This window comes from Eubalaena glacialis, chromosome 18 (genome assembly GCF_028564815.1).
Source record: "Eubalaena glacialis isolate mEubGla1 chromosome 18, mEubGla1.1.hap2.+ XY, whole genome shotgun sequence".
NCBI classification, from domain to species: domain Eukaryota; kingdom Metazoa; phylum Chordata; class Mammalia; order Artiodactyla; family Balaenidae; genus Eubalaena; species Eubalaena glacialis.
In genome coordinates, this window is record NC_083733.1 from 64,743,541 (window position 1) to 64,815,629 (window position 72,089).

General features: G+C 42.0%; 2 protein-coding genes across 3 annotated transcripts; one reads left to right on the forward strand and one right to left on the reverse strand.

Annotated features, from left to right (window-relative positions):
• Nucleotides 1-10,654: 10,654 nt before the first annotated feature.
• LOC133078676 (zinc finger protein 665-like) lies at nt 10,655-27,369 on the reverse strand. Its single transcript, XM_061173820.1, has 8 exons — nt 27,351-27,369; nt 23,969-24,069; nt 23,478-23,648; nt 23,074-23,165; nt 19,661-19,787; nt 12,689-12,850; nt 11,325-12,259; nt 10,655-11,243 (listed from the first exon to the last, which is right to left on the reverse strand). Exons 4-8 carry the CDS (start codon nt 23,086-23,088, stop codon nt 10,764-10,766), a joined length of 1,719 nt encoding a protein of 572 aa, XP_061029803.1. The 5' UTR covers nt 23,089-23,165; nt 23,478-23,648; nt 23,969-24,069; nt 27,351-27,369; the 3' UTR covers nt 10,655-10,763.
• Nucleotides 27,370-38,364: 10,995 nt separating this feature from the next.
• Nucleotides 38,365-57,561, forward strand: LOC133078683 (zinc finger protein 665-like). 2 transcript variants are annotated; one of them, XM_061173831.1, is made up of 5 exons: nt 38,365-38,398; nt 39,021-39,082; nt 48,827-48,916; nt 52,041-52,167; nt 55,587-57,561. In XM_061173831.1, the coding sequence occupies exons 3-5, from the start codon at nt 48,902-48,904 to the stop codon at nt 57,014-57,016; spliced, it is 1,572 nt and encodes a 523-aa protein (XP_061029814.1). In that variant the 5' UTR covers nt 38,365-38,398; nt 39,021-39,082; nt 48,827-48,901; the 3' UTR covers nt 57,017-57,561. The 2 variants fall into 2 exon arrangements, with proteins under 2 accessions (XP_061029814.1, XP_061029815.1); XM_061173832.1 differs by having other exon boundaries at nt 52,041-52,208; nt 55,587-55,656.
• The last annotated feature ends 14,528 nt before the right edge of the window (nt 57,562-72,089 follow it).

Sequence of the window (72,089 nt, forward strand, 5' to 3'; positions counted from 1 at the left end):
CAGTTTTTGTTTTGGACTGTGTTTTCATGAATGTTTGCATGAGTAAGAGCTTTGGGGAAAAAAGAGACAGTGTCACCCTCTGGGACAGTGGACAGGTTTGTTTGCTGTACAGTTAAATAAGGATGTTTCCCTTTGGGGCAAATGGTAGGTCAGGTTCCCTTTAAAAGATTGGGTTTTTCTACACGGAGTTCCTCAGCTGTGATTCAATCCCATTACATGTGCTGTATCCACCAGGGCCTCGCCATATCATCCTGATTGGAATTAGGGGGGCGAGTGGAACTGATGAAGTCAGGATGTTCTTGAGACTGCTGTGCCATTAATAATAAAGTCTCTGGGGTTTTTTCTGTTGTTGTTGTTTTTTAATAGAGTTTGTTTTTTAGTGCAGACTTAGGTTAAGAGCAAAATTGAGTGGAAGGTACTGAGATTTCCCCTGTAATTCCTGCCCCCACATACACACAGCCTCCACAACTATCCAAATCCCACACCAGAGTGGTGCATTTATTAAAACTGTAGAACCTACACTGACACAAAATTATCACTCAAAGTCCATAGTTTACATTATTGTTCACTCTTAGTGTATATTCTATCAGTTTTGATGTGTAATGACATATACCCATCATTACAGTATAATACAGAGTAGGTTCACTGCCCTAAAAATCCTCTGTGATCCACCTATTCATCCTTCCTTCCCTCTAACTGTTAGCAACCGCTGATCTTTTTACTGTCTCCACAGTGTTGCCTATTCCAGAACGTCATACAGTTGGAATCATACAGTATGTAGCCTTATAGATTGGCTTCTTTCACTTAATAATATACATCTAAGGTTTTTACATGTGTTTTCTTGGCTTGATAGCTCACTTCTTTTTAGCACTGAATAATATTCCATTGTCTGGATGTACCACAATTTATTTAACCATTCACTTACTGAAGCACATCTTGGATGCTTCCAAGTTTCAGTAACTACACGTAAAGCTGCTATAAACATTTGTGTTCAGGTTTTTGCATGGACATAAGTTTTCAACTAATTTGTGTAAATACCAAGGAATGTGATCATATGATAAGAGTACATTTAATGTTATAAGAAAATGCCAAACTGTCTTCCAAAGTGGCTCTATCTACCATTTGGTGTTCCCACAGCAGTAAATGAGAGTATCTGTTGCTCAACATGCTTCCCAGCATTTGGTGTTGTCATTGTTCTGGATTTTGGTCATTCCACTGGATGTGTAGTGGCATCTCATTGTTGTTTTGTTTTGCAACTCTCTCATGATACAGGATGTTAATCTTATTTTCATACGCTTATGAAAATATCTGTATATCTTTTTTGGTGAAGTTTTTGTTCCTGTCTTTTTCGCATTTTCAAATCAGCTTGTTTGTTTCCTTATTGTTGAGTTTTAACCGTTGTTTGTATATTTTGAGTAGCAGTCCTTATTAGAATTCTGTTTTACAAATATTTTCTCCCAGTCTGTGGCTTGTCTTCTTATTCTCTTGACGTGTTTTGGAGAGCAGAAGTTTTTAATTTTAGTGAAGTCTAAATTATTCATGATTAACTGCATGGATTGTGCCTTTGGTGCTATATCTAAAAAGACATTGTGGGGATTTCCCTGGTGGTCCAGTGGGTAAGACTCCACGCTCCCAGTGCAGGGGGCCTGGGTTCGATCCCTGGTCAGGGAACAGGATCCCACACGCCGCAACTAAAGATTCCGCATGCCAAAGATAAGACCGGTGCAGCCAAATAAATAAATCAAATAAATATTAAAAAAAAAAAAAGACGGTGAAACCAAAGGTCATCTAGATTTTTTCCTATGTTATCGTCTAGGAATTTTATAGTTATGCACTTTACATTTACATCTATAATCCATTCTGTGTTGAATTTTGTGAAAGGAATAAGGTCTATATCTAGATTCTTTTCTTTTCTTTTTTTAATGTGGATGTCCAATTGTTACAGCACCATTTGTTGAAAAGACTGCCTTTTCTCTATCGTATTGCCTTTGCTTCTCTGTCAAGATCAGTTGACTCTATTTGTGTAGGTCCATTCCTGGACTCTCATTATGTTCCTCTGATCTATTTGTCTATACTTTTGCCAATACCACAATGTCTTGATTACTGTATATTTGTAGTAAGCCTTGAAGTTGAGTAGTGTCAGTCTTCTGACTTCGTTCATCTCCTTCAACATGTTTTTGGCTATTATGGGTCTTCCGACTCTCCAATTAAACTTTAGAATCAGTTTGTTGATATCCACAGAATAACTTGCTGGCATTTTGATTTGGAATGCATTTAATCTATAAGTCAAGTTGGGAGAAGCTGTCACCTTGAAAATACTGAGTCTTTCTCTCCATGAACATGGAATATCTCTCCATTTATTTAGTTATTTGATTTCCCTTATCAGAGTTATGTAGATTTCCTCATATAGATCTTATACATATCATGTTAGATTTATACCCAAGTATATCTTTTTTTTAGGTGCTAGTGTAAATGTTATTGAGCTTTCAGTTTCAAATTACTGTTTATTACTGACTTATAGGAAAGTGATTGAGTTTTGTATATTAACTATCTTAGTCAGTTTGGGCTGCCATAACAAAGTACCACAGAAAGGGTGGTTTATAAACAGAAGACATTTCTCATAGTTCTAGAAGTTAAGAAGACCAAGATCAAGGTGCTGCCTGATTTGGTGTCTGGTGGGAGCCCTCTTCCTGGTTGCAGATGGCTGTCTTCTTGTATCCTCCTATGGCAAAGAGTAAGAGAGCTCTCTGAAGTTTCTTTTGTAAGGGCATTAATCTCATTCATGAGGGCTCCACCCTCACGACCTAATTACCTCCCAAAGGGCCCACCACCACATACCATCACATTGTGGGTTAGAATTTCAACATGTGAATGGGGCAGGGGATACAAACATTCAGTCCTTTGGATAATATTAACCATGTATCCTTCAATCTTGCTATAATCACTTATTAGTTCCATAAGTTGTTGTTGATTCTCTTCAAGTTTCTACATAGATGTCATCTGTGAACCATGACAGTTTTATATCTTCCTTCCCAGCAAACAAAAGTCCAGGACCAGAGAGATTCACAGGGGAACTCTAGCAAACATATAAAGAAGAACAAATGCCTATCTTTCTCAAACTATTCCCAAAACTTGAACAGAAAGGAACACCCTCAAATTCATTATACAAGGTCACCATTACCCTGTCTGATACAAAAACCAAAGAAAGACACTACAAAAAAAGAAGATTAAGGGCCAGTATCTTTGCTGAATATAGCTGCAAAAATCCTTAAGAAAATATTACCAAACTGAATCCAACAATATATACAAACGATCATACACAGTGATCAAGCTGGACTTTTCCAGGGACACAAGAACAGTTCAACATTCACAAATCATCCAATGAAATATACCACATTAACAAAAAGATAATAAAAGTCACATGACAGTCTCAATAAATGAAGCAAAAGTATTTGACGAAATTCAACATACATTCATGATCAACACGTTCATCAAAGTGGGTATACAGGGAACATACCTTAACATAATAAAGGCCATTTATGACAAACACACAACCAACATAATACTCAAGATGGAAAGCTGAAAGCCTTCACACTAAATTCAGAAACAAGACAAGGATGCCCACTCTTGCCCCCTCTACTTAACATAGTATTGGAAGTCCTAGCCATAGCAGTCAGACAAGAAAAACAAAAACTATCCAAATTAGAAGGGAAAAGATAAAACTGGCACTATTTGCAGATGACATGATACTATATATAGAAAACCCTAAGGTCTCCACCCAAAAACTATTAGAACTGATAAATGAATTCAAAAATGTTCCAAGATACAAGGCTAATATGCAGAAATCTGTTGCATTTTTATACAGTACTAATGAAATATCACAAATATAAAGTAAAAAAAAAAATCCCATTTAAAATCAAATCAAAAAGAATAAAATACCTAGGAAAAAACTTAAGAAGGTGAAAGACCAATACTCTGAAAACTCTAAAATGTTTATGAAGGAAATTAAATATGATATGAAGAAAGGGAAAGATATCTCATGTTCTTGAATTGAAAAAATTAATATTGTTAAAATGCACATACTACCCAAAGCAATCTACAGATGTAATGCAATCCCTATCAAAATACCTATGATATTTTTCACAGAACTAGAATGAAGAATCCTAAAATTCATATGGAGCCACACAAGACCCCAAATTGCAAAAACAATCTTGAGGAAAAAGAACAAGGCTGGAGGTATCACCCTCCCAGGCTTCAGACTATACTACAAATCTATAGTCATCAAAACAGTATGGTACTGGCACAAAAACAGACACATAGATCGATAGAACAGAATAGAGAGCCCAGAAATACACCCACGCACTTATGGTCACTTAATCTATTACAAAGGAATCAAGAATACATAATGGAGAAAAGATAGTCACTTCAACAAGTGGTGCTGGGAAAACTGGATAGTTACATGGAAAACAATGAGATTAGAACATTCCCTCACACCATATACAAAAATAAACTCAAAATGTATTAAAGACCTAAATGTAAGACCTAAAACCATAATGCAGCCATATGGAAAACAGTATGGAGGCTCTTCAAAAAACTAAAAATAAAACTATCATGTGATCCAGCAATTCCACTCCTGGGTGTATATCCAAAAGAAAGAAAAAAAAACCCACTACTTGAAAAAATACATGCACCCCAATGTTCATAGCAACACTGTTTACAATAGCCAAGACATGGATACAACCCAAGTACCCATCAACAGAAGACTGGACTCAGAAGATGTGGAATATATGTAAACAATGGAATATTAGCCATAAAAAAAGAATGAAATTCTGCCATTTGCAGCAACATGGATGGATCTAGAGAATATTATGCTTAGTGAAATAAGTCAGAGAAAGACAAATACTGTATTATCATTATCACTTATATGTGGAATGTAAAAAATAGTATAAATGACTGTATATGCACAACAGAAACAGGCTCACACGTATAGAAAACAAACTTGTGATTACCAAAGGGGAGAAGGAAGGGAGGAGGGACAAAATAGGGGCATGGGATTAAGGGATACAAACTACTACGTATAAAATAGATAAGTAATGAGGATATACTATATAGCACTGGGAATTATAGCCATTATCTTGTAATAACCTAAAATGGAGTATAATCAACAAAAATACTTATTCACTATGCTGTACACCTGGAACAAATATAATACTGTAAATCAACTATACTTCAATTAAAAAGAATGGACATCAGAGATGATTATTATGGCAATGATAATAAACAGAAGAATTGGAGATGCTTTTAAGGTAAAATAAGTATTGTGTTCCCTAAATCCCAGTACTAGATTTGTGGGGTATCAAAAGGCCTCCTAGTTCCAACTTAATAGATTTCAGTTCACCATTTTGTATTGTCCCACTTCTTTCATTGAACTAAAGATATAAAAGGACTCTCATTCTTCTTACCTATAGAGCATTTGCTTTGTACTTCTTATAGTCCTGGGTACATTTTCATGTTTCAAACTCAAAAACAATCTTTAATTCATATATCTTTAAAATTTTTTCACTGTAGTTACACAGGGAAATGTAGATTAAATCTATAAAGTGGGTTAAAAGATGTGGAAGAAAAATATAATGGTAAGGAAAATTTTCTAAAAAAAGAAAGTTTACTAGAGTTAAAAAGAATCATATAATGCTATACTCACAAATTGAGATTTTTATAGCCTTTGAACAACTGCTCTTCTAGTAAAATTATTTAATTATATTTATTGCCTGATGCATTGTCATGAAACTAGTGTAAAAATATCTTAGGCAATTTATCTAAACAGTATTTCAGAAGCACTTTTGACAGCTGTACTGGGTAAAGGGTCCTAGATGTGCAGCAGGAAAGTGTATGCAAGAAGTTACTAATGTGAGAAAAACTGGTTTTTCCTAACCAAGGAATCAAGATATTTAACAGTAAATATTATGTGCTGTATAAGAGTCTTACTCCAGTTTTTGACATTTGACCATGGACAGCTTTTCTTTTTTTTTTTCTTTTTTTTGACAAAGAGAATTAAAAAATTTTTTTATTGTGACCCTCAGAAAGACATAAATTTTACATTGTAATACAGAATAACACTTTCATATCTACACATGAGACTAAAATTAGAGTTACATGTTAACAGTATTGACCTCTACTACATGCATTCTGGTATTTTCTGTTTTATTATGTTTCATGCCATTCCATCCCATTCTCTTTCTCTTTTCAAAACTATTGATCAAAACACAGTAAACATTGTTGCTTCAATTAATTAATGTTGGTATCGAGAAAACAAACTTGATGACTGTGGTGAAAGGAAGAGTAACTCAGCAATAATCATGCTTCCTCTTACTCTGTCTTCTTAAATTACACACGCTCCAGACAAGTTACTTGCTCTTGCTATAAGACTGGTTTTATAAGAAAATCTGATGGAATCTGACTTGTCTGTTAGACAGTTGTTTATTGTAAATAGAGAAAAAGGTATATGTGTGTATAACCATGTAATTGCAGTAGTTTTTAAAAAGTGCTTAAAGTTTTTGCTATTAATATGTTTGGTAGTTTTTAATGTATGATACAGTTTTAAAAAGTCCATCTTCAAAATCATATTTGTTTTTGTATAAAAAGTATCTTAAATATTTATTCCTTCAAAAACAACAAACAAACAAAAAAACCACACTAAACAAATTAGTCAACGCTTTGATCCTTAGTTTGAAGAATACAGGCTAAAGGAAAATGAACATTCACCTTCCCTGACACACAAATGTACGTAAGCATTATACATTATTCCCTTGTAATTCATGTAAATAAGGTTTAAAAATCATTGTATAAATGTCATATATTTTCAGCTACATTTTAAAGAATACAGTGTATTTGGGAGCATTTCAATTGTAGACTCCAAATAATAATTTAGAATAAATTAAAACTCAGAACCAGTGAAAAATATAAAATCCACATATGATTGCCTCACAGCAACAACTGTTATAACTTAGGAATGAGTGATTTTCAGACCAACTGGAAGACAAGTAAATTCAACTAACTAGAACTCAACAATGCTTCCATCATTTGATGATCATATGTAATTGTTCATACATGGGAACTAAAATTCAGAAACTAAACTTTAGCAGTAACTGAGGTCAACTGAAAAGTTGATTTTTCCTGGCTGTTGTTTAAATGTAAGATTTTGCTTATTTAAAAAAAAAGTCTGTCATAAAAGAGAATATGGGGGCTTCCCTGGTGGCGCAGTGGTTGAGAATCTGCCTGCCAATGCAGGGGACACGGGTTCGAGCCCTGGTCTGGGAAGATCCCACATGCCGCGGAGCAACTGGGCCCGTGAGCCACAACTGCTGAGCCTGCACGTCTGGAGCCTGTGCTCCGCAACCAGAGAGGCCGCGACAGTGAGAGGCCCGCGCACCACGATGAAGAGTGGCCCCTGCTTGCCGCAACTAGAGGAAGCCCTCACACAGAAACGAAGACCCAACACAGCCATAAATAAATAAATAAAAAATAAATAAATAATTAAAAAGTCTTTTAAAAAAAATAAGATTAAGGGCTGCAGCAGGAGGACCCTCCCTCAGGGATGAGCTTAATGTTTAAAAAAAAAAAAAAAGAATATGACACAGAAAAATTAGTCATGTTAGACGTAATGCTAACATGTGCCTCACTCATGACTTCCGTCTAAGGTCTTGTTACTTCCAGAGCTGCCGCTGCTCACCAAGGCTTCTCTCCCTTCATTGTTAACACATGGGGTTGGCCTAAGTCCTCAGGGTGCCTTCCCACCATGACATTCTCTGTTTCTTGGTGATTCATCCGAACAAGACAAGGACAACCATCCCACCATGATCCCTACCACCCTCAAGAAAATCTGTCCATTTCTGAAGACAAAAAACAAGAAGTGTTGTTTCTTTCTAAGTATTTAAAAATAAACCTCAAACTTCCCTTGAGCAGGAAGCCTACAAGAATATCCCTCACCTCACACCATCCATTACTGAACCTGGTGGGCTAATTCTAATACTGTTCCAGCAGCACCTGGAAACTTAATAGAGCTCAACTACAGCTGCCCCTCAATGGGTTACAGTGGTGTTTGGCAAGTTTACACCAAGTATAACTACCTCTGGTGAAGAAGTCATTTCAGTTTGGGAAAAGTGAGTAATTTGGCCATTTAATTTGCATTGTTCTGGAAGTTGCCAGACTTGTCCTGCCAGGCATTAGTGTCAGAAACTTTCATCTTCCTTGGCTCTGCCTCCTCTCTCTGTGTGCAGAGCAGAACAAAGGGAGGAGGCCCCAAGGCAGTGCCATCCAAGGAGCAAAAGCGAGGTCTGGGTTTTGAATGTATGAGGACTTTTGAATTATAAATGCCTTTCCACGGAAGCTTTCACTCAAGACTTTTACTGACTTTACAAACTGGAATGAATACAAGCTGGGGAGTACACCACTGGAAGTTCAGTGACAAGAACAGGTCTGTGATTATTCCTCCCATGAAAGATAAGTTCCCTGTGTTTCTTATTCCCTACAAACACACACAGAGGGGACATACACACGTATTTTTTCCTATATTCTTTCTTTGGAAAATATCACACATGTTGATAAACTTGTTTCTGTAAGTGACTCGGTACCTGATTTTAGCAAACTCCTGCATGTAAGTGAAGTCACTCTGTAACTAGGAGGTGAACTGCTTATTTAAACATTTGCTTTCCCTTATGCTTGGAAGTATATGCGCTGCCAAAGCAAGCACCGGACAGCTTGTCTTAAAGTTTTTTATTGAAGTACAGTTGAGGTACAGTATTATATAAGTTACAGGTATACAACCTGGTGATTCACATTTTTTAAAAGTTATACTACATTTATAGTTGTTATAAAATACTGGCTGTATTCCCTATATTGTACAATACGTCCTTGTAGCTTATTTTATACACAGTAGTTTTAAGCTCTTAATCCCCTACCCCAATCTTGCCCCTCCCCCTTCCCCCTCCTCACTGAAACCACTAGTTTGTTTACTATATCTGTGAGTCAGTTTCATTTTTGTTATATTAACTAGCTTATTTTATTTTTTACATTCCACATATAAGTGCTACCATATGGTATTTGTCTTTCACTGTCTGACTCATTTCACATAGCATAATATCCTCCAGGTCCATCCATGTTGTCGCAAATGGCAAAATTACATTATTTTTTATGGCTGAGTAGTATTCCATTATATACATATACCATGCCATCTTTATCCATTCATCTGTTGATGGACCATTAGGTTGCTTCCATATCTTGGCAAATGTAAATAATGCTGTGATGAACACTGGGGTGCACGTATCTCTTTGAATTATTGTTTTCATTTTTCTCAGATATACAGCCAGGATGGAATTGCTGAATCATACAGTAGTTCTATTTTTAGTTTTTTTGAGGAACCCCCATACTGTCTTCCAAAGTGACTGCAGCAATTGACGTTTCAACAGCAGTGTACGAGGGTTTCCTTTTTCCACGTCTTTGCCAACATTTGTTATTTGTGTTCTTTTTGAAGATAGACATTCTGACAAGAATGAGGTGATATCTCATTGTGGTTTCCATTTGCATTTCTCTTATGATTAACAATGTTAAGCACCTTTTCACTTGCCTGTTGGCCATCTGTGTGTCCTCTTTAGAAAAATGTCTATGCAGGTGTTCTCCCCATTTTTTAATTGGGTTGTTTGGTTTTTTTTTTTTTTTTTAAGTGTATGTCTGTATTATTTTAAATTTTTATTTATTTATTTATTTATTTTTGGCTGTGTTGGGTCTTCGTTTCTGTGTGAGGGCTTTCTCTAGTTGTGGCAAGCGGGGGCCACTCTTCATCGCGGTGCGCGGGCCTCTCACTGTCGCGGCCTCTCCCGTTGTGGAGCACAGGCTCCAGACGCGCAGGCTCAGTAGTTGTGGCTCATGGGCTTAGTTGCTCCGCGGCATGTGGGATCTTCCCAGACCAGGGCTCGAACCCGTGTCCCCTGCATTAGCAGGCAGACTCCCAACCACTGCGCCACCAGGGAAGCCCCTCTCTCATCTTTGACATCAGCTATTTTCTTTGAAAAGAGAGGAGGACTATCATTTCTTCTCCATTATTTCTACCACATAAGCAGTCCCTATTAACCTATCATCCTATTCTCATGAAAATTTCAGTCTCTTAATCTTAAGGACTGCTCTGTTTCACCCTCAACTGGCAGAGCACTGGTTTCTGATAATCCAGTGGGTCCTCTGTTGTACCAACAAATCTGTAGAAGAGGATCTGAAATTATTATGATTTACATCAGTTTTACATATATTTCCCAAGCTCTCATTCAAAAACACAATGTTGTTTGTTAAAATTCAGTGTCCTGTTCCTTCAGAAAACATGAATATGAATGATCCCCACCTAATACAAGCAGACCCTTTTATCTTAATGATCCCTTAGCAGAGCCCATCATGGTAACACATAAAAGCATGTGATGAAGGCATAACATCAATAAATTTTAAACTTCAGACTGAAAAACATCAATAGTAACACAGCCTTTTCAAGAAACTTCATATAATAAAAGTATTTTTAAAAACAGGAAATGGTACATTTCCAAAGATCTCCTTGCTCTACCAATACCCATCATTTCATAAATTTGAAATGATTTTGACTTTTAATAACTGCGAAGAACTTAACATCTGAAATTGATTAATCTAGGACTAGAGACTTAGTCTCCCTAGTATGTTATCTGATTATAGTCCGTTGTTTAAAATGGTTAAATGATTTACACCATTCATTACATTTCTAAGGGTTTCTCTCCAGTATGAATTCTTTGGTGAATCCTAAGGTCAGACCATTGTCTAAAGGCCTTGCCACATTCAGTACATTTGTATGACTTCTCTCCAGTATGCATTCTCTCATGACCCCAAAGGTGTGAACGTTTGATAAAAGCCTTACCACACATATTACATTTGTGTGGCTTCTCTCCAGGATGTATATTCTGATGTCTGGTGAGGCTTGAGTACTGCTTAAAGGCTTTTCCACATTGATTACATTTGTAAGGTTTCTCTCCAGTATGAATTCTCTGATGAATTGTTAGGTTTGAGTTTTGACTGAAGGCCTTGCTACATACATTACATTTATATGGTTTCTCTCCAGTATGGATCCTCTGATGTCGGGTGAGGCGTGAACACCAGTTAAAGGATTTGCCACATTCGTTACATTTGTAAGGTTTCTCTCTACCATGAATTCTCTGATGATCCTCCAAGCTTGAGCTCTGAATAAAAGCATTATCAGGTACATTAGATTCATGATTTTTCTTTTTGGTATGTATTTTCTGATGTCTAGTAAGGTGTACGAATTGTGTATAGGCTTTATCACACTCATTACATTTGTAAGGTTTCTCTCCAGTATGGTTTCTTTTATGTTTAGTTAGGCTTGAACGCACAGTGAAGGCTTTGCCACATTCATTACATTTATAAGGTTTCTCACCAGTATGGATTCTCTGATGTTCCATAAGACTTGAACTTTGGATGAAAGCCTTACCACATTCATTACATTTGTATGGTTTTTCTCCAGTATGAATTTTCTGATGTTTTACCAGACTTGAAATGTGGATAAAAGCCTTGCCACACACAGTACATTTGTGTGGCTTTTCTCCAGGATGTACATTCTGATGTTTAGTCAGGTGTGAGCACTGCTTAAAAGCTTTGCCACATTCATTACATTTATAAGGTTTCTCACCAGTATGAATTCTTCGGTGAATCCTGAGGGTAGACCACTGCCTAAAAACCTTGCCACATTCAATACATTTGTATGGTTTCTCTCCAGTATGAATTCTCTGATGATCCCAAAGATATGAACGTTTGGTAAAACCCTTACCACATTCGTTACATTTGTAAGGTTTCTCTCCAGTATGAATTCTCTCATGACGCCAAAGGTCTGAACATTTGATAAAAGCCTTACCACATTCATTACACTTGTGTGGTTTCTCTCCAGTATGAATTCTCCAATGATTTGTAAGGTGGGAATTCTGATTAAAGACCTTGTCACATATATTACATTTATATGGTTTCTCTCCAGTGTGGATTCTCTGATGTCTTGTGAGGTTTGAGAACTGTTTAAAGGCTTTACTACACTCATTACATTTGTAAGGTCTCTGCTCAGAATGAATTCTCTGATGACTAGTAAGGACTGAATGATGGATAAAAGTCTTTCCACATTCATTACATTTGTATAATTTTTCTCTAATGTTTGTTTTCTGTTGCTGTGTAAGCAATGAAGGATACATAGGAATGAAGGAAGAAACCTTTCCATATGTGTTACAAATGTTGGTTTTGACACTAGGAGGAAATCTTTGAAGTGATGAAATTGAGGAACAAGTTTTGATAGACTTCTCAACTTGATTACATTCATAAATTTTCTCTTCAGTTTGAAATTTCTGCAATTCAGCCAGATGTGACTGAAAGCTTAATCCAGTTCTATTTTCAAAATGTTCTGTATACTTGTTTCCTGCATAAACTATGTTATTTTTTATTTTTAACAAATTCTTTATAAATGACTTCCTATTTTTAAAATATTGACATGCACTTTTTCTTAAAGAAACACTTTGTTTTAAAGGTAAATTAATCCAGGATTTGCTGTATTGTTTATCTTTTCTACCAGTGTGATTTATGTTATCTGTCATAAGCTCTCCTTTGGAATTTCTTTCTTCACATCCACACTTATTCTCAAATTCATACACAGTTCCCCAGACTTTGCTGAAGTCAAAATCCTCAATACCATGGCTTCCATGTCTTCCCAAGACCACTGGTTGGTATAATTCTCTGTTATTAATGTTTCTCTTCTTTAATAATTCCTTGGTCATAAAACTAATGGAGATATCTGAAAGATAACCATAGTCTTCATATTAAGTAGAGTTGGAAGATGAATATTACACTAAAAGTAACACTTACATTGAAGAGATGAAAAACTTCTTAACCAAACTCTATAAATGTTTAAGAATAGAAAGTGAATAGAATCCTTTAATAAAATATACATGCATTTTAAATTATTTTAAGTGAAGCCTACTTTCAAACACACTAAAACCAAATCACTCACACTATGTAAACTTACATAATCTATGAAAGTGTATTCTTTGACTACCACACCAAAGAACACACCAATTGGCAGTAGACAAATGGTTGTCTCATATTTGAAGAGAAACAGGTATTATACAAATGCAGATTTACTACATAAATTATTGCATGCAAATAAGTGCTAATGGATAGCACCATATGAAGTAATGATAAATAATCCAAAAAACATAATGATTAAGATAAATACATGAAAACTAAAAGTTGAAAAATTAAAAAGGTAATAGCAAAATCAGGAAGAATTTAATAAAATATCGTTGGTGTGACAAAATATTCTGAATATCTACTCTAAAACTCTCTATATTCAAGCAGAATAGGCATTATACAACATTAACAGTTGGTGAACTAAAGTCATACTCTAAGCTAGATACTGAAATCCATAATCTGTAAATGACAAATTAATAAATAAAAAATTTTAATAAACCAAGATAAAACCAACAGGTAAATAGTAAGTAACCACAATTATACAAAATTACAGACTGTGGAAATCTAATGATTTCTCCCTTAAGAACAAGAAAAAGGACTTATATTCAAAGGAACACATAATATGAGAATTGGAAAATGTTGCATAACTCAAAACTCTCCCAGGGCAGAGATGCTATGCAGGGAGCACTTATCAAACATATTTAGGGACTTCCCTGGTGGTCCAGTGGTTAAGACTCTGTGCTCCCAATGCAGGGGGCATGAGTTTGATCCCTGGTTGGACTAAGATCCCGCATGCCACATGGCATGGCCAAAAAAAAAAGGAAAAAGAAAAAACAACCATATATAAAGGGAAATGTATTAGCTGCTGACACTTGGGGCAAGAGATTAAAGTTGGGGCAAAGAGCAGACACATTGAAAAGCCAGGTTATAGTGGTTAGGATTCGGAGCTTTCACTGCTGTGGCCCCCAGGTTCAATCCTGGTCAGGGACTGAGATCCCACAAGCCGTGCAGCATGGCCAAAAAAACCAAAAAAAAACAAACAAACAAAATAAACACAGATAAGATGCAGAACCACAGATAAGAAGAAATCACATATACAGAAGAATTGCATATACGGAGGACTGACTATAAATTATAAACAATTTTCAACTGTGTGGAGGGTCAGTGCCGCAAACCCCCACATCATCCAAGGGCCAACTGTATAGTAAAGGAAACAGGAAGGAATCAAAATTGTACATTAGGAAATACCTATCTAACACAAAGAAGGCAGTAATGGAAGGCTTGAGGAGAAAAGATATAAGACACATGGAAAACAAACAGCTAGTGACAGAGGTCCTCCTTTATCACTAATTACAATAAATGTAAATGGATTAAACTCCAATTAAAGGGTAGAGGTTTGCAGCAGAGATTAAAAAAATAGGATCCAACTATACGGGCATACTTCCTTTTATTGCACTTCTCTTTATTGCGCTTCACAGATATTGCATTTTTTACAAATTGAAGGTTTCTGGCAACCCTGTGTTGAGCAAATATGCTGGCACCGTTTTTCCAACAGCATTTGCTCACTTTGTGTCTCTGTGTCACATTTTGGTGATTCTTGCAGTATCTCAGACTTTTTCATTATTATAATATTCATTTTGGTGACCTGTGATCAGTGATCTTTGATGTTATTACTGTAATTGTTTTGAGGTACCACGAACTGCACCCCATATAGAAAGCTAACTTAAATCAGTAAATGAGTTGTGCTCTGATTGCTCCATTGACTGGCTATTCCCCCATCTCTCTCTCTCTCTTTCTCTCTCAGCCTCCCTATTCTTTGACACATAGCAATATTGAAATTAGGTCAAGTGTTCAAGTAAAAGGAAAAGTCACACATCTCTAAATTTAAATCAAAAGCTAGAAACAACTAAGTTTAGTGAAGAAGGCATATTGAAAGCTGAAACAGGCCAAAAGCTAAGCCTCTTGCACCAAACAGCCAAGCTGTAAACACAAAGGAAAAGTTTTTGAAGGAAATTAAAAGTGCTACTCCAGTGAACACATGAATGATAAGAAAGCAAAATAGCCATATTGCTGATGTGCAGAAAGTTTTAATGGTCTGGATAGAAGACCAAACCAGCCACAACATTCCCTTAAGCCAAAGTCTAATCCAGGGCAAGTCCCTAACTCTCTTCTAAGAAGGCTGAAAGAAGTGAGGAAGCTGCAGAAGAAAAGTCTGAAGCTAACAGAGGTTGGTTCATGAAGTTTTAGGAAAGAAGCCATCTCCATAACGTAAAAGTGCAAGGTGAAGCAGCAAGTGCTGATGTAGAAGCTGCAGCAGGTTATCAAGAAGATCTAGCTAAGATAATTAACGAAGGTGGCTACACTAAACAAATTTTCAATGTAGATAAAACAACCTTATATTGGAAGAAGATGCCATTTAGGACTTTCATAACTAGAGAGGAGAAGTCAATGCCTGGCTTCAAAGCTTCAAAGGAGAGGCTGACTCTCTTGTTAGGATCTAATACAGCTGGTGATTTTAAGTTGAAGCCAATGCTCACTTACCATTCCCTAAATCCTAGGGCCCTAAAGAATTATGTTAAATCTTCTCTGCCTGTGCTCTATAAATGGACCAACAAAGCCTGGATGACAGCACATCTGTTTACAACATGGTTTACTGATTATTTTAAGCCCAGTACTAAGACCTACTGCTCAGAAAAAAAAGATTCTTTTCAAAATATTACTGATCACAGACAATGCACCCGGTCACCCAAGAGCTCTGATGGAGATGTACAAAATTAATGTTGTTTTCATGACTGCTAACACATCATCCATTTTGCAGCCCATGGATTAAGGAGTAATTTCAACTTTCAAGTCTTATTATTGAGGAAATACATTTTGTAAGGCTATAGCTGCCATAGGCAGTGATTCCTCTGATGGAGCTGGGCAAATTAAATTGAAAACCTTCTGGAAAGGAGCCACCATACTAAATGCCATTAAGAACATTCATGATTCATGGGAAGAGGCCAAAATATCAACATTTACAAGAGTTTGGGAGAAGTTGATTCCAACCCTCATGGATGACTTTATGGGGTTCAAGACTTCAGTGGAAGTAACTACAGCTGTGGCGAAAATAGCAAGAGAACCAGAAGTGGAGCCTGAAGATGTGACTGAATTGCTGCAATCTCATGATAAAACTTTAACAGATGAGGAGTTGCTTCTTATGGATGAGCAAAGAAAGTGGTTTCTTGAGATGGAATGTATTCCTGATGAAGATGCTGTGGAGACCACTGAAATGTTAAATAAAGGATTTAGAATATTACATAAACTTAGTTGATAAAGCACCCGCAGGGTTTGAGAGGACTGACTCCAATTCTGAAAGAAGTTCGACTGTGGGTAAAATGTTACCAAACAACATTGCTTGCTACATGAAAGGAAGAGTCAGCCGATGAGGCAAACTTCTTAGTTGTCTTATTCTAAGAAACTGCATCAACTATACTCCAATAAAGATGTTTTAAAAAAGAAAAGAAGGGCTTCCCTGGAGACGCAGTGGTTAAGAATCCGCCTGCCAATGCAGAGGACATGGGTTCGAGACCTGGTCCGGGAAGATCCCACATGCCGCGGAGCAGCTAAGCCCGTGCGCCACAACTACTGAGCCTGCGTGCCACAACTACTGAAGCCCGCACGCCTAGAGCCCGTGCTCCGCAACAAGAGAAGCCACTGCAATGAGAAGCCCGCGCACCTCAAAGAAGAGTAGCCCCCGCTCACCGCAACTAGAGAAAGCCCGCACGCAGCAAAAAAGACCCAACGCAGACATAAATAAATAAATAAATAAAATTTTTAAAAAAGGAGAAAGAAATTGCTACAGCCACCCAACCTTTAGCAACCACCACTCTGATCAGTCAACAGCCATCAAATATCCAGGCAAGACCCTCCACCAGCAAAAGGATTATGACTCACTGAAGGCTCAGATGATCATTAAGGTTTTTTAGCAATAAAGTTTTTTTGGTTTTTTTTTGGCCATGCCACACAGCATGCAGGATCTTAGTCCCGTGACCAGGAATTGAACCTGTGCCCCCCCTGCAGTGGAATCGCAGAGTCCTAATCACTGGACCACCAGGGAATTCCCTAAAGTATTTTTAATTAAGGTATGTACATTTTTTTAGACATATTGCTATTGTACACTTAATAGACTACCGTATAATGCAAATGTAACTTTCATATGCACCAAGAAACAAAAAAATTCGTGACTCACTTTATTGTGATATTTGCTTTATGGCAGTGGTCTAGAACCAAATCCACAATATCTCCAAGGTATGCCTATATTCTATATGTAGGAGACTCACTTTAGATACAAAGATGCAAATAGGTTAGAAATGAAAGAACAGCAAATGAATCTGTTATGGGGTGAATTGTGTCCCCCCCAAAATTGTGGTCCTAACATCAAATACCTCAAAATACGACTGTACTTGAAAATAGGGCTTTTAAAGGAGTAATTAAGGTTAAATGAGGTCAATGGAGTGGGCTCTAATCCAATGACTGGTGTCCTTATAAGAAGAGGAGATTATGACACAGACACACACAGAGGGAAGACCATGTGAAGACACGGGTAGGAAAAGACAGCCAGCCACAAGCTAAAGAGAATAACCTGGGATAACACAACTCTGCTGACAACCTGATCTCAGATTTCTAGCTTCCAAAACCGTGAGAAAATACATTTCTGATGTTTAAGCCACCCAGGCTATGGTACTTTGTTATGGCAGCCCTAGCAAACTAATACAAATTCCATGCAAATAGTAACCAAAAGAGACCTGGAGTGCTATACTATTATCAGACAAAATAAACTTTAAGTCAAAAATTTTTATGAGACAGAGAAGGACATTATTTATTAAAAAAAGGATAACTCATCAAGGAATTACAACAAATATGAACATATACACACCTAAACAAGAGGGCCCCCAAATATATGAAGCAAACACCGACAGAATTTAAGGAAGAAATAAAAACAGTTCTAGAATAACATTTGGAGACTTCCATTTCCCCCTTTTAATAGAGAGTACAGCCAGGCAGAAGTTCAGTAAGGACACAGAGGATTTGGGCAAGACTATAAACCAACTAGCTCTCACAGACATATATAGAACACTCCACCCAGTAAAAGCAAAATACACATTCTTCTCTAGGTGCACATGGAACATTCTCTAGGATAGACCATATATTAAACCATAAAGCAAGTCTCAATAAGTTGAAAAAGACCGAAATCATACAAAATATTTTCTCCGACCACAGTAGAATGAAAATAGAAATGATTAACTTAAGGAAAACTGGAAAGCTCACAAATATATGGAAATTTTAAAACACGCTTAAAACAACCAATGGGTCAGAGGTGATCTCACAAGGGAAATTAGAAAATACTCTAAGAAAGAAACAAAAGCACAACACACCAGAACTTAAGGTATGGTATGGTACTGCATTTACTCCCACCGAGTAAAAGCAATTTTACTGCTGGATCAAAAGACCCACACCACTTCTGTCACACATACTCCTTGATGTGTGGCAAAAGCAGAACTGAAGAAATGGCTGGGGGTCCTAAAGAGGCAGAGAGGACTTGAGATAGCCCCATGCACTCTCCTGGGGCCCCAGATGGCAATGTTTTCCCATCCCATGAGAAGGTCTCCCAAGTATTGAAAATGGGAATGGAACCTGGAGAAGAACTGGGGCCAGGACTGGGGAGGCTTCAGCTCTGATCTGTGTGGACTGAAAACTGGGTATAGAATGAGACCAAAGAAGAAAGAGGACCTCTTATAACCAGCCCTCCCAGTGCCCCACAAAGAGTGTCATAGGTCATGATCAAAATTTTGCCTTGGTCTTTGCATGAGCTGGAGCAACCCTGGAAGCTGGAAGGATGAACTTTTACATGTCTGAAGAAGAAAGCAAAAAGTGGAAGGGAAGAAAAATTTCCTTTGACAGCTCACAAGAAATAAACATTTGTTTTCCCATAGAACTTTCCCACTTACAGGGACTTTCCCAAACACTGTTAATGGTGCGGCTTCCTCTTTGCCCTTCTGAGCTCTTACCGATGTTCACACCTTTGACACCTTCCCACCCACTTACTTTTTTCACTTTCATTTTGTTCTCCACATTCTGGGGCTTTCTCCCTTGCTCCAAAATTTAAATAATATTCAGGTCAGAAAAAGACTTTTCTGCTTATAAGAGAGGAACATAATGTGCTGTGGCTTTTCCAGAATACAATTCTAACCCTTTGTTCTTTTGAGAGGACATTACAGATGTGTCTAAAAAAATATTTCACAAATCTGTTCACTCACTGTCTCATTCTGAATGCTTAAGGAGCATCTTTTAAAAAGATAACCTAGATGTCTTCCAAGAACTACTGAATGAAAACTACAGGGATAAGAGTGGATCCAGAATTGGAAATTTTTTAAAGTTTGCCATAAGATTTTGTTTTTACTCATCTTCTGGAGCCACTACTAATCTGATGTGTGTGACCATCTAAAGAGAGGGGAAGGTTAAACTCCAGATGCTGCGTTATCCTGCGTTTCATTTCATAGTCAACACAGCTTCAATCTCAGTCAAGCAAGGCAGGGGTTCTCAAGAGACTCACTAGGGCAGATCCCAACTTCTGGAGGGACGTTATCCTCACCCAGGGAGAGCAGGTTCCTGTAGGTCTCCAACATCACGTCCCTGTACAAGGCCCTCTGAGCAGGGTCCAGGCATTCCCACTCCTCCTGAGAGAATTCTATGGCCACATCCCTGAATGTCAACAGTGCCTGAAATAAAAAACATGTTTCACTAAGAGACCATGGGGAGAGTTCTTGTCTTCACACAAAATGTGAATAGGAAAGAGGCATAGGGATTGATTCAGTTGAAGTGACAGATCATCTTGAGTAATTTATATGTCCCTAATTTTATTATATTTTTCCAGCAGAGGATATCAGATCCACTGAATCACTGTAGATTTCCCATTTTGAGGACAATGGAAGAAATATACAAATGAAATTATTCAGCACAGGATTGTTTATGTGGAGGAGATACATATTATGTTCTACACACTACGTGATATTCAGTACCTGGATGAGCTAGAGTATGAGTGGTATCTTCAAGCATGACAGAGTCCACATACATGCAAAAACATAAATACAGGTCTATCCATTTAACTCAGATATTCAGCCACCAACAAAAGTCAAGTGGAGTTTATTCCACTAGTAAAAAAAAAAAAGTGATTCAAGATGAGGAAATTTACTAATGTTGTAGGTTAATTTAGCAGATTAAATAGAAAAAATGTTTATCACGGCCATAGACCTTTGAAGAAATACTGCATGATTAAAATTATGCCGGGCTTCCCTGGTGGCGCAGTGGTTAAGAATCCGCCTGCCAATGCAGGGGACATGGGTTCAAGCCCTGGTCCAGGAAGATCCCACATGCCGTGGAGCAACTAAGCCCATGTGCCACAACTACTGAGCCCACGTGCTGCAACTACTGAAGCCCGCGTGCCGCAACAAGAGAAGCCACCACAATGAGAAGCCCGTGCACCGCATCGAAGAACAGCCCTCACTCACCGCAACTAGAGAAAGCCCGTGTGCCGCAAAGAAGACCCAATGCAGCCAAAAAAATAAACAAATAAATAAAATGATGCCAAGTAGGGATAAGCAACAAGGTCCTACTGTATAGCACAGGGAACTATATTCAATATCCTGTGATAAACCAGAATGGAAAAGAATATATATATGTATAATTGAGTCACTTTGCTGTACAGCAGAAATTAACACAACATTGTAAATCAACTGTACTTCAATAAATTTTTTAAAAAGTGGATATGGTAAACTAACCCCCCCAAAATTATGCCAAATAGGAAATTAAAGGAACTGTTATTAAGCAAAACTATTTCACCAAGCATCGCAATCATTGGAAGCAGTGGAGGCATTTCCACTAAAGGTAAGGCTGAGGCAAGTGGGCCAGCAGGCTCCTGCCATTCCCCACTGCACAGGACGCCTAAGCCGGGACCAGAAGAGGGAGAAGCAAATTCCTATTAGCGATTTTACTGTGACACCCACTCATAAGACATATGTGAGGAAATTTTAAAAACTTTACTGAAGGATATAACAAAGACGCGATCCAAGACCAGAAAACCTACTTTTCGCTGGAAGATATGGTGGTGTAAAGACCTCAGGGATTTAGAAATTCAGAGCAATTCAAAGGCAAAAGGAATGTGGGATTTCAAATAAAAAGTCTGCATTGTATTTAGGAGAGAGAAAATTTTGAAGAGAAAAACAAAATGGTGGGCCTTGCCAAATTACATGTGAACCTATTGACATGCGTGAATGTGTGTGTGTGGGGGGGGTATGCACAAGTGTGGGTAATATCTGAAACTAAAATGAATGAAATAAAATAGCTGCAAGATATACACAAAAAAGCCAAATTAGAGATTTAGTTAAATCCAAATTAAAGACATAATTATAGGGCTTCCATGGTGGCGCAGTGGTTGAGAGTCTGCCTGCCAATGCAGGGGACACGGGTTCGAGCCCTGGTCTGGGAAGATCCCACATGCCGCGGAGCAACTGGGCCCGTGAGCCACAACTACTGAGCCTGTGCGTCTGGAGCCTGTGCTCCGCAACAAGAGAGGCCGCGATAGTGAGAGGCCCGCGCACCGCGATGAAGAGTGGCCCCTGCTTGCCACAAGTAGAGAAAGCCCTCGCACAGAAGCGAGGACCCAACACAGCCATAAATAAATAAATAAAATAAATTTTAAAAAAAGAAAAAAGAAAAAAAGCTTGCCTTCAATTTAAAAAAAAAAAAAAAAAGACATCATTATAAACAGGGACGATTAGGACTATACGGAACACAGTATTTTAAAATTATGCGAGGTGAGGCCTTCTCAAGCAAGATGAGAAAGCAGAGGGCAAGAAGGAAAGATTTATGTTTCACTGCAAAGAAATGCTAAACTAAGAAGGATACCAGGGCATGTGTAAAGAATTAAACTACAAAATATAAAATCGCTTTTAAAAATATATCAAAAGAAAACTGAGCAAAGTATGAAGATCCATGTTTTATTTCCATAAAAGAATGAACTTGACTCACAAGTAGTTGGAAATGGAAATACAAAGGATTGTCATTTTCCCCCAAATTTTCAAAATACAAAAAGAATACAGTATCAAGTTTTGCTTACATTGAGGAAAATCTCACATGTTGGTGGCGGGGAGGGACACTTTGCAGCTTGAGGGGAGGACATCTGACAAAATCTATCAAAATATGAAATGCACCATTCTTGACCCAGTAGTCACATGTCAGGTTGCCCAGAGAAATCGTCAGACATCTGCAGAGAAGTCAGCCTGTTCCAAGGCAGCCACTGACACGTTCTTTATGTCAGCAAAAAATTGTAAAGGTCCCATGAGTCTTCATTAAGAGAAAGTTCCAAGGAAGATCAAGCTGCATCTGTGTTTACTAATGTGAAAACCACTTCTAGACACATGCTGTGTATGTTTTTAAAATTTGCAGAATAAAATATTACAACAAACATTCAATGAAGAATTTTTCCTAAAATTGCATAATGATGTGAAATGCAATCTTACAAGATCTGAGCTGAGTCTTGCCACAAAACCTACAACAGTGGTTCCCCACTGAGACATGAGGCATGGAGATAGGGAAGGGGATGCTTTACATCCTAGTACCTAAGCTGCTGCTTTGTTGGAAGTTTGAGCACTATATATATATATAGTGCAGCTTCTTTATCCTGGTTGACAGAGAGCAGACAATGCATCTAGATGGGCCCCTAAGCAATCCCTGCCACCCAATAGCACTGACACCCTGTCTCCAGTCCATGGGTGTGAAGCCCTGCCCAGGACTACACCCAGTGGAGCCTCTTCACAAGTTCCAGGTCACTGGGTCATGGGGAGACGGGATCTAAGTGGAGATGACAGGCCCTGAGGGAAGGACCTGGGTGGGTGTGAATGTACAGGTGTCAGGCAGGACACTTCAGAGTCAGATAAGATTAGTGAGTCCAAAAAACGGCATTTCAGGAAGGACAGACAAAACAATCAACTGAGAATATGACTTTACCTGAGAAAGAGCCATTCCTGACTCCTGTTCTTTCCTCTTCCTCCTCTTCCAGATTTCTTCCTCAGGCAAAGATTAGTCTTGAGAAGTCAATCCTGAGTGTCAAGAATAGGCTGTTTAATGCTTAGAATCGACACACCCCCTTCCTGAGTCACAACCACACACAGCGAAGACCTCAGCATGTGGAACAGACAGTCCCCTGCTGCCCACCGTCCCAGGAGGGGCTCAGGACAGTAAACTCCCACACAGAGACCAAGAGGTGAGTTTTCCCACCCTTTCCTTCAGATCTCGCTCCCCTCCTGAAGCCCCCACATACGCTGTGGCAGGGGGGCTCGGGGCTGGACGGACCCTCCCCTTGGTCACAGACCAGCCCTGATCAAACTCCACTCAGAACAGAGCCCCCGCACCTCTCTGGATCATGGGCTGATCTCAGCTTCATACATGGAGGACCCAGAGCCTTGGTGCTCAGAGCTGGATACAGGTCGGAATCACCGGAGGCACTTTAAATATTATGGAGGTTCCATTCCACATGACTCTTGGAAGGGGAATCTCTGGTCAGGAGGCACAAAAGGATGTATCTGCAAAATGCCGCAGCAATCTACTGTGATGCCAGAGTTCAGCGCCACTCAGAGGAGGCAAGCCCAGCCCGCCTCCCACCTTGTGGCTCTGCTCTCCCCTGGGGCCTTGCTGTCATGCGCATCCAGCCAGGGGAGGGGGAAGGGGAAGGGGAAGGGAAGCAGCAGAGAAGCATGCAGAGCAGGCGATATGCACCGCAAGTAGGGGTGAGGGAGTGGCTGGAATGCGATTAGGGGGGCGGGGGAGGAGGGAGAAGCCAGAGAAGGTGCCAGTGAGAGGTGACAGGACAACAAAGACCTGAGGGAAGAAGGGATTTTGCCACCTGCAAGTGACGGGTCAGAGGCTTCTAGGCAGAGGGACACCATGGGAAGGCCCTGAAGTGGTAGTGTCCTGGTCCCGGAAAGGGCCAACAGGCCTGTGTGGCTTCAGTAGAGTGAGTGAGGAGGGGACAAGTAGGAGAAAAGATCAGAAGGGTATTAGAGGTACAAATGAACTTATTTGCAAAACAGAAATAGACCCACAGACACAGAAAACAAATTTATGACTACCGAAGGGGAGAGGGGTGAGGGATAAATTAGGAGGTTGGGATTAACATATACACACTACTATATATCAAACAGATAACCAACAAGGACCTACTGTATAGCACAGGAAACTATACTCAATATCCTGTAATAATCTATAAGGGAAAACAATCTGAAAAAGAATATATATAATATGTATATAATATACAACTGAATCACTGTGCTGTACACCTGAAACTAACACAACATTGTAAATCAACTATACTTCAATTATATATATATATATATATATATATATATATATATATATATTAAAGGGTATTAAAGAAAGCAGATAAGAAAGGGCTGTGGTCTTCAAACCTTTTTCCCCATACCCCAGGAGATTTTAGAACCATGTATTATTCCCTTATCCATTTTAACTAAACATCTATTTTTAATTTTTATTTTTTTGTCATTAGTTAAAACACTAGCGAGTAAAGCAATGTATATTTTTAAAACATGCTGAGATGCTCACCTAAGCCCCAGGACCTAAGTACAGGGTCACCCTATACTGAGATGTGGAGGACGGCAAGAGAACATATCTGGGAGGGTTTGGGGGGGTCATTTTTGGACATATTAAGGTGAAGATGCCAGTTGGCTGTCCCAGCAGAGATGCTGAGGTGACAGCTGGATAAGCTGGGTACAGGACTGTGGTTTCAGGGGAGAGGTCTGGGTGGAGACGTGAAAGGAGACATCAGTGTTTAAAGTTATGACATGAGATAGAAACAGTGGGTGCAGACAGAGAAAAGAAATTCAAGGACTAAGGCCAGAGATACTCCCACAGTCAGGGACCAGGGAGGTCGGAGAAAGAGGCACAGGAAACTGAGACGTGAACACGGAGAAGAAAATTAAAACGGACGGCTGGTAGCTAGCTAAATTTATTTTCTAAAAACAGTGTGATATGAAAGCCAAGAAAAAAGTGCTTCCAGAAGACAGAGTGCAACAAGTTTTTGAAAGGACAAGATGATGACTGAGAATATACCACTAGATTTAGAAATACGTTTAGATAAGCAAAGTATCAGTGGAACAGTGGGTGTGAAAGCTTGACTGGATGGGTTTCAAATGAGAATTGGAAGCAAGAATTGAAGCAGTGAAATAAACAACTTTTTACTTGTTTATTTTGTTCTGAAATGGAGAGTAAGAAAGGGCACTAGAGTGGGAAATGTGGCTAATTGAAGATTTTTTGTTTTAAGGATGGGCAAATGTAGTAAAGGGCTCTTTTTTGCTGTTTCTTTTTAAGATGGGACAATATCACCATCTGTATTTGCTGAACAAAATAACTGCACAGAGATACAAACTGATGACACAGTGGCAGTGGCCGAAGGATGCCGTCCTGTCCTGACTTACAGCTCCTCCAGGTTTGTGCCCAGAGATCCACCCCCCAGCGAGCCCCCCCCGCATGAAAACCTCCATCACCTGACCCCAGTCCCGCCCCACACTCCTACAAGCTCCCAGTGGGCACCCCACAACGTTACAGGACAGAATCCCCTACTGATCTGCACACTCTGCCATGGCATCCCACACCACGTTCCAAACGTCAGTAGCTTTTGTTCTGGCAGGAAGACACCTGCCAACCCAGGATCCCGTATATTCCTTCTTGGAGACCTTGCCCTAAAGTCAGGCACTGCCATAATGTCATAATGCAAGAGTAATGTCTCCAACGATCCACATATTCCGACGAGACTCCAGTATCTTCCAGTGAAACCCTTCAAAATGTCATCTGTATCCCACAGAACCCACGTGACACCTTCAGTAATGCTTGGTCAGTAATCATGAGATTCCCCCATCCAAAATGGTCTGTGAAAATTTTCCCTTTAACCCCTTATGGGTCGATGAACTTCACACTCCTAAGAGACCCCACAGAAGTTACTATGTAGAGTAAACCTGCTGAATCCACCCCCTCAGGATCCAGACACGAGCTTCCTCACAGCCAGGAGTTTGCTGATGGCTCACAGCTCCACACCCCGCCTCCCCTTGAAAACTGGACTCAGACACAGGGAGCTGCCGCCCCCAAATCACGGCACCTCATTGGATAGCCAGTCTCCAATGTCTGATCAGTGCAGGATAGAAAAGCCTATTCCTTCCCTCGAATTGGACCAACTCCGGAGGGTCACCTCACCTCCAGAGCTCCCAGCTATAAAGTCGTACAGTGGAGTCTGGATTTTCGTCCTGAGGGCAATGAGAAGGCGTTGAAGGGATTAATGCCAGGGAATTTCTTCCCTGCTCTGTTTCTCCCTCTGTTCTCCCTGTCACCTCTTGCCCCTCTTTCTGTCCCAGCACCACGTGTCTCTGGTGTCCATGGCCTCAACTCTTTGATTCCCTCCCCGCTCTCTCAGTTCGATGTACCGGCCCCTTGCTGCTCCCACTTCTACCCCATCAAGGTCCCTCTGGTCCAATTCGCTTCCCTTTGTCTTTGTGGAGGTGCCTTTTTATCTAGGTTTCTTCCTCTGGTTCACTCTTTTGCTGTTACTGTATCTCCACATCCACCTGCCCCATCCTCCATTTCACCCTCTCTTTTTCACTATTACTTTCTCTCTCAGTCTTTCTCATTCTCCCTCGGACCCTGCTCCATCCCCTGCCCTGTACATTCACAGGTATGGAAGAGAGAGAAAGATGTCCCTTGCCGACGAAGTGCATTTTCCAGTGGGACTTCGGGAATGTAAACACACCACGACAAGCACAGACAGTGGGATGAGTTTTGTCCGGAACAAACACAAAGAGTGTCACCGAACAGGTGCATGTCACCTGTTCCAGTGCGTGGGGCAGAGATCTACAAGGCGGTGAGTGCAAAGTGGATGACTAGGGAGGGGAGGGGCCGGGCCGACTCCAGAGGTCGCGTAGATGGGGAGGGTGTCAGGAGAGGGGTGATGTCTGTACGACCCCAAGGCCAAGGAGAAGATGTGGCCTCCGGGTCTGCACGGCCATCTCTGCCCGGGAAGGGTCGAATGGGAGGACGAGAATCCACCTCCGGAGTGAGGACTTGGAAACAGCGCGTCTGAGAGGGAGAGGGGATCCGAGCCTGCGGAAGTCACTGAAGGGTTCTGAGCAGGAAAGCGACGCGGTAAGCGGTGTCTACCTGGACCTAGGGCGGAAAGGCCAGGGCGGAGACCTAGAATGTCTCACGGTGCTGCCGGGACTTACCAGGCGCGGAACGAGCGGATGAAGGGGTTTTAACGTACGTGACAACCCCTGAACCTCGGGTGTGGCGGATCGGGGGCCTGGGGGCGTCCCAAAGACCCGGGTTGAACCAGAAAAGCCGAGGACTGTGCCCCTCTCTCCGCTTCCGGGTTTGCAGGCAACTACGCGTGCGCGACCGTGCAGCAGGCGGGGCCGAGGAGGGGTGGGGCGTGGTGAGGGGCGGGGCGTGGGCAGTAGCCTGGACTGAACAGAAAGCCAGGGGCGGGGCCGACTTGAGGCGGGGCCTGGAGGGAGTAGGGTCTGGACCTCCGCCCCGCCCCCGGACCTTTGGAGAACTGGTTTTCTGCCCAGCATTACCTGAACTTCTGCTTTTGAATTCTTTGAATCTGTTTGGTGTCCTGTGGACCCAGCCGCTTCCCCGCTATTTTTTTTATTTTATTTTATTCATTTTATTTTTGGCTGTGTTGGGTCTTCGTTTCTGTGCGAGGGCTTTCTCTAGTTGCGGCAAGCGGGGGCCACTCTTCATCGCGGTGCGCGGGCCTCTCACTATCGCGGCCTCTCTTGTTGCGGAGCACAGGCTCCAGACGCGCAGGCTCAGTAGTTGTGGCTCACGGGCCCAGTTGCTCCGCGGCATGTGGGATCTTCCCAGACCAGGGCTCGAACCCGTGTCCCCTTATTTTTTTTTTTTAAATCATGGGCATGTATTACTTTTTTTTTTTAAGTAATCTAATATTTTATTTATTTATTTTTGGCTGGGTTGGGTCTTTGTTGCTGCGAGCGGGGGCTACTCTTCATTGCGGTGCGTGGGCTTATCATTGCGGTGGCTTTTCTTGTTGCAGAGCACGGGCTCTAGAGCGTGCAGGCTTCAGTAGTTGTGGCATGGGGGCTCAGTAGTTGTGGCTTGCGGGCTGTAGAACGCAGGCTCAGTAGTTGTGGCGCACGGGCTTAGTTGCTCTGCGGCATGTGGGATATTCCCGGAGCAGGGCTCAAACCCATGTGCCCTGCGTTGGCAGGCGGATTCTTAACCACTGCGCCACCAGGGAAGTCCCTTCCTCGCTATTTTAAGTTAATGTTTCAAGCAGTTGAAGGTAAAAGATTAGAGTTGTGAGGACGACTTAAATTACAAGCTGAGATGTTTTCCTCGTAAGTTGAAAATGGTTTGAGTCAAAGCTCTTTTTGCCAGCGGGTGGTGTTGGGTAATATAATTTAAAATGAAGGGCTTCCCTGGTCGTGCAGTGGTTAAGAATCCGCCTGCCAATGCAGGGGACACGGGTTCGATCCCTGGTCCGGAAAGATCCCACATGCCACGGAGCAACTAAGCCCGTGTGCCATAACTACTGAGCCTGTGCTGTAGAGCCCGCGAGCCACAACTACTGAAACCCACACGCCTGGAGCCCATGCTCCACAACAAGAGAAGCCACTGCAATGAGAAGCCCGCGCACCACAACAAACAGTAGCCCCCGCTCACCGCAACTAGGGAGAAGCCCACGCGCAGCAACGAAGACCCAACGCAGCCAAAAGTTTAAAAATTCAGTAAATTTAGTTTAAAAAATAAAATAAAATGAAATGAAATCGGCTCACAAACCAGAAATCCTCTCCCCAAAGGTAATAAAGGAAGAAAACAGTTTTATTATTAAATAAGCATTAAACAAGAAAGTGATGTGCATCACAGGCAATCTTCTGAGACACTGAAGAGACTGAAAGAAAATCTTACCCTGTAATATTAGATAAGCAGATACAAGTGCTACTTACTTGTTCTCAGTATAAACAATAACTAGTTCTCAGGTAAGAAGACGTGATAGCATCATTTGTCACACACAGTTCATCCCAACATCACCAGCTAATTGGACTGACCAACTGTGGTAGCTAATTGGCTTTATCCAGAGGAAGAGCAAACTTCTCATATCTTTATGACAGGAGGGAGTTCTGTAGCTTGGAGCAAGGCACCTGGTAAGTTAGGCTCTTACCCTCCCACAGAAACTGGGAGATAAGTGTGCTATCTCCCTGGATGTTTACATTTCAAAGAGATGGCTTCCAGGTCTTTGAGGAAACATTCCTGGGTTGCAAAATTGGCAGGAGCCTTATGTAGCTTTTTTTATTTTTGAAATGCAAGGATTTTATTTTATTTTATTTATCTTTATTGGAGTATAAATGCTTTACAATGCTCTGTTAGTTTCTGCTCTTATTTAGCTTTTTAAAAAGCTGTACATACATTTCAAGGACGCAGAGAAAGAACTTACAAGTTTTCTAAAGGAAATGCTCTAAGAAAAGGGAGGGAGAGAAGGCTCTTCCCTTCTTTTCAACAAAGAGAATTAAGCTGGGCTTTTTTCCCCTTGTTTTTAGTTTTCATTTGTCCTTACAGAAACCACATGCATTCATTCATTAAAGCAATATTTTTTGAACATCTACTATATGTTCACAAGAATGGTAGCATGCCCTCTGTCTTGGGCACTGTGCTGGGAACCTCACATAAATTATGTGAGTTAATCTTTGTAATACCCTGGGAGTTGGGTATTATATGTCCGTCTTCCCTAGGAGGATTTAGGTGCTGGGCTGTGCCTTTCTGGGGGTAGAGATTCTCTATGTCTCTTCTGTTTCCCTATCACTGATCATCAAAATGATCTTACATGTGATGGTAGCTCACTCAATATGTGGAAGAGAGGAAGGCAGAAAAGAATGGTGGGATTAGTGATTTTGAGTGATCTTCTGATGGTTTGTCCTTTTGTGTTCATATATTTTGTTTGTTTTACCATGTGAAGCAACCAATGGGCCCCTAGGAGTTGGAGACATGGTGCTTTGAAGAATTCTCTAAACACAAGGTATAACCAAAAAAGCAAATTCACTTACCAAACTTTAAGTCCTTTGCTCCCTTCTACATGTATCCAGGTTTCTGGAAACTGGAAATTCTGAGGGCCAGTTCCGGGTAAGCAGCAGAAGCCACCCTGAATTAAGTTCTCCTCTAAGCAGTTCTGAGAAGGGAGGACCTGAGGATGGGGAGAGGACCAGAGAGGTTCCAGAGGCAAATTCCGTATCTAAGAAGTTATTTTAGAGGGTACCTGAGGATTCTGTTAGGACCAGAGAGGTTCCAGAGGCAAATTCCGTATCTAAGAAGTTATTTTAGAGGGTACCTGAGGATTCTGTTAGGCCCAGAGACCCCAGCTAGGCAGAGGAGATCGCCTCCTGGGTGCAGCTTCTGCAGGCAGCTGAGCTTTGTGTGCACAACTGTGTTAGGCCAGAAGTGTGAAGTAGAAACCTAGCAAGTTCGGGGGGGGGGGGGTGGGGAGCAGCTCTAGCTAGGGCCTGTGGGCGCCTTCTACGCTTATACAGTGCAGGGTAAATCTGTGTGGCCAGCCCTGGTGCTGTTGCGGAGACACACGGATTGTAGGATGCGCTGGATTCAGGCCCCGAGGGGCTGCCGGCTTTCCTGTGTGTCCATGCCAGAGGGTTTGGGCAGGAAAGAAGAGGCAGAAAGGGTGAGGGTGGGGGACAGGAGATCAAGTACAGCGCGGGATGGTGGTAGGACTGGTCTGTGCTACAGATTTACGTCTGGACTGGGCTGAACCCTGCAGCTTCTTCCCGTGGGCTTGCGTCAGATTGCATTCTGGTTGGGTTATCAGAGCCCTGAGTCGATAGAGGGACCAAGTTGTTGCTGAAAGTTTGGATCCTGCGTAAGGGGTACTAAGACAAGACTTCTGGGCAGAACGTTCAACAGCGCAGGCGCCTTGGGGAATGACTCCAGGGGGCGGGGTCTGGCCCCACGAGGGGCGGGGCTACATAAAGTTCCTGGACACATGCGCGGGTGTACGTGCCAGATGCCCTTTGGGGGCTTGGTGGCCCAAGGAAGTCCCTTCCTAAGTTCTTTGGAGAAGCTACGGCCCAAAGACCTATGCCCAGGTGAGATCCTGCCTTCTCCCAGTGACTCTGTTTTTTTATATTGCTTGTAATCTAATCGTGACCATAAAATTCATGATGCTGTCTTCAGATTTTTTTCCCCCATGATCAGCAGAAAAATGACAAAGGGAAAAGATATTTTTCTTAATATAGCTCCTAGGTTTATTTTATTTTATTTTATTGAAGTATAGTTGATTTACAATGTGTTAATTTCTTCTGTACAGCAAAGTGACTCAGATATATGTGTGTGTGTATATATATATATATATATTCTTTTTCATATTCTTTTCCATTATGGTTTATCACAGGACATTGAACATAGTTCCCTGTGCTATACAGTAGGACCTTATTGTTTATCCATCCTATATATAATAGTTTGCATCTGCTAACCCCGAACTCCCAATACTTCCCTCCCCCACCCAGCCCCTAGGTTCTTGTTCAACTTAACAGTCACAGAGACCTCTGACTTTGGTGATTCAGAGCCATGTCTTCCAACATATAATGATGTCTTTCCTTTTTATTTATTTTATTGAAGTATAGTTGATTTACAATGTTGTGTTATAACAGACAATGATGTCTTATGTGTGATAGTGTGAAATCATAGAAAATACATTTACTGGTCTCTGCCCTTGGTTCCTGGCACAGAGCCCTTGAAACTCTTGAAATTTCCAAAGTGATAAAAGAACACTAGGAGCATCTTTTGATCTAATATTTGGTCTTTGATTCCTGCCATAGAGCTCCAAAATCCTATAGAATTTCCCGGGTGATAGGAATCTCTTTTGTTCTAATGAGACAAATCTTGGTGGGTTCCTAGATGGAAGCTGGTCACCAGAAAGACCAATCTATGATTAGAAGGTGGGAACTTTCCATACCTGCCTCACCTCCTGCCCCCATTCTCCACAGAGAGGAGGGCTGAAAATGGAGTTAATGATCCATCATGCCTATGTGATGAAGCCACCATAAAAATCCCAAAAGTATGGGGTTCTGAGAGCTTCTTGGCTGGTGAACACGTGGAGGTGCTGGGAGAGAGGCGCACCCCGAGAGTGTATGGAAGCACCAAGCCCCTTTCCACATACCTTGCTCCATGCATTCTTCCATTAAGCTGTACCCGAGTTATATCCTTTTATAATAAACCAGCAATCTAGCAAGTAAACTATTTTCCTGAGTTCTGTGAACCACGCTAGCAAATTAATTGAACTAGAGGAGGGGGTCATAGGAGCCTTCGATTTATACCTGGTCAGCCAGAAACACAGATGACAATCTGGACTTGTAATTGGCCTCTGCAGTGGAGGAGGGGCAGTCTTGTAGGACTGAGCCCTTAACCTGTGGGATCCAACGCTATCTCCAGGTAGATAGCATCAAAATTGAGTTGAATTGTAGGACACCCAGCTGGTGTCAGAGGATTGTTTGGTGGGGAAAACACTATGTTAGAAGTGTCAGGGACTTCCCTGGTGGCTCAGTGGTTAAGAATCTACTTGCCAATGCAGGGGACACGGGTTCGAGCCCTGGTCCGGGAAAATCCTACATGTCGCGGAGCAACTAAGCCCGTGCGCCACAACTACTGAGCCTGCGCTCTAGAGCCCGCGAGCCACAATTACTGAAGCCCGCATGCCTAGAGCCCATGCTCCGCAACAAGAGAAGCCACTGCAATGAGAAGCCTGTGCACCAAAACGAAGAGTAGCCCCCCGCTCGCCACAACTAGAGAAAGCCCGCGCGCAGCAACGAAGACCCAACGCAGTCAAAAATAAATAAATAAAAAATAAATAAATTTCTAAAGAAGTGTCAGAAGTATTGTGTGTGAATAAAAGAGAAACACAGGAATGTGTTTTTCCAACTCAGACAGGGACACAACAAGAACACAATGAAGACACAGGACCCTTCGGTGCTATTCAAAGGGCATATAGACCAAAGTTCTTGGGCAAATTTGTTATTATTATCATTAGTTTAAAGTTTCTAATGTTCTGTTGTTCAGATATAGCATGTGTACTTATTATTTCTGGAATTTTACTTGGTGTCAGTGTTGAATTTGTTGAATTAATATGTGGTGACACTGTTAAACTTTTCTCCAACTGTATAATTTTGGAAAATGGCCAAGGTTAAAGAACCACTCACCCCCACCCACATGTAGGAAACAGCTTACTGCAAAGGACTACCCTTCCCCATTTGACTTCAGTAAGACTCATGAGAGTCCCCTTGCTTACCTAGGAACGAGGCAGATACAGACCCTTCAAATCGCCATTCTTTGTCTCATCAATATTTACTGAATTGTTTGTCCCCACTGATCAGTAGGAACTAAAGAAAACCAAACTATGTAAGTCCAAAAAATGCCACTTCAGCACGTCGATTATTTTGAATTAAATGCACTTAAGAACAGCCAGTGAAAGAAAGACATTCTGACCATCCATTGTCTTCCTGAAAGCAGGATCTCCCATGTAAAATGTGCCCTCCTCGTACCAGGAGGAAGAAAGACATTCTTATCACCAGAGACAGGAAATTTGGGGCCAAGAAATCTGTACAAACAAACCTTGTTAAACGAATCCTTATCTTTCTATTTTCTTCTTTACCACTTATTGCCCCTAGCCCAAACCCTTTGTTTTGTCAATTCTTCACAAATTGATTGTTTTTTGTCTAAAAGGTATAAAAGCTTCCTGCTGTGGTCACTTCTTTGGGTCTTCACTCTCTTGTGAAGGTTCCCACGTAGACTGAGAATTTAATACAACTTTTATGTGTTTTCTCCTGTTAATCTGTCTTATAGCAGTTTAATTCTTAGGCCAGAGATCCAAAGATGGTAAAGGAGAATTTTTCCTCCCCTACAGAACAATGCTTGTTAATAGGATTTAGTCAAACTTTACTTGAGATTCTCTCCTCTCCCCAGTGCCCTGAATTTTGGATCACTTTTGAGCACTGTAATTCAGAACAACCCTGCCATGACAACAGCCCAAGAGTAGGCAACTTCAGGGTAAAACATTCCCTGGTCAATTATAGGTAATGCAGCACCCTCATCCACTGTCAGCTGTTTTTTGTTTTGTTTTGTTTTGTTTTGGCCTCACCACGTGGCTTGCAGATCTTAGTACCCTGACTAGGGATCGAGTGGGCGCCCCCTGCAGTGGAAGCATGGAGTCTTAACCACTGGACCGCCAGGTAAGTCCCACTCTCACCTGTTTTTTGTTTTTTTGTTTTTCTAGCCTTGTTTATCCTTCCTTATAAAGAAAAGCTCTTGTCTGTCTGGCTTTTGAGACTTTTGCAGATCATAAGTTTGGAGCATTCTCTCTAGTACATTCTTTCAAACAAAACCTCTCCTTATCTAAGTTCAAATTTGTTTTCTTTTTGGCAGTGGTAACTATTTTAGTTGTTTCATCTGTGCTAGAAAATGTATATTCTCTATTTTTGTGTCACAGGGTTTAATATTATAGTCGTATTGAAACCAGGCACCTCAGATTGGGACTCGAACCCGGCTAAAACCCACAGTCTTCCAACTGAGATCACACAGAATTCAGTGAGAGACAAGAATTCAATGAGAAAGAATTCAGTGAGAGACAAAGTGATGGGTAAGAAGTGGATTTATTTAGAGAGAAACACACTCCACAGAGAGAGTGTGGGCCATCTCAGAAGGCGAGAAAAGGCACCAGGGTACGGGGTTGTCAGTTTTTATAGTGGTGGGTAATTTCATAGGCTAATGAGTGGGAGGATATTCCAGTTATTTTGGGAGGAGGCGGGGATTTCCAGGAATTAGGCCACCACCCACTTTCTGATCCTTATGGTGGGTCTTGGAACTGTCATGGCGCCTGTGGGTGTGTCATTTAGCTTGCTGATGTGTTACAGTGAGTGTATACTGAGGTTCAAGCTCTAGTGGAAGTAGGCTTGTCCACTGTTTTGGACCCATTTGGTTCTAATCAGTTTATGTCATGTCCTCGGGCTATGTCATTCTTTCAAAGGTTGTTCCCTGCCTCCTTCCCTCCTGTTTCAATATAATAATAATATAATAATTAAACAAGGTTTAATATTATAATCATATAATAATCAACATATAATCATTAGGTCAAAATAGTTCCTTGTGGGAATTCCCTGGTGGTCCAGTGGTTAGGACTCCATGCTTTCACTGCATGAGTTCGATCCCTGGTCGGGGATCCCACAAGCTGCTCAGCGTGGCCAAAAATAAAAACAAACAAACAACAACAACAAAAAATTAGTTTCTTATGTTTTTCTTTCTTTCTTTCTTTCTTTTTTGGCTGTGCTGTGCAGCTTGCAGGATCTCAGTTCCCCAACCGGGGATTGAACCTGGGCCACTCAGTGAAAGCCTGGAATCCTAACCACTAGGCCACCAGGGAACTCCCTTCATATTTTTTTTTTAAATTTATTTTATTTATTTATTTATGGCTGTGTTGGGTCTTCGTTTCTGTGCGAGGGCTTTCTCTAGTTGTGGCAAGCGGGGGCCACTCTTCATCATGGTGCGCGGGCCACTCACTATCGCGGCCTCTCTTGTTGCGGAGCACAGGCTCCAGATGCGCAGGCTCAGCAATTGGGGCTCACGGGCCTAGTCACTCCGCGGCATGTGGGATCTTCCCAGACCAGGGCTCAAACCCGTGTCCCCTGCATTGGCAGGCAGACTCTCAACCACTGCGCCACCAGGGAAGCCCCTCCCTTCATATTTTTAAATCTTTAATAATTGGCATCTGTTTTTTGATATGACAAGACGTTGGGGCCCAGGGTGGGCCACCCCAAAATGTGCCTCAATGGTGTATTGATTATTTTGAATTAAAGCTGCTTAAGAAACGGCCAATGCAAGGGGGACACTTTGACCCTCCTTTTCTACCTTCTGAAACCAGGAAATAAATCTTTCATGTGAAAGGTTCATTCCATGCATCTGGAGGTAGAAGGACAACCCTTATGGCCAGAGATGGCAAATTCGGGCGAGATGCCTGTATAAACCTTACTACTTCTTTAATTTACTACCCCAAGCTCAAATTCTGTTTAGATTCTTCACTAATTGAGCACCCAAAGCCTAAGTTTCTTTGTCCTGCCAATTCCTCGCAAATCTTTTTTCTTTGTCTAAGAAGTATAAAAGCTGCCTGCTTTGGCCCCTTCTTAGGTCCCTATGAAACCTCCATGTGCTCGAGTTAAAATTTATTTCTTTTTCTCCTGTTGTTACCTAACCAAACTTGGGTCTGCTCACCTGAGCACAGCTGCCAATCTACTGACCAATCTACTGACACCAGGTTGTGGTGAAGGAAAATGCGGCATTTATTGTAAAGGCACCAATACAAAGAGGACGGGACCCTCATGCTCAGAATCCTCGAACTCCCTGATGGTTTTGGGGGAGAAGTTTTTATAGGCAGAATTTGGGGTGAGGGCTGCAGGGCGTGTGACTTTCTTCTGGTTGGTTGGTGGTGAGATAACAGGGTTGGTGCTCCAGGAATCCTGTGCTCAGCCTGAAGTTACCATCCTCCACCTGGGTGGGGGCCTTAGTTCCTGCACAAGAACTCAAAGATATTATTATATATGTTCCTTGAGGAGGAGCCAGGACCCTGCCCCAAGGCTGCACTATTGTTTCTTTCTTTCTTTTTTTTTTTTTTTTTTAATAAATTTATTTATTTATTTATCTTGGCTGCGTTGGGTCTATGTTCCTGAGCATGGGCTTTCTCTGGTTGTGGCGAGCGGGGGCTACTCGGGGGCTACTCTTCGTTGTGGTGCGCCGGCTTCTTGTTGCGGTGGCTTCTCTTGTTTTGGAGCACGGGCTCTAGGGGCGCGCGCGCGGTCTTCAGTAGTTGAGGCACGCAGGCTCAGTAGTTGTGGCTTGTGGGCTCTAGAGCGCAGGCTCAGTAGTTGTGGTGTACGGGTTTAGTTGCTCTGCGGCATGTGGGATCTTCCCGGACCAGGGCTTGAACCTGTGTCCCCTGGCGGATTCTTAACCACTGCGCCACCAGGGAAGCCCTGCACTATTGTTTCTTGACTGCTCCTCCCTGTTTCTGCATTCTCTCCCTTCCCTAATTAGCAACTGTTTGAATCTGCCCTTTGGAACTCAGGGAAGGTCAAGGAGGCTGAATGATGACTATTTTCTACAAACAAGAACCAGGGACACAGAAAGGACGTGTACCCAGGAGGGCCCCATAGGGTCCTGCTCCACTTTAACTCCACATCAGCTCCCCAGACCACAGTGTTGCTTCAGCCTCACTGGCAGGACTCCAACATGCTCACAAAAATAGTTTTTGATTTAAGCCGTTTTCAACTGTGAAGAGGAAGACATCTTAGGTTCCAACATATGTGGCCCTCACAACTGTAGCTTTTACCTTAAAACTGTGAGAGATAGTGTTACCAAACTCAAGTTCGTGTGCCCGATGCACAGGGAGGCCAAACTGAAACGTCAGGGTTTGGAGGAGAGAAAGTTTTACCGCAGTGCCAAGCAAGGAGAAAGGGTGGCTCATGTGCAAAAAAAACAACTCCCCAGTGGTTTTCAGGGAGAAGTTTTTAATAGGCAAAATTTGGAGTGAGGGCTGCAGGGTGTGTGGCTTTCTTCTGATTGGTTGGTGGTGAGGTAACGGGGCGGGGTCCAGGAATCTTGCGCTTAGCCTGAAGTTACCATCCTCCACCTGAGTGGGGTCCTGAGTTCCTGCAGAAGAACTCAAAAATATTGTTATATATATATTCCTTCAGAAGGAACCAGGATCCTGCTTTAATCTCTGCACTATTATTTCTTGATTGCTCCTGCTTTTCTTCTGCATTCCCTTACTTCTCTGATTAGCAACTATGTGAATCTGCCTTTTGGTACTGAAGGAAGGTCTAGGAGGCTGAAGCCTATTTACTATAAACAAGAAGGGGAACATAGAAAGGATCTGTACCCGGTAGGGCCCGACAGTGTCCTCCTCTGTTTCAACAGTAACTTAAAGTAAGCAGGAAGCAACAGGGCTGCACAGAAGAAACAGGCAAGCACTTCCAAACCCTGAAAACCCAGAGGCACTGAAAGCGAAACCCTGGCCCCTCCCCTGCTTTGGCCCCACCCCTGCTTTGGGCCCGCCCAAGCCCGGCCTCTTTTACGTCTCTACGTTCCCGCCCAGCCCAGGCCCCGCCTCCAAGTTGCCCCGCCTCTTCCCTTGGCGCTCATGCGCAGTTTCCTGCAGACCCCGGAAGCGGTTACCGCGGAGCGAAGGTCGCCCTACGGGATCGTGAGTTTCATCTTTCTTGTTTAAACCTGCGCTTTGCGTTACCCCGTCCTCCATACCTGGGTCTGAGGGTCTATCGGGATCTTAAAATCCTGGCACTCCTCCTCCACCCAAAGTAAATGCAGACGTCGCCAGTGAGAGGGGGGAGGGGGAGGGGGTGGGGGTGGGGAGGTGCCGCTTCTCTTTCTTTTTGAAATGCGGGAGCTGAATCCCTGCCTTGCGCGCCCCTCAGACTCGCCCTCTCGGCCTCTGGAGGGCAGCGCCAACTGCCCCGCTGCAGAAGAGGCCGCGTCCTCTTTATGATCCTGGGATTCTGGGGAGTCCGCCCCGGTTCCTAAACACACCCACTTCCCTTCACTTCGCACACTCCTCAGCCGGGTCTTTCCGCTCCCCAGGCCTCCCCTTGTTAGTCACCGCCTCTTCTCACCTTACGTTGGGGGAAGAGGCTAAAAAAGGGCCTGTCTTGAGTCACCCAGAGTTTTTCTGTCCCGAATTCTACCCCACTGGATAATGTGCTCTATTAATGTGGAATTAATAGGCGGGCATCTAATCCCATCTGTTGACTAAAAAAAAAAAAAAAAACCACCACCTAGAAGTTGAGAATTATGTTTTATTTGGCAGACAGATCTGAGGACTTAAGCCCAGAAGACAGCCTCTCAGATCGCTCTGAGGGACCGCTCCCAAGAGGTAAGGGAGGAACCAGGGTATATAGGAGTTTTGCAACAAAAACCAGGTAGTTAGAACATCAAAAGATTAGTTAATTTAAGAAAACCAGACATCTCCAGTTAATGAATTTAGTGCTTTTCTGTGTATGGGAAGATGCGAGTCTGGGCTCACTGAAATCATTCCTTTGGTACGCACCTTAGTTATCTAGGGCCGGCATCCTGCTTTTCTCCACCCTGAATCCCCTTAGGGAGTACAGTCGGGGTGGCTGCAGTGGCTCTTGGCTTGATGGCTGCAACGTCCTTTGTTTAATGGTATGGCAGGAGACATTCTTCATCCACACATCCCATTCCTGGGTGAACGAGAGACAGACCCACTGAGAGAATGAGGAAAATGAGAAAAGAAGAATGAGGGAGAACCATAAATAGATGGCAAAGTGAAGGATAGATGGATGAACTTGCAAAGAGACAGAGTTACTGCCCTAAAAAATAGAACAGCCAATTATTTTACCAGCAGAATGGGTTTATTAAGGAATTGCAATACATGACAGGCAGACGGTAGCAAAACACCATAGGCCAGTCCAACAAGTCTAGGAGAGGAATGTTGCTTTATAGAGAAAAAGGAGGAAGTTGGGAGTGGTTGTTTTGAACAAAAGTCCCTTGGAGGGAAGCGGAGAGTTTGGAGTTCGCGAGGCGTTTCCCATTGGCTGGGTTTGTTGCTGGGCAGCGAGGAGAATAATTCTTGTTTGGGATCCGTAAGTGATGTCTTCCTGTGGGCGTTTGTAATTGACTTCTAGTGGTAGTGCCTGAGGGCTTTCCCTTAAAGCCTCCAGATTGATGAGGTTTTCCTTATTGTGTTTCACAGAGTGAAAGAATAAGCTGAGAAAGTAGCAGGGGGAGAAAAGAAGATACAGATTATTTAGAGTGTGTGTGGAGGGTCCTCTAGGGAGATGAAGGGGAGCAAAATAGGGAGAGGAGGCCCTTGATCAGCAAGACGAGCGCGGATAATAAAGGGGGACGCGGGGCATTTTCCCCAGAGTGGGGAAAAAGGATAAAAGGGTTGGGCAGACAGCAACTTTGAGCTGGTACAGAAAAAAGGGGCAACGGGAGACAAGAGGAGCAGAGCAAGCCGGGGGGTGGTGCCAGAGGGTGGGGACGTGTCGGGTGTAACAGGAAAAGAGCGAACATAACAGAGAGCAAAGATGGGGGGAAAGAAAGAGGCAGAAATACATGAAGATTTGAGACTATCCAGGGAGACTGGGCAGAAAGCAACAAGAGGGGAAACAAGTTGCCAGAATGGAGTAGAACAGGCGTGAGAGGAGGAATAATACAGAGAAGGGGAGAAACGGCAGGACAGGGGAGGAGACCAAAATGAGCAGAAACCTAAGAGGGGAACACAGAACAGCCAACAGAAATAATGGGAGAGGGAGACAGGTAGCTGCGAAGAGAGGGAGCCAGATGAGTGGTGAGTTGATTGGATGTGGGTGATGAAGTGGCGAGATATGTTTATTTGTGACTTCTAATATAGTGCATTGAAAATGTGGTTAAAATATGCACGAAAATGACATTTGCAAAACTCCTTTCTAAAAGGCTTGTGCATTTTGTAATTATTTGTGTCAGAAGATAACTTCCATTTGCCGTTGACGGAGCAGTGATTTGACTCGGTTGTGGGTCACCCTCTTGCCTTTTCCTAGCATGGGGTAGAGGGTCAGGGAGATGAGAAGGAGGGCAAGAAATGACTGTCACTATGTGGTGCCCTTTGTTTGTTTGTTTTTGGCTGCACCTCGCAGCTTTCGGGATCTTAGTTCCCCGGCCAGGGATCAAACCCATGTCCCCTGCAGTGAAAGCGCAGAGTCCTAACCACTGGACTGCCAAGGACTTCCCTACATGGTGCCTTTTTATTTTATTTTTTATTTTTTAAAGCTTTTATTTAATTTATTTATTGTTGGCCGCACCACACAGCATGTGGGATATTATTTCCCCGACCGGTGATCGAACCCGTGCCCCCCGCATTGGAAGCGTGGAGTCTTAACCACTGCGCCACCAGGGAAGTCCCAGTCCAGGAATTTCTAAGGGAGACCAATAAGGCTAAACTCTGCCCACTGGCCCCTCTGGGCCACCTTTTCAGAATTCGGTTCTGTCTGGTTCTGCTCACTCAGCTCAGACCTTCTCAGGGTAACTTGATGAAATGACCCCCTCTCCGGGGCCCAGTGAGCCCACGTCAACGAGGAGATGATGGGCTAAAGCAGCAGCTCCGAACCTGAGTGACACCAACCCCTGAAATGGTTAGTAAGATTCAGTGTGTGTCTGCGTGTGGCAGTTCTTGGATGGAGTGCCCAGTTGCCATGAGAATTTTTTTAATGGGTCCTAATCCTCCAAAACGAGGGCGGAGCGGGGAAGGTTGGAAGCAGGGGCACGGGCTCAGACAGCGAGACCATCTTTCGAGGGCTTATCCCTGCCTTAGAGTTATCAGGGGTAAGTCTGTAGGTAAATCATGCCACTACCTGGCGTTGAATCCTCCATTAGCTCTCCTCATCATCAGGACAAAATCCCGACTCCTCCCTGTGGCTGCTCAGCCCTGTGTCCTCCTCAGGGCCCCGCCAGGGTCTCCAGCCTCATCCTGGGCGCTGACCCTTTTCTCACAGTTCATTCTGCTGCAGTCACATTTGCCGTTTCTCTGGTCCCAGACACCAAAACCTTTTCTGTCTTAAGTCCCTGCTCTTACCCTGTGTCCCTAAATCATCCTGGCTCTGGCCCTTTCTCCTCCTTTAGGTCTAGGCTTAGAGATGTGTTGCCACCCCTCCAGGCCATTCATGTAAGGTTCCCTTCACCAGTCAATATCTGTCACGTTAACGCTGGTTTTATTGTCTCCAGATCGGTCACTCATATCAGAAATGTTCTTCTCTGTTGATTATTTTCAGTCGTTCCCGTTTCCCCTCCATTGGAGGGCACAGAGTCTATCTTGCTTACAGAACAGCTGCTGCCTCTTACGTTGGGGTTGGGCTTCGACACTCGGGCTGTGGGTTGGGCTGAGTACTCCTCAGCATAGATCAAGAGGCAGGGATGAGGATGGGTGCCATGTTGCTTCTGGAAATTTCAACACCAGTTAATCTAAACCTCCTGTGGTTCCTTATTTTTCTCAAAAAGGAGCAAATCCCTGAGTACCTGGTGCCCTCACCCAGTGTGCTGAGGTGTCCCCACGTTCGGCCTGCTGTGTCATTGTCTTACTTTAACCCCCAGGGCTTCCAGACTGTGCGTGTCACCAGGGACCAGTTAGCATCTTGGGCAGGAGCTTTGCCTTCCACCAGCTCACCTTCTCAGAGTCAGGGACCCTAATTTCCCTTCAGCAAGGGTGGGGAGAAGGTCAGGAACCTAAGGGGACATGAAAGAGGCACCCACTTAAGAGGTAGGGACTCTTGTAAGTTGCTGTGAGTGGGAGAAGATGAGACAATGGTAGCCTCTTCGAAGAGATCTGGGGCTTCTCTCTCTCTCTGTGACGTCCTCACTGAACTCACTACAGCCAATTTTCAGCTGTGGGTTTTTTGGGGTTTTTTTTTGGCCACACCCCTCGGCTTGTGGGATCTTAGTTCCCGACCGACCGGGCAGCGAACCCGGGCCCTCGGCAGCGAGAGCTCGGAGCCCTAACCACTGGACCACCAGGGAATTCCCTCAACTTTTTAAACCAGAATGCGTGTTGTCCCCGGTTGCAGGCAGGTGTTCCCAGCAGGGCTCACTTCTTGGCCTCCATACTGAAGGCCCAGTGTCCTTCTGTTTGCAGTTTGCATGCAGTACTGCACTGTCTGTGCCCAGAGGTCCCTGTGACTTTCAGTCCAGTTTGCTCGTGTGGAGGTGGAGTAGAAAAGGGGGGAAGCGGAGGGGAGCCCGTAGGCATCTCCAGAAGGGCCGTGGAAGCTAGAGCGGGCCTCTAGATAAGCCCAATGAATAGTGTGTGCACCTGTCCCAAGTGTGTTTGCGGGATTAAACGGGTGTGCGGAAGCATTGGCAAGGGAGTCTAAGATCTGCGAAGAGCACGTGGAAATGGGTTAATGGGTAGTTACGGGGCTGCGTTTTGGGGTGCCACTGTCTTAGGTCAGGTTCCCTGGGACACAGATGCCAAGACTGAGATTTGCATATGTGGGTTTAACGGGGAAACTCATGGGCACACTTGAGGAATGACGGAAGTGGAATTCGGCCGAGAGAAACAACATCCTGCAACGTTAGAACCAAGGCCTGTGCTGAGCCCACAGGGAGCTGTGGGTGCAGGAGGACGGGTGCCTTGGTCCTGAGGGGCTGGATCTAGCGGGCGCCCCCCAGCACCCACTCCACACGGTGACTTCCATGGGGTTTGCAGGAATCACTGCCCAACCCAGAGGATTTATAGGGAACGTCTCAGAGCATATTTGGGGGGTACCTTTGGTATCTGGGGTTATTTTGAGTCGCAAGGCTAAAAGGTTTCAGATGCATTTTGGAAGACTCACGTGAGAATTCGGAGTGTTTCTGAAAGATGTTGGTGTCTCAGTGGGGCATGTGCATCCTTGTAGACATCTCTTTTTCTCTGGTAGATTTTGGTCGTGCCTGTGTTTGGGGTGGAGTCATTATGAATGAAGACATGATGTCTTGTTTCAGTAGGTCCTTGGGTGTCTCTCTATGTGTTATTCCGTTGTGAGTTCATGAGTTATTGGGGCTTGTGGGATTTCATAGCAGGAGCGGGGTTCATTGTGGAGTATCTGGGGAGGCTGTGAGACCCCATGGGAGTTTGTAAGAGCATCTGATTCCAGAAGGGCAACAGCTCAGCTGGCAGATGGTTTCCATTAGGGAGAACTTACTGGGAGTGGGTAGGCAAAACACGATAAGAGAGCTTACAAGGGGGCCATGATGCAGGGAAAGATCTGTGAAAAATCAGGGCAGCGACACCCCAGCGAAACACCTGCAGCAGAAAGGCTCCTCCTTGGGACTCTTTTTGGTTTTTTTTTTGAACTATAGTTGATTTATAGTTGTGTTAGTTTCAGGTATACAGCACAATGATTCAGTTTTATACATATATATATAGACTATATATATAAGAATATATATATATATATATACTTTTTCAGATTCTTTTCCCTTATAGGTTACTATAAAATATAGAGTATAGTTCCCTGTACTATATAGTGGGTCCTTATTGGTCACCTGTTTTATATGCAGTAGTCAATATTTTAATCCCAAACTCCTAATTTATCCCTCCCCCCTCCTCTCCCCTTCAGTAACCATAAGTTTGTTTTCTGTGTGGGTCTATTTGTTTTGTAAATCAGTTCATTTGTATATTTTTCTTTTTTTTTGTAGATTCCACATATAATCGATTTTTTTTTAGATTCCGCATATAACCGATATGATATTTGTCTTTCTCTGTCTGGCTTTACTTCACTTAGTATGAGGACCTCTAGGTCTAGGTCACATTCTCCTTGAAAAGATACAGCCTAGCTTCCTTGCTGCTGGGCCAGTGGGGATTACTCTCTGCTGGTCACACGTGCCACCACCCAGCCAGCCACGCAGCGTCACCGTGCACCTGGGGGAGCACAGAGGCCAGATGTTCCAAACTCACTCTGCAACAAGGATATACCTTCAGCGAGGGGGAGCGCGAGGTCCTGGGTAGGCAGCTGGGGAGAGGATGGGGAGTGCTGGCTTTCGGGGGCAACAGCCCTGGTAGTGGCAGGGAGACTCGGGAATTGGAGAAGGGGAAGCTCTGTTCATCCTCACTGGGGGACCCTCTCTTCAGCAGTGACTAGGATAGAACAGGGTGAGCCGGTGGGCTCATATTCAGAGAAAGGGTATCTTCTTTCCGACCAACACACTTGCCCTCAGCGCACCCTTCTCCCTCTCCCTTTGCTCTCTTCTCTAGAACAGCGAAGGTGATGCTTCCGCAGGTGAGTGACCTGAGGTTGGAAACATGGTTTGTCTATTTGTGCCTTTCCTGTGTCCCCTCCCTTCAGGCCTTCCACCTTCCTCTCTAATGTTCTGTTCAGACACACACACTTCCTGCTGTTCAACCCTCAGTTTGCACAATCCCAAGACCCTGGGATTGGGGGCTGTGACCATTTAAGCCAATGTCATAGCAAAGTGAGAATTTACACACCAGGATCCTTCCTCCATTGAGCAGTCTGGGCAGCCAGGAGGCCTCTTCTCTTTCTGCCAAGGATAGCCTCTTTCTTTGCTAACGTGCATCTCTCCTCTCCTCCTGTGGCAGCCACCTGCGGATCAGCTCACTGCGATCCTGACGGAACTTACACTTGCCCTTGCCACCTTTTGAGAGGGAAGAGAGTGATCTGAGTGAAGGACCCTCAGCTTGACCACCCTCCGCCTCTGCTTCTGGTCAGCTCCCCCCTCACTTGTGATGAAGGCTAATCAGGCCCCCAGAATGAAGGCCACGCCAGAGGGCATACAAGTTGCCCTTGGTGTGTGTCTGACCTGGCAGTTGTGCCCCAGTTGCCAGCCCCACTCACAGTCTCCAGACAGTATGGCATCCTTCCTCCACTGCCTCTTCAATTTGCCTATCTCAGCAATTGTTTTGGTCGTTTGTTGTTGTCTTTTTTGTATTGTTTTTTTGTGTGTGTTTTTTTATTGATGTATAGTTGATTTACAATGTGTTAATTTCAGGTGTACAGCAAAGTGATTCAGTTATTCATATATATATATATATATATATATTCTCTTTCAGATTCTTTTCTGTTATAGAAAAGAATAACTCTATTCACTATCTTGTACAAGATAGTGAATAGAGTTCCCTGTGCTATACAGTACGTCCTTGTTGGTTATCTATTTTAGACATAGTAGTGTGTATGTGTTAACCCCAATGTTTCGGTCATTTGTAATGGTGGTGTTGTCCATCTTAAACACCCTCCCCAAAGTTTTTATTCACTCCTTTCTTCCGTCTTTAAAACAAGACATTCTCTATTAACTACATTTCCCTCTCTAGTAAGTACCCCTTTTCTGTGCTCCATTTCAGAGCACAAGGTCCTAAAAACTTGTTTATATTCTTCAGTTCTTCACTTGGACCTCATCCAGTTAAGCTTTCGCATCCTCCACGTCACTGACACTTTCTTCTTCAGAGTCACTGATGACCTCCTCGTTTCTTTTTTTTTTTTAATTTATTTTATTGAAGTGTAGTTGATTTACAATGTTGTGTTAATTTCTGCTGTAGAGCAAAGTGATTCATTTATATATATATATACTTTTTCATGTCCTTTTCTGTTATGATTTAATACAGGATATTGACTATAGTTCCCCTTGGCAATCACCAGTCTGTTCTCCATGTCCATGATTCTGTTTCTGTTTTGTAGATAAGTTTGTGTCATATTTTATTTATTTATTTATTTATTTATAAACTGTTTATTTACTTTATTTATTTTTGGCTGCATTGGGTCTTTGTTGCTGCGCGCGGGCTTTCTCTGGTTGCGGTGAGCGGGGGCCACTCTTCGTCACGGTGCACGGGCTTCTCATTGCGGTGGCTTCTCTTGTTGAAGGGCACGGGCTCTAGGCGCGCGGGCTCAGTTGTTGTGGCTCGTGGGCTCTAGAGCACAGGCTCAGTAGTTGTGGTGCATGGGCTTAGTTGCTCTGTGGCATGTGGGGTCTTCCCGGACCAGGGATCGAACCCATGTCCCCTGCATTGGCAGGTGGATTCTTAACCACTGCGCCACCTGGGAAGCCCCTTGTGTCATATTTTAGATTCCACATATAAGTGATATCATATGTTGTCTTTCTCTGACTTACTTCACTCAGCATGACAATCTCTAGGTGCATCCCTGTTACTGAAAATGGCATTATTTCATTCTTTTTTATGGCTGAGTAGTATTCCATTGTGTGTGTGTGTGTGTGTGTGTGTGTGTGTGTGTGTGTGTGTGTGTATACACACCATATCTTCTTTATCTCTTCATCTGTCAGTGAACACTTAGGTTGTTTTCATGTCTTGGTTACTGTGAATAATACTGCTGTGAACATAGGGGTGCATGTATCTTTTTGACTTGTAGTTTTGTCTGGATATATGCCCAGAAGTGGGATTGCTGGATCATATGACAACTCTATTTTTAGTTTTTGAGGAACCTCCATACTGTTTTCTATAGTAGCTGCACCAATTTACATTCCCACCAACAGTGTATGACCTCGTTTCTAAATCCAATATTTAACTTCCTGTGCACATTTGCTTTTCCTGTCAGCAGCAGGTGGCACAGGTCCTCACTCCCTCTTCCTTGAAACACTTTTTTTCCATGGTTTTGAGGACGTCCCAGTAACCTTTATAAGCCTGTCTACCTATTTGTTTTATTTTCTTCTCCCCTCCCTGTTCCCTTCTTAGTTCCCTCTGCTGATTCCTGACCTCCCTGGTCTCTGAATGTGGGTGCATCCCAAGGCTGAGTCCTGGGACCTCTTCTCTGTCTATACCCGCTGCCTTTCCTCATCATCTCGTCATATGGCTTTCAACACCACCTACGTGTCTTGCAATTTATCCTCTCCATCCAGACTTCTGCCTTAAACTATCAATCCTGTGTCCAGCTGTCTCCTCGACATCTCTGCTGGGGACGTCTAACAGGCATCTCCACCTTAATTTGTCCGAAACTGGTCTTGACCTCCCCCAACCCTGCTCCCCCTGCCGTCCTCCACATCTCAGTTAAGGGCGACCCTGTGAATATCTCGGCATGATCTGAAGTATGTATTACATTATTTGTAAGTGTTTTAATGTATAAGATAAAAGAAATATTAGATGTTTACTTAAAGTGAGAGAAACAATACATAGTTTCTAAAATTCTTTTGAGAGATGGGAGAAACGTGTTTGGAGACCAAGGCCCTTCCTCATCAGCTTCCCCCCGTGCCTCTCGGACCTCCCCTCCTGCCCACCTCCTCCTCCTCACCCTGCTCCAGCCACCCAGCCCTCTTTCCCTCTCCAGGGATGAAGTCTGTACTCTCAGGGCCCTCACGGGGGTGTCTCTCTGCCTAGAACTATCGGACTCAGGAGACGCAGGTGGCAAACACGCTTCCTCCCCCAGGTCTTTGGTCTGATGTCAGCGTCTCAGTGGAGCCTTCCCTGACCACCCCCCTCCCATTTAACATGCCAGCCACACCCTCCCTCCCACCTCTGGTCCATGATGCGTGCTTGACGTGTTTTCTTCTGCCCCTTCCCCTTCCACGGCTGGGTCCTGGTGACAGCAATTCACCACAGGTCGAAAAGAGACAGAAAGAAGGTGGGAGACGGGCTCGGCTTGCCCCCTCTGAGTGGTGCTCAGCCCCGGCTTCACGTTAGATGGATGAGGCATTTTGCACATACATGTTTTGTACCCCTCCCCCATCAAAGAGTCTCCTCAAATTTAGTTGGGTGGGGCATAGCCCCAGAAATGTTTTAAAGTGCCCCCAGATGATTCTGGTCTGTGTCCTGCCCTGAGCATCATGACTCTGAGTCCCCCCGTTCCTGAGGCTGGGATGAGCCCCTGGGAGAGGCAAGGGGGCTCTGCTCTGCGTGGGGATGGACCAGGGCTGGTCTGTGACCTGCAGGGGGTCGTCGGGTCCGGCTGAGGTGCCCGCTGCTGCTGTGCACGTGAGGGCCTCACCAGATCTGAAGAAGGTGTGGGAAAATGCACGTGTTGGTCTCTGTGTGGGAGTTTACTGTCCTGAGCCCCTCCTGGGACCGTGGGCAGCAGGGGACTGTCTGTTCCACATGCTGAGGTCTTCCCTGTGTGTGTGGTGGTGACTCAGGAAGGGGCTGTGTTGATTCTAAGCATTCAACAGCATCTTTTCCACTTTGAAGGTCGACTTCAAAGACTCATATTGCCTGAGGAAGAAGCCCGGAAGAGGAGGAAGAGGAAAGAGAGAGGAGTCTGGAATGGCTCTTTCTCAGGTAAAGTCATATTCTCAGTTGTTTCTTCTGTCTGTCCTTCCTGAAATGCCCTTCTTTGGACTCGCAGATCTTGTCTGACTCTGAAGTATCCTGCCTGACACCTGTACATTCATAGCCACCCGGGGCCTTCCCTCAGGGCCTGTCATCTCCACTTAGATCCCATCTCCCCATGACCCAGTGACGTGGAACTTGAAGAAGCTCCATTTTGGTCATCGAGAGACAACTCTTATTTCAGTAAATTTAAGTGTGTACATGTGTCTGCATGAGTGCTTGGATGCGCAAGCCCGTGGTTTTTATAAAATACATATCATTATTTCTAAATAAGTTAGGTATGGGATTCCCTGGCAGTCCAGTGGTTAAGACTCCACGCTTCCACTGCAGGGGGCACAGGTTCAATCCCTGGTCGGGGAACTAAGATCCCACAAGCTGTGTGGCGCGGCCAAAAAAATTAAAAATAAATAAGTAAATAAGTAAGTTATATATTATTTAGTTGTTGAAATTATATCTTAAGTATTTTTCATTGTGTTAAATTTTTTCTACACTATGACATTTATGAGTTAAATAGTTATAAAAAGAGTAACATGTATGTGCGTGCGTGTGCATGTCTGCATGGTGACATTTTATGCAGTTCTAGGTTGTTAGCCTTGAACTTGTTTCAAGTTTCCTCAGGGAACCCTCTGTCAATGTACCTTTGATGCTTTTATATGACTTAAATTCTTTACGTTTAAATTCAGAACCTGAACACCTGGGTTTATATGTTTGTTCTACCATCTTTAGCAGTTTGACCTGAGGCAAATTCCTTAGAATGTCTGTGACACAGCTGTCTCTGCCTTAAGATGGATGGGACCAGATCTTTTTTTTTTTTTTTTTTTTAATTTAAAAAAATTGTTTTAAATTTTATATTGGAGTATAGTTGATTAACAATGTTGTGTTAGTTTCAAGTGTACAGCAAAGTGATTCAGTTATACATACACAGGTATCTGTTCTTTTTCAAATTTTTTTCCCATTTAGGTGATTACAGAGTATTGGGCAGGGTCGCTTGTGCTATACAGTAGGTTCTTGTTGGTTATCTATTTTATTTTATTTTTTATTTTTTAAAATTTATGTATTTATTTATTTATTTTTGGCTGCGTTGGGTCTTTGTCGCTGCGCATGGGCTTTTCTCTAGTTGCAGCGAGTGCGGACTACTCTTCTTTGCGGTGCGCGGGCTTCTCATTGCGGTGGCCTCTCTTGTTGTGGAGCACGGGCTCTAGGCGCACGGGCTCAGTAGTTGTGGCTCACAGGCTTAGTTGCTCCGCGGCATGTGGGATCTTCCTGGACTAGGGCTTGAACCCGTGTCCCCTGCATTGGCAGGTGGATTCTTAACCACTGCACCACCAGGGAAGTCCCTGGTTATCTATTTTAAACATAGCACTGTGTGCATTGTCAATCCCAAACTCCCAATTTATCCCTCCCCCTTCTCCGACCAGATCTTTTTATTATGTTTTTTTAAATTTTACTTATTTATATATTTTTAAAATAATTTTTATTGGAGTATAATTGATTTACAATGTTGTGTTAGTTTCAGGTGTGCAGCAAAGTGAATCAGTTATACATATACATATATCCGTTCTTTTTCAGATTCTTTTCCCGTATAGGTTATTACAGACTATTGAGTAAAGTTCCCTGTGCTATACAGTAGGTCCTTGTTGTTTATCTATTTTATATACAGTAGTGTGTGTATGTTAATCCCAATCTGCTAATTTATCCCCACCCCCACCCCACCTTTCCCCTTGGTAACCTTAAGTTTGTTTTCTATGTCTGTGAGTCTGTTTCTGTTTTATTTATTTATTTTAATATTTTAATTTTATTGGAATGTAGTTGATTTACAATGTTGTGTTACTTTCAGGTGTGCAGAAAAGTGAATCGGTTATACATATATCCACTCTTTTTTAGATTCTTTTCAAATCTTTTTTTTTAAAGTTTTTAAAATTAATTTTTATTGAAGTAGAGTTGGTTTACAATGTTGTGTTAGTTTCTACTGTACAGCAAAATGAATCAGCTATACATATACATATATCCCCTCTTTTTTGGATTTCCTTCCCATTTAGGTCACCACAGTGCATTAAGTAGAGTTTCCTGTGCTATACAGTATGTTCTCATTAGTTATCTATTTTATATGTAGTATCAGTAGTGTATATGTGTTAATCCCAATCTCCCAATTCCTCCCACTCTCCCCCTTTTCCCCCTTGGTATCCATACATTTGTTTTCTACATCTGTGTCCCTATTTCTGCTTTGCAAATAAGATCATCTATACCGTTTTTCTAGATTCCACATATATACGTTAATATATGATACTTGTTTTTCTCTTTCTGACTTACTTCACGCTGTATGACAGTCTCTAGGTCCATCCATGTCTCTACAAGTGACCCAATTTCGTTCCTTTTTATGGCTGAGTAATATCCCATTGTATATATGTACCACATCTTTTTTATCCATTCCTCTGCCGATGGACATTTAGGTTGCTTCCTTGACCTGGCTATTGTAAATAGTGCTGCTGTGAACATTGGGGTGCATGTGTCTTTTTGAATTATGGTTTTCTCAGGGTATATGCCCAGTAGTGGAATCGCTGGGTCAGATATTTTTAAACTTGGTATTATGTTATTATACAAGTTAGTACATGCAGAGCATTTAGAGGAATGCATAGCACATGAGAAGTGTTCAAACACTTTTTGAGATTACTGTTGCTGTCATCACAGTTTCTTTAAAGCCACTATAGACATTGTCATCTTTGAAGATGTCACTCCTGCTCTTGTTCCTCTAGACATTGAATATTACTTGGTGTGAGGAGCGTATCTCACATTTCTATACAGATCATCCTGTGTTGATTGTGTGTATGTGTTTCTTGTATTGTCCACAAAAATGGGAAATCCACACTGATTTAGAGGCTATCATAACCTCTTATGGAAAAGTATAATAAATCAAAATTAGGGACACATAACTTGCTCAAAAATACCGTAAGTGGATCTGTAACAATACTCACTTCAGTCAAATCGATCCTTTCCCCTCTCTCTCCTCTTCTTATTTTGTGTGAAAATAAGGACTCTCCTCATGGCCCGTTGGTGAAATGTGTTTTCATTTCAGGCACGGTTGACATTCAAGGATGTGGCCATAGAATTCTCTCAGGAGGAGTGGGAATGCCTGGACCCTGGTCAGAGGGCCTTGTACAGAGACGTGATGTTGGAGACCTACAGGAACCTGCTCTCCCTGGGTGAGGATAACTTCCCTCCAGAAGTCGGGACCTGTCCTTGGGTATCTTTGCATTTTCCTTTGTGTGCCTCTTGGGAACCCCTACACTGCCTGCCTGAGATCAAAGCCCTGTTGACTCAGAAATGAAAAGCTTCATAATGTAGCATGAGGACTTTGAACTTGTCCTTTCTTCGTATGATCTTCCCATTTCATGATAAAGGGTGATTCCAGAGCTTAAATATGCATAAAATCTTATGGCAAACTTAAAATATCCAGTTCCCTCTTTTCTACCCCTGTGCTTTTGATTCAGTAGTTCTTGGAAGAGAGCTAGATGTCTGCACATTATACTACGCTCTGTGCATTCAGAAGGAGACAATCAGTGGGTGAATTTTTGAAATTGTTTGTTTAGCTTTATTGAGGTATAGTTGTCAAATAAAATTGTAATATATTTAAAGCGTACAATGCAATGATTTGATATACATATACATTGTGAAAGGATTCCCATCAAGTTAATTAACATACGTTACCTCACATACTTACTTTTTTTTTTTTTCTTGGGGAGAACACTTAAGTTCTACTCTCGTAGCACATTTCAGTTTTATAGTATTATCCACTATAGTCATCACGTTTTACGTGAAATTTTCAGACCTTATTCATCTTATGACGGAAATCGTGTGCCCTTTTATCAACCTCTCCCCATGTCCATAACCCCCAGCCCCAGGCAGCAGTTATTCTACTCTGTGTTTCTAGACCTGGTTTCTTCCCTCATCATTGTACTCCCTCCCATTGATTGACTGATTGATGGCTGCGCCGGGTCTTAGTTGCGGCATGCAGGCTCCTTAGTTGCGGCATGCATGCGGGATCTACTTCCCTGACCAGGGATCGGACCCAGGCCCCCTGCATTGGGAGCGCAGAGTCTTACCCACTGGACCGCCAGGGAAGTCCCTGCACTCCCTCCCTTTTAGATCTCTTCCTTTTTGCCCCATGTCCTGTGGTTAAGAATGGGACAATATTATGCTACTTGCTAAGTCAGTTTCTCTTTTTTCCTAAGTCAACATTTTAAGTGGCCGAATACATTTATCTTCCCACAGATTGGCAAGTACAAACACTGCCCACATGCCCATTACTCCCTAGCCTCTACGCTTTTTAACTTTTTTTTTATTCTCTTTTTTTTTAATTGAAGTGTACTTGATTTACAATGTTGTGTTAATTTCTGCTGTTCAGCAGAGTGATTCAGTTATACATATATATACATTCTTTTTCACATTGTTTTCCATTATGGTTTACCCCAGGTTATTGAATATAGTTCCCTTGCTTATTTTTCAAAACACATTGTTTGTTTTCTTAGTTTTGAGAGTTCTTTGTATAACCTGGACACAAGTCCATGATGAGATATCTATCATGCAAATATTTTCTCCTAGTCTGTAGCTGGTGTTTTCATTTTCTTAACAGTGTCTTTTTTAAAAAACTTTTTAAAAATTGAAGTATAGTTGGGAATTCCCTGAAGGTCCAGTGGTTAGGACTCTGCACTCTCAATGCTGAGGGCCCAGGTTCAATCCCTGGTCGGGGAACTAAGATCCCGCAAGCTGCTTGGCCAAAAAATTGAAGTATAGTTTATTTACAGTGTTGTGTTAATTTCTGCTGTACAGCAAAGTGATTCAGTTATACATATATATACATCCTTTTTTATATTCTTTTCCATTATGATTTATCACACAATATTGAATATAGTTCCCTGTGCTGTACAGTAGGACTTTGTTGTCTATTCATTCTGTATATAGTAGTTTGCATCTGCTAATCCCAAACTCCCAATCCATATCTCCTCCACTCACCCTCCCTCTTGGCAACCACATGTCTGTTCTCTATGTCTGTGAGTCTGTTTCTGTTTCATTTGTGCTTTTTTTTTTTTTTTTTTTGCCATGTGGCTTGCAGGATCTTAGTTCCCCCACCAGGGATTGAACCCTCTCCCTTGGCAGTGAAAGCACAGAGTCCTAACCACTGGACCGCCAGGGAAGTCCCATGCGCCATATTTTATATTCCACATATGAGTGATATCACATGGTATTTGTCTTTCTCTTTCAAAAAGTCAGTGGTCTTAATGTAAATTTCAGTTCTCATTTTGTGTTGGTTCTGGAGCAGAAGCCCTTGCTTTTTTTTTTCTTCAGAAGGATTTGTTGAGAATTTCACAAACAATAGTTTTGTATAATTGCGGTTACTTATTATTTATACCCTGATTTTATCATAGATTACTAGAATGTTTTATTTACTAATTTTCTTTTTTTTTTAATTGAAGTATAGTTGATTTACAATGTTGTGTTAATTACTGCTGTCCAGCAGAGTGACTGAGTTATACCTACACATATATACATTCTTTTCCATATTCTTTTCCATCATGTTTTATCACTGTTCGCTAATTTTAGTTATGACTTATAGATGATGACTTTTCAGTGGGTATCATGCAGTATAACTGACTCACATCACTGGTTAGTGTTGCAGAATGGCCATTCTGAGTGAATATAGTTCTACGACTTTTATAACTGGTATTCAGAGAATTACTGTATTTTTATAACATCGTTTTATTAAACTTCATTTCCACTTCTAAATTGCCATTTATTTATATTACTCATTAGTTAAAATTGTTATGGCTTATTTACCATTAGAGTACTGTGCTTTAGCATTTATTGGTGCACAATCGATATGCAGTAGATATGTGTAATATCTTTATCTCTTCAAATCTGAAACCGCCATATGTTTTCTGTGAAGTGGTTTGTGCTTTGGGGTCATGGTACAAAAATACCCCTTCTTTCAGGGCTAACATGGGTACATTGTGGGTGTTTCAGCCATTGATTGTTTAAAGTAGGCTTCCCTAAAATTAATTTGAAATACATGGTAATCACCCTTTCTCTCTCTTTTTTTTTTTCCCTAATTTATTCATTTTTGGCTGCGTTGGGTCTTCGTTGCTGCACGTGGGCTTTCTCTAGTTGCGGTGAGCGGGGGCTACTCTTCGTTGCGGCGCGCGGGCTTCTCATTGTGGTGGCTTCTCGTTGTGGAGCATGGGCTCTAGGCGTGCGGGCTTCAGTAGTTGTGGCACATGGGCTCAGTAGTTGTGGCTTGTGGGCTCTAGAATGCAGGCTCAGTAGTTGTGGTGCATGGGCTTAGTTGCTCTGTGGCATGTGGGATCTTCCCGAACCAGGGATCGAACCGTGTCCCCTGCATTGGCAGGCAGCTTCCTAACCACTGCGCCACCAGGGAAGTCCCACCCTTTCTTTATGAAAGAATCTCATTCCCTTTGTGTTCCTAAAAACTGAAGATCATGGTTGCAACATTTCTTAACTGTTCAAAATATGTAGTACTTCTGGTATAATATTATGTTCTTCAATATGAAATATTTCTTTCCAAACTGTAATTAATAGGAGACATACGATTCTTTATGTCTTGTAGATACCTCTCTTAAATGTGTGATCAAGGAATCAGCACCAAAAGAGAACAGTCATACGGGGGAAATGTTGCAAACAGTGTTGTTGGAAAGACATGAAAGCTGTGAGACTGAGGACTATGGCTATAGGGAAATCCAGAGAAATATGCGTGACTTTGAGTACCAGTGGAGAAGTGACAAAAGAAATTACAGAGGAGTGCCAGTCACCCATAAAAAACATCTCACTGGTAGAAGAGATCAACATGGTAGAAGAGATGAAGGAAACAAGCCTATTGAAAACAGGCTTGGACTAAGCTTTCAGTCACATCTGGCTGAACTGCAGATATTTCCAACTGAAGGGCAATTTTATGAGTATCATCAAGTTGAGAAGTCTAACAACAGTGGTTCCTCATTTTCAGTACTTCAGAGAATTCTTCCGAGCGTCCAAACCAACATTTTTAATGAATATGGGAATGATTTCTGGCATTCTTCATTACTCACACAAGACCAGAAAGCATACACTAGGGAAAAACCTTACAAATGTGATGAGTATGACAAAGCAGTTAATCATGGCTCACAACTCACTAACCATCAGGTAATCCACACAAGTGTGCAACCTTACAAATGTAATGTATGTGGCAAAGCCTTTAATCAGAGCTCACATCTCACTAGACATCAAAGAATCCACACGAAAGGGAAACATCACAAGTGTGAGGAATGCGGTAAGGGCTTCAGTTACAGTTCACACCTCGTGCGTCATCGCAGAATTCACACTGGAGAGAAACCCTACCAGTGTGGCGAGTGTGACAAAGCCTTTAGTGTGTATTCAAGTCTTATTTATCATCAGGTCGTCCATACTAGAGAGAAACCTTACAAATGTAATGAGTGTGGCAAAGTCTTCAGTCAGAGTTCGAGCCTTACTAATCATCGCAGGATTCATACTGGAGAGAAACCGTACAAATGTAATAAATGTGGCAAAGCCTTTAATCAGAGCTCCCACCTCACTCGACATCAGGTCATGCACACTGGAGAGAAACCCTACAAATGTAGTGAGTGTGGGAAAGTCTTCACTCAAAACTCAAGCCTCGTAAGTCATCGGAGAATTCATACTGGGGAGAAGCCGTACAAATGTAACGAGTGCGGCAAAGCATTTGGTGTGTATTCAAGTCTTACTTATCATCAGGTCACCCATACTAGAGAGAAACCTTACAAATGTAATGAGTGTGGCAAGGTCTTCAGTCAGAGTTCAAGCCTTCCTAGTCATCGCCGGATTCATACCGGAGAGAAACCTTACAAGTGTAATCAGTGCGGCAAATCCTTTATTCATTGCTCAAACTTCAACAGACATAAGAAAATCCACACTGGAGAGAAACCTTACCAATGCAGTGAGTGTGGCAAGGTCTTCACTCAAAACTCAAGCCTCGTAAGTCATCGGAGAATTCATGCTAGAGAGTAACCTGACCAATGTAACGAGTGTGGCAAAATAATACAAGTTCAGGCATGGATTGACACTAGAGAGTCCACACTAAAGAGAAATTACATCAGGGTAACATATAGGACAGAGGACTTGTACAGACTTCGCAACTGACTAGACATCAGAATATACATCTTTGATGAAGCCACAAGAACGTAATGTGTGTATAAAGGCTCTTATCCGTAGATCAAAACTACAGAACATCGCAAGATTCCTACTGGAGAGCAGCCTTACACATGTAATGAATGTGGGAAGGCTTTTTATTAAACATTCATGGCTTTGATGTCATGAGAGGATTTATACCTGAGAGAAACCAGGGAAATTTACTGAATGTGGAAAGGCCTTTAAGCAAGTGTCCCCTCGGGATTCACCAAAGAATTCATAATGGAAAGAAACCTTACAAACGTAATGAATATTTAAAATTTCTTCAAGACTTTTCACAACAGAATCCACATCAGAGCATTCACATGAGGAATAACTAAGTCTCAAGTTTAGTCTGAAATATTGCATACTGCAGAATAAAATTACAAGTCAAAATATGTTAAAACTTAGATAGATATATAGATAGATCCTGAGGATGTTATCCTATGGTTTCTTTTCTAAATCCCTTATAGTTTAAAGTAGTATGGTTTTACATTTCACGTTTAAAGCTATGACCAATTTTGAGCTAATGTTTGTACAGGTGTGAAGTTTTGGTGGAGATTATTTCATTTTTTTTTCCTAGTATGGAAGATCAGTTGATATGGTGTAATTTTTTCAGATTCTAGCTTCATTCAGTTTTCTTGGTACCTTTGTCAAAACTCAGTTGGAAGTAATTGTGTGGGGCTATTTCTGGGTTCTCTGTTTTGTTCCATCGTTCTGTATGTCTCACTCCACAAATATCAGTCTTGATTACTTTTTATCTTATTAGAAGTTTTGAATTGAATGAGTGATTCCAACCAATTTATTCTTCTTCAGATATTTTAGCTATTCTAGTTCCTTTGCCTTTCCATATAAGTTTTAGAAAAATCTTGTTTGTGCCTACAAAATATCTTGATAGAAAATGCATTAAGCCTGTCTATCAGTTTGCGATCATTTGGCATCATTTCTGTGTTATGCCTTCCAATAAATGGCTGTAGTATGTCTATTTATTTGTCTGATCTTTGGTTTATTTCACCAGTATTTTATAGATTTCAGCATCAAAATTCCGTCAACGTTTTGTTTGATTAACACATTTCTACTTTTTCTTTTTTGAATAATTGGACATGTTATTTTTAACTTGTTTCCATGTGTTAATTGCTACTATATAGAAATACAATAGATTTTTGAATGTTGATCTTGTATCCTCAGAACTTACTAGTCTCACTTATTCTAGAGGTTTTCGTAGATTCCTTGGACTTGGACTTGTCTGTATATATCACTTCATTAGTTTCCTAATGCAGCTTGTTGACGAAAATTCAATTATCTATCAAGAAGAAAAAAAAAGGAATTTTATTCGTGCCAAATTGAGGGCTATAATCCAGGAAGCAGATTCTCAGAAAGCTCTGAGACCTGTTCCAGCTGTTAGAGTTCAAGGTACAGTCATACACATTTTCGAGACAAAGGATCGTGCATCAAAATGACATACTGATATTTTACGTAAAGTTCACCAAGGATACGTAGTCCAGGTAAGTACATAGAACGCGAGCAGCAAGTCACCATGACCCCCTACAGAGTTGGGAAAGAACGCTATTCTTTTAAGAAGTTAAATTGCTAGTGTCAAAAGAAAGGAAAAAAATTTGACCTTTCCGGTTGGTTGGGCAGGCACTCCCTCGTTTGAGGAGTTGTGGTTGATGTGTAATGCAGATGCACGCTGCACGTTCGGGAGGGAGGAGGCCCGAACAGAGAATTTTATGTTAATTTTTTTCTTGTCTTGCCTTAAAATATAAATTTTATTTCATCAGGCGGTAAGAAATTACCACAAACTAGGTGGATTAAAACAATAAAATTTATTCTCTTTCAGTTCAGGTCAGACGTCTAAAATGGGTATGTTAACAGAACTGTAACCCTGACATTCCAGGGAGGAATTTATTTCCTTGCACTTTGCAAATTCTGCAGACTGCTTATATGCTTTGCCACTTCATCCATCGTCAAAGTCAGCCAGGTACCATCTTAATATCTTTTTATCTCCGTCCTGCTTCCACCACAGTAGCAGCTTCTATGTGACTAAGTCCAACTGCATCCTTCTTATTCAACCCCTTCTGATTATACCATGTTTATCGGATAATCCAGGATAATCTCTCATCTCAAGATCCTTAACACTTGAAGGTTACAGGGGTGAGGATGTGGCTATCCTTTGGTGGCGGGAGGTGATTATTCAACCCACCACCACAATGATACCTCCTGCTGATGGATACACTAGTATATCTTCTTTCTGATCTTTATCACTTCTATTTCCTTTTATTCCCTTATTTCATTGGCTGTAACTTCTAATTGCATGTTGACTAACAGTGGTAAGAGCGGACATCCTTGTCTTATCCCCATTCTCTGTGGGGGAAGCATTCAGTCTTTCACCATTAAGAATGATGCTTGTTGTAAGGTAAGCTTTCTTAGGTGTTCTTTATTGAGTTGAGGAAATTTCCCTCTATTCCTGGTTCTCTGAAAGCTTAAACTGAGTGTTGAATATTGTCAAATGCTTTTTCTGCATCAATTGATAGGATGCTATGATTTTTCCACTGTAATCTGTTGCTACTGTGATTTATGTTGATTGTTTTTTAAACATTAAAACAGCCTTGCATCCCTCACGTGAACCACTTTTGGTCATTGTGTACAGTTCTTTCTATATATTGTTTGTTTGTTTTAAATATTTATTTATTTGGCTGTACCAGGTCTTAGTTGCGGTGCCCGGGATCTTTAGTTGAAGCATGTGGGATCTAGTTCCCTGACCAGGGATCGAACCTGGGCCCCCTGAATTGGGAGTTTGGAGTCTTAGCCACTGGACCACCAGGGGAGTCCCTCTTTCTATATATTGCTAATTTCTATCACTAATATTTTGTAAGAATTTTTGCATATTTTTTATGTGGGATTTAGTTAGTAGTTATGACTTTCTTCAAATGCCTTTAGTTTTGTTACCATGGTAATAGTAGTCTCAGAAACTGAGTTTAAAATATTCATGGTCTATTTTCTGGAAGAAATTGTATATTTCTTCATGAAATGCTGTTATTCTTCTTCATACATTTGATAGAATTGCCTAGTGTCACCAGTTGAGTCTAGCAATAAGTTTGGGAGGGGCACTTTTTTTGAGGTAAAAACACTTAACATGAGTACTACCATGTACAGTATTGTTAGCTACAGGTAGTATGCCATATCGTAGATCTCCAGAACTTATTTATCTTGTATAACTGAAACTTTGTACCCTTTGAACACCATCTCCCCATTTCCCTCTCCCGCTAACCCCTGGCAACCAACATGCTACTCTGATTCTATGAGTTTGACTATTTTAGGTTCCACATAAAAGTGAGATCATACAGTATTTTTCTCCATCGGTCTTGTTTCACTTAGCATAGAGTCCTCCAGGGCTATCCATGTTGTTGAACAATGACAGGATTTCCTTCTTTGTTAAGACTGAATAAGATTGCATTGTATGTTTATAAAACATTTTCTTTATCCATTCTTGGGTTGATGCTCATTTAAGTTGTTTCTATACATTGATTACTGTGAATAATGCTGCAATGAACATAGGAGTACTGGTACTTCTATGAGATCCTGATTTTATTTCCTTTGGATATATAACCAGCAGTGGGATTGCTGGGTCATATGGTAGTTCTATTTATAATTTTTGGAGAACCCACCATACTGTTTTCTGTAGTGGCTGTACCACTGTTCCCTTTTCTCAGACATCCTTGGCAACATTTGTTATCATTTGTCTCTTTAAGAATTATCCTAGGGACTTCCTGGTGGTGCAGTGGTTAAGAATCTGCCTGCCAATGCAGGGGACATGGGTTTGAGCCCTGGTCCGGGAAGATCCCACATGCCGCAGAGCAACTAAGCCTGTGCACCACAACTACTGAGCCTGCTCTCTAGAGCCCGCGAGCCACAACTACTGAGCCCGCGTGCCACAACTACTGAAGCCCGTGTGCCTAGAGCCCTCACTCCACATCAAGAGAAGCTACCGCAATGAGAAGCTCGCACACCACAACGAACAGTAGCCCCCGCTCTCTGCAACTAGAGAAAGCCCGCGTGCAACAACGAAGACCCAATGCAGCCAAAAATAAATAAATAAATATATAAATAAATTTATTTATTTAAAAAAATAAATAATAAGCATTCTAACAAGTATGAAATGATATAGCATGGTGGCTTTGATTTGCTTTTCCCTGATTAGTGATGTTGGGTAACTTTTCATATACCTGCTGACCATTTGTATGTCTTCTTTTGAGAAATGTCTGTTTAGGTCCTTTGCCCATTTTTTAATTGGATTATTTGGGGGGTTTTGCTATTGAGTTGAGTTCCTTACATATTTTGGATGTTAACCCCCTATCAAATATATGGTTTGCAAATATTTTCTCCCATTCTGTAGATTGCCTTTTCACTCTTTTTTTATTATTATTTTAAAAAATATTTATTTGTTTATTTGGCTGCACCGGGTCTTAGTTGCGGCATGCAGGATATTTAGTTGTGGCATGCAGGATCTTTAGTTGTGGCATGCAGGATCTAGTTCCCTGACCAGGTATCGAACCTGGGCCTCCTGCATTAGGAGCGTGGAGTCTTAGCCACTGGACCACCAGGGAAGTCCCTGCCTTTTCACTCTTTTTTTTAAAATAAATTTATTTATTTTATTTATTTGGCTGTGTTGGGTCTTTGTTGCTGCATACAGGCTTTCTCTAGCTGTGGCGAGCGGGGGGCTACTCTTTGTTGCGCTACGTGGGCTTCTCATTGTGGTGGCTTCTCTTGTTGCAGAGCACAGGCTTTAGGTGTGTGGGCTTCAGTAGTTGTGGCACAAGGCTCAGTAGTTGTGGCACACAGGCTCAGTAGTTGTGGCACACGGGCTCAGTAGTTGTGGCTCATGGACTCTAGAGCGCAGGCTCAGTAGTTGTGGTGCACGGGCTTAGTTGCTCTGCAACATGTGGGATCTTCCTAGACCAGGGTTCGAAACCGTGTCTCCTGCATTGGCAGGTGGATTCTTAACCACTGCGCCACCAGGGAAGTCCCTGCCTTTTCACTCTTGATTGATTCTTTTGCTGTGCAGAAACTTTTTAGTTTGATGTGGTCACATTTGTCTAATTAGCTTTGGTGTCAAATAAAAAAAAAATATTCCACAGGCCGTTGTCAAGAAGCTTTTCCTCTGTTTTCTTCTAGGGGTCTTACAGTTTCAGGTCTGACACTTAAGTATTTAATTCATTTTGATTTGATTTTTTTTTTTTTGCTGTGCTGTGCAGCATGCGGGATCTTAATTCCCTGACCAGGGATTGAACCCGTGCCCCCTGCAATGGAAGTGCGGAGTCTTAACCACTGGACCTCCAGGGAAGTCCCGTAAGATCTTTTTTAATGATCAGTGATAGGGTGAGCTGTTTCACTTACAACACTTCTGACGACAAATGTATGGGGGTTTTCCCCACACCAAGCAATTCTCCAGCTCTTTGGACACCAGCTGGGTGTCCTACAATTGAATTTTTTTTTTTTTTTTTAAATTTATTTTTGACTGTGTTGGGTCTTCGTTTCTGTGCAAGGGCTTTCTCCAGTTGCGGTGAGCGGGGGCCACTCTTCATCGCGGTGCGCGGGCCTCTCACTGTCGCGGCCTCTCTTGTTGCGGAGCACAGGCTCCAGACGCGCAGGCTCAGTAGTTGTGGCTCACGGGCTTAGTTGCTCCGCGGCATGTGGGATCTTCCCAGACCAGGGCTCGAACCCGTGGTCCCCTGCATTGGCAGGCAGATTCTCAACCACTGCGCCACCAGGGAAGCCCTACAATTGAATTTTGATACCAACTACTTGGAGTAAGTACAGACTCCAAAGAATTAAGGACTCAGTTGCACAACCCTACCCCCACTTCAGATGCCAATCACAAGTCCTAGGCCTCCCATGCTTCTGACCTACTGGCTGTAAATGGCTACAAATTCTACTATACTCTTTTGAGTAGAAGTGATATTCAGAGATCAATTCTCGATTTATTCCTGACCTAAACAGAAATGCTTGTTAACATTTCTTTTTTAATATCTTTCTTGGAGTATAATTGCTTTACAATGGTGTGTTAGTTTCTGGTTTATAACAAGTGAATCAGCTATACATATACATACATCCCCATATCTCCTCCCTCTTGCGTCTCCCTCCCACCCTCCCTATCCCACTCCTCTACGTGGTCGCAAAGCACCGAGCTGATCTCCCTGTGCTATGCGGCCGCTTCCCACTAGCTAGCTATTTTACATTTGGTAGTGTATATAAGTCCATAACACTCTCTCAACATTTGACCATCAATATAAAGTTCTATATTCATTGTTGATGGATACTATAGATCAGATTAATTTTCCTCCTGATTCTATATGCTGGGTGTATGTTTATTTTATTTTACTTTATTTTAAATTTTATTGAAGTATGGTTGATTTACAATGTTGTGTTGCAGATTTCTATAAATGTAACAGAGTGTTGAAATGTTTCGAGTGCTTCTCTGAAGCTGTTGGCATAATGGAAGTCAATGTTCACACCACAACAGGCTGTGTAATACCACACATATTAAAATATCATGTATTACTAGAGTAACATCTACTCAGTCACATTGTGTATTTTAATGATCCATTTTGCATCAAACTTCAGAAGTCAAACTGCTTTTTTTTTTTGATGTCTTAACATGAGGGATATAATAGCAGTATTACACATTTTCATATCTTCTGTACTGAAAAAAGTTTGTAAATGAAGAGAACTGCCAATACCTTGCAAATGTGGGAAATTTTCCTATAAAGCAATCAGTCTTGTTGAATATTTCAAAGTTTTGCAGTTATTTATGTTTCTCTCATTTCTAATTCTTCTTAATTCAGTTTTAGTGATCTATATTTGTAGAAATCATTCTTCTCAGTTTTCAAATTAATTAATATAAAGTTGTTCTTAGTAATCTCTACATCTTTTGAAAATCTCTATCAATAGTCATCTACTATGATTAGTATTGTTCAAGTGTGTCTTTGCACATTTTATTTTATTTTATTATTTTTTAAAATAAATTTATTTTACTTATTTACTTTTGGCTGCGTTGGGTCTTCATTGCTGCATGTGGGCTTTCTCTAGTTGCAGTGAGCGGGGGCTACTCTTCCTTGCATTGCGCGGGCTTCTCATTGCGGTGGCTTCTCTTGTTGCAGAGCATGGGCTCTAGGTGTGCAGGCTTTGGTAGTTGTGGCACGTGGGCTCAGTAGTTGTGGTGCACGGGCTTAGTTGCTCTGCGGCATGTGGGATCTTCCCGGACCAGGGCTCGAACCCATGTCCCCTGCATTGGCAGGCGGATTCTTAACCACCGGGCCACCAGGGAAGCCTTTTGCACATTTTAAAGCTAATATTTCAAAAGAACATTTTGTTATATTTAATATAATTTTCATTTTTGCCTTTTGTTGGGTTTACACTATACCTTTCTTTAAAAATTCTTGAATTGGACCCATAGGACATGGATTGTCCAGTGAACTTCTAATATGTGAATTTGCAGCTATCTTATTTCCTCTAAATAATTTTTTTCATTAAATAAATATCACAAGGTTGACACAAGAATTTTCTTATCTTTTCATATACATAAATTCTAATTATCTAAACAAATAGTGACTCTTTAAGGTTTTCAATATTTTAAAATTTCTGAATGTACAGTTTTCCAAGTGGTATTATTTGATGATAAAATATTATCTGTCCTATTAAAAAATTTTTTTTAGTGTTTGAAACTTTGTGGTCTAACAACTGCTGAAAAATGTTCTTTATGTATATATTTTTTGACACAAGTTTGAATATATTGTCCATTTGTTGAAACTCCTTTAAATTTTTTGGATCCTCAAGTCTAGCAATCACAAATAAGGGTATATTCTAATCTTTCTATGTGATTGAGGAATTGTCCATTTCCCCCACTTTTTGATTCTCCTGTTTTGTTCCCTTGGATCTTTAAAGTCCTAAAGAAAAATCCACATAAGCAAAAAGGTTATTCACCCACACCCTCCTCCTCTGCTATTCTAGAAATGTGAAGATTCCACCATACGTGTATTTCCTCAGTAGAGGACATGGGAGTCCGAACTGGCTCCTGTCTTCCCTCAAACTAATTGAGATATCACTTAATACAAAATATTTCAGCCTCTAAATATCTCAGTACCCGGTTGATAGTTTTACTTGTCGATTTCCCATCTTAAAAACATTCTACAATGAGATACCACCTCACATCCATTAGGATGGCTACTATTATTTAAAAAACAACAGAAAATAACAAATGTTGGCAGGGAGGTCGTGAAACTGTAAACCTTATCCACTGTTAGTTGGATTGTGAAATGGTGCAGCTAATTTGGAAAACACATGGTTCCTCAAAAAGTTAAACCTAGAATTAACATATGATCCAAAAATTCTACTTCTGGGTATATACCCCAAAGAACTAAGAGAAGACTCAAAGAGAAATTTGTACAGGCATGTTCAGAGCAACATTATTTACAACAGCCAAAAGGTGGACGCAACCAAATGTCCACTGACACACAAAGAGAAACATGATGTGGTCAACGATAAAATATTATTCAGCCTTAAAAAGGATAGTCTGACATATGCTACAACATGGATGAACCTTGAGGACATTATGCTAAGTGAAATAAGCCAATCGCAAAAGGACAAATACTGTCTGATTCCACTTATATGAGGTACCTAGAGCAGTCAAATTTGTAGAGACAGAAAGTAGAATGGTGGTTGCCAGGGGCCGAGGGAGAGGGCAATAGGGAGTTATTGTTTATTGTGTACAGAGTTACAGTTTACTAGATAAGAATCGTGGAGATGGGTGGTAGTGATAGTTGCACAACAGTATCAAGGTACTTAATGCCGCTGAACTATACACTTAAAAATAGTTAAAATGTTAGATTTTATGTGTATTTCATCACAACTAAAAATATTATTTTAAAAATCCCAAGACATCTGTGTTTACTTTGTTGCCTTACCTTCATCATTCAGCTGATTTTTGCCAGAAAATACAGAAAAAACATATGGCAATCTCTCCCCATCCAAAAACAACTCAAATAGCAAGGTCTCCTCTTAGGCTTTGAGGTAAAAACACATACTGGACCTTCAGTGTTACGCAGTGTCTGACACCTTTTTCCCTCTTCCAGATCCATCCTAGGTATGTGAATAATCAAAACCAAAGGCTCTTTCTTTCCATAAACTCTTCTCACATTTCGCTGCCTCCTGAATTCTAGGGACATTTTGATTTATTAGACTGAAATATACATACTCAGAGAAACTTTCTATTTTCTCCAAATAATACAGGCCACACTTTTTACAAATTCCTAGACTCAAGTATTATATTGAAACAGCTCATGAAAATGAAATTACATTGCATTTTGCTTAGTAAATAGCTGGTTCAGTGTCTTCCCCAATATATTTTATTTTGGGTTTTTTTGTGTGTTAATTAGACCTTTTTATTTTTACTTTTTTTAAATTTAATTTTTATTTTATATTGGAGTATAGTTGATTTACAATGTTGTGTTAGTTTCAAGTGTACAGCAAAGTGATTCAGTTATACATATATTCAGTCTTTTTCAGATTCTTTTCCCATATAGGTTATTACAGAATATTGAATAGAGTTCCCTGTGCTGTACAGTAGGTCCTTGTTGATTATTTTATGTATAGTAGTGTGTATATGTTAATCCCGAACTCCTAATTTATCCCCCCCCCCATTTCCCCTTTGGTAACCATAAGTTTGTTTTTGAAGTCTGTGAGTCTGTTTCTGTTTTGTAAATAAGTTCACTTGTATCATTTTTTTTTTTAGATTCCACATATAGGTGCTATCATATGATATTTGTCTTTCTCCGGCTTACTTCACTTAGTATGATCATCTCTAGGGCCATCCATGTTGCTGCAAACGTCATTATTTCATTCTTTTTTACGCCTGAGTAATATTCCACTGTTTATCTATGTACCACATCTTTATCCATTCCTCTGTCAATGGCCATTTAGGTTGTTTCCATGGCTATTGTAAATAGTGCTGCAAAGAACAGGGGGATGCATGTGTATTTTCAAATGATGGTTTTCTCCAGATATATGCCCAGGAGTGGGATTGCTGGATCATATGGTAGTTCTATTTTTAGTTTTTTAAGGAACCTCTGTATATTGTTCTCCATAGTGGTTGTACCGACAAAATTTTTTTTTTAATAAATTTATTTTTTTATTTATTTATTTTTGGCTGCATTGGGTCTTCGTTGCTGCGTGCGGGCTTTCTCTAGTTGTGGCGAGTGGGGGCCACTCTTTGTTGTGGTGCACAGGCTTCTCATTGTGGTGGCTTCTCTTGTTGTGGAGCACGGGCTCTAGGCGTATGGGCTTCAGTAGTTGTGGCACGTGGGCTCAGTAGTTGTGGCTCGCGGGCTCTAGAGTGCAGGCTCAGTAGTTGTGGCGCACGGGCTTAGTTGCTCCGAGGCATGTGGCATCTTCCCGGACCAGGGCTCGAACCCGTGTCCCCTGCATTGGCAGACGGATTCTTAACCACCGCGCCACCAGGGAAGCCCCTCAACCAATACATTTTAAATTCTGAAGACAGCCTGTTGCTCACCACTCTCTGTGATGTGACTGGTCATTGTAGTGCCGAACACAGCAAAAACTGAATGAATAAAGGACTTTACATTGTGAATACAAATAGAAAATTTAGAGTTTTCTGACCAGATTAGGGACTTGGGTATTCCTTCTGCAGCCGGTAGAACAGAGCCTGGGTACCTCGGTGTCTGGACTCATGAGAAGAAAGGGGCTGACAGTGGGAAAATGTGAATGCATTAGTGCAGAGATGTTAATCGGCCACCAACTGGGATTATTGAAAGTCACCATATAAGATGCAAAAATGGGGCAGAGGATGTAGAAAGAAAGAAAGGTGCTCACCAAGGCAAGGATTCTTTGGGAAGCTCTGGTCTCAGGAAAGGATCTGGTTGAATGGTTGGTCCTATGAATGTGTCAGACTTGCTGGTTGTGTCTGTACAGAATGAAAACCATGTATCCACTGGCCAAGATCATGAGTCCAAAAGACAAAGTACTAGGAGGGCTTAAAAAAGCTGCCAGTAGCGTGGATGTTATTTTGTCAAGCAGAGTACTAGAGCAGTATCCCAAATCTTTTTGCTTTGTAATGTTCGTGTTGCTCCATTTACCAGACACATGTGAAAACAACTATATTTACAAGCAAGTGCAAAATCCATCACAGGTAAATAAAGAAGCCAGTGTACTTGGGAGCCTTTAGTTTAAGATTTGTCCATGTGGAGTTTCTGGGGCTGATCATGATGGTCTGTGAGATACTTAAGAGACAGGTGGTGCTGAAGGACACAGCCGTGGCCATGCTGTGAACATAGAAAACAAGTTTGCATCCGAAGTCACTGAGGAAATGTTTCAACCCAAAGGCTGCCATTGCGTGGGGAAGTCCTTTAGAAAGGAGTACCAAGGTATTGGCAAAAATCAGGTGCCTGAGAATCAAATCTAGGGATTTTAACCTGTATCCCTTGAGGTGAATGATGACATTCTGATAAAGAAAATAGAAATTCCCTAAGATTCCAACTACAAGTCTGTGATAAGGAGATAACCCCTATTGCCAAATCCCTGGAGGCCATTCGGCCACCTCCCAGACACTGAGATTCATATTCAGAGTAAGACGGCACTGTAGGAATATGTGAGTTTTATGTTACTGGTGACATGGCAATTGAAATTCACTATTTCTTCATTCCAAAACACTCTTATTTTCCATTAACAAGTGGTTGCATAAGTGATATTGTTTTGTATGTAACAACACTGAATCTTCAACTCTGAGATAAGTACTGTTGTTGTCATTTTCCAGACGAGGCGACCCTAAGTACAGATTATAAGAACCATCCCAACTCGCATCCCCCTAGGTGGCGGCATCAGAAACTGCATCTGTGTTTTCTAGCTGCAGACAAGCCTCTTCACCAGGATCCTACATGAAGAAAGGTAGTCAGTTTTACTCTTCACGTCCTCAACATCTGTATTTTTTTTTTTTTTTTTACTGATGTCCTTTGCCATACTTAAATGGTTTTATCTTCATTAATAATTGTGATGTGGCAATTTTATAATTATGTCTGTAAGTTTATTTTATAGGCCAAAGTTACCTATGAATAAATCTTTTAAATGCAAATAAGATGATAATGCACCAACTACCGTAAAATCCTATAAGAAAGATTATCCCAGACCAAGTGTTGGGTTTATAGGGGCAATAATGGTTTGATGTGATGATGGTAACAGAGATGCATTTGTCCTTATCCCAAGAACAAGCATAAAATGAGAGCAACCACCAGAATCTTTGTACTATAATACGATGGGCTAATCTCTGGGCTTTGAAACATGTATGAGACAAAGCACTAAAATAGAGATTAAACTATTATTGATTACATAGGATATAATTGGTTAACAATGAAGGAGGATTAAATGAAACTCTGTGAGGAACAATATAATAATTATTGAAATAGACTCAAATACAAGTATTCCAAATGATATCCAGAAGTCATGGAAACAAGTGCAATGAATAAGTTTAAATATTAGATTTGGTGTGAGCCTGGGGTTGACATTAAAACATTTTTTTTTTTTTTTTTTGCAGGTAGACTTTTTTTTTTTTTAATAAATTTATTTATTTATTTAGGCTGCGTTGGGTCTTCGTTTCTGTGCGAGGACTTTCTCCAGTTGCGTCGAGCGGGGGCCAGTCTTCATCGCGGTGCGCGGGCCTCTCACTGTCGCGGCCTCTCTTGTTGCGGAGCACAGGCTCCAGACGCGCAGGCTCAGTAGTTGTGGCTCACAGGCTTAGTTGCTCTGCGGCAAAAACATTTATTCTTAACAGAGAAATATCAGAAGATACATCTGAAGCTGCAAACTGTCAAGTCCCAGATCGTTTGCTCTGAAACCCACAAACATAATGCTAATTTTCTTCTGAAATGGTCATTGCCTAATTTCTTTTTTTGGGGGGGTGGGGGTGGGAGGGTGTGATCTCTTCTTTTATTGTTTTTCCAAATTTCTGAGCAAAAATCCACAAGGAAGACAGCTAAAGTGGATAATGAATATTTGCTGATGCCTTTCTCTTGCTCTAAGAGCAAAGGGGAAAAAATCCACGCGGGACTGAGTTTATCTTCATGACCCAGACAAGGCCCTTAGGTAGGTCTCCAGAAAGCCCTGAGAGGAGAGCTCTGTGGCCGCCTCCTTGAAACCAGGGGAGGAGCCCGAAGGCGGGACGACAGAGGTCTGTGAGTAGTGAACTGAATGAACTAAGGCACCAAGGAACTGAAATAGGACTCTCCCTTCCTCTGGAAACCTGACTCTGAACCAGGTAGCGATCCTTAGCGCTCCTTCCAGGAGTGGGGGACGGTCGGGCCCGTTAACCAAGGGATAAGGTGCTTTGAAATCCCCTGTGAATTGCTGGCTAGAAAACAAATGGGTCAGCGTAGGAGCAACTAGTCCCTGTTGGGAAAGCACTTTACAGAAGCTCGGCCGGAGAGAGGGGAGGGGTAGGGAGAGGAGGGGAGAGCCGGGTAGCCACAGTGAAGGGAGCTTGTGCCCTGGGAGGGGAGGCGAGGGGAGGGGAAAGAGAGAGAGGAGGGGAAAGGGGAGGAGAGGAGGGAAGGGGAGGGAGGGGAGAGGGGACAGGAGAGGAGGGATGGAGGAAGGGAGGGAGGGGACAGGAGCGGAGAGGAGGGGAAAGAGGAGGGGGAGAGGGGAGGAGCGAGGGGGAGGTGGGGTGGGCTTAAAGGCCGGACTCTCTCTCGCGGCCCAGCCTGTCCAGGCCAGGGAGGAAGAAAGCAGATAAACGGCGTGCACCACCCCTGCCAGTGGCTATTGGCTGAAGGGCCCCCTAAGCCCCGCATCCCCCAGGCAGCCCAAGGCTGCCTGCACCTGCCCGGTCTGTGCCTAGTTTCAAGAGGGATAATAGTTTCACCATAATCAGAGCACAGGTTTGTTTTTGTTTTTTGTTTTGTTTTTGTTTGTTTTTTAAACCCACGTGGAGATAAAATTACAACATCCATTTAAAACAATATGTCCAGCTTAAGAGGGAAAAGGAAGATATTTATATTGTGGTGTCAAAGAAAAATTAATCAGTAGTCAATGTAAGAAAGAAATGGAAAATTTTATACCAGTCAAATTGAGGATTATAACCCAGGAGCCAGTCCCCCAGGGAGCTCTGAAAACTGTTCTGAGAGTCAGGGCGGAGGCCAGTGTATATGTGGATTTGGGGAAGGGGCTACATGTAACCAAGCACACATCTTGGTAGAAGGTTTCTGCTGGTCAAAGGGAACAGACATCTTAATGGTTGTTAATGGTTTCAGTGCTTTTCTAAGTATGGGAAGATGAAAGAATTCAGGTTCATAAAAAAATTTCTCCTGAAAATATCTAACATTCTGAAGGCTGGTTCTGCCAGTTTTCCCACAGCAGAGAGTGGCTTATCCTGATCTCTGCCTGGAATTCCTGTCAGGGCGGCTGTAGGTCAGTGACTGCGGTGGCTAATGTCTTGATTCTTGTAGAACTGGATGGTGGGCAATATTCTTTCTTTTTTTTTAAAATTATTTTATTTTATTTTTGGCTGCGTTGGGTCTTTGTTGCTGTGTGCAGGCTTTCTCTAGTTGCGGTGAGCGGGGGCTACTCTTCCTTGTGGTGCGCGGGCTTCTCATTGCGGTGGCTTCTCGTTGCGGAGCACGGGCTCTAGGCGTGTGGGCTTCAGTAGTTGTGGCTCGCGGGCTCAGTAGTTGTGGCTCGAGGGCTCTAGAGTGCAGGCTCAGTTGTGGCGCACGGGCTTAGTTGCTCTGCAGCATGTGGGATCTTCCCGGACCAGGGCTCGAACTCATGTCCCTTGCATTGGCAGGCGGATTCTTAACCACTGCGCCACCAGGGAAGTCCCACATACAGCTTTCTTTCCCAAGTCACGGAA

What these genes read in the sequence shown, in the direction of transcription:
- LOC133078676 (XM_061173820.1), bottom strand. An exon ending in CAGGAACCTGCTCTCCCTGG is followed by an intron (nt 12,851 to 19,660) that starts GTGAGGATAACG and finishes GTTATCTTTCAG; the next exon opens with ATATCTCCATTAGTTTTATG. An exon ending in GTATGAATTTGAGAATAAGT is followed by an intron (nt 12,260 to 12,688) that starts GTGGATGTGAAG and finishes CTTCCTTCATTC; the next exon opens with CTATGTATCCTTCATTGCTT.
- LOC133078683 (XM_061173831.1), top strand. An exon ending in CAGGAACCTGCTCTCCCTGG is followed by an intron (nt 52,168 to 55,586) that starts GTGAGGATAACT and finishes TATGTCTTGTAG; the next exon opens with ATACCTCTCTTAAATGTGTG.